The 56793-nt window shown below is 49.0% G+C and overlaps 1 protein-coding gene across 1 annotated transcript; it reads left to right on the top strand.

The window, feature by feature from the left end:
* Positions 1 to 23112: 23112 nt before the first annotated feature.
* On the top strand, positions 23113 to 56364 carry TGM2 (transglutaminase 2). Its single transcript, XM_082670506.1, has 13 exons — positions 23113 to 23205; positions 26677 to 26856; positions 32716 to 32958; positions 36584 to 36702; positions 39362 to 39490; positions 40533 to 40710; positions 42997 to 43132; positions 44022 to 44125; positions 45697 to 45939; positions 47945 to 48217; positions 52504 to 52664; positions 53652 to 53788; positions 54480 to 56364. Exons 1-13 carry the CDS (start codon positions 23196 to 23198, stop codon positions 54628 to 54630), a joined length of 2064 nt encoding a protein of 687 aa, XP_082526632.1. The 5' UTR covers positions 23113 to 23195; the 3' UTR covers positions 54631 to 56364.
* Positions 56365 to 56793: the final 429 nt, after the last annotated feature.

Here is a 56793-nt window from a genome sequence, read left to right as displayed (position 1 = left end):
GTTTTACTTCAATAAAAAGCTATTGGGGGCAGTGTCTTTGGACTGTCAGGGTTGAGAGCCACTAATTTAGCTGAAGCTCATAAAGAAATCCACAGTATGAGTACAGTCATCAATCATAAAGCCAGTTCTACATTAAGTTCCATGAAGAGGAATATTGTAACTAGATCAAGGGAGGTGATTCATTCAGTCTCTCTCTCTCTCTCTCTCTCTCTCTCTCTCTCTGCTAATTAGTCATCACCTGGAGAGTTCCGGTCATTTCCCCTTGATAGTGATTCAGGTTTTCACTGGAATGGCGTGGCCAAGACAGTAGCCAAAGGAAAATGATGGGCATGTCAATGGAGCATGATTCATATAACAAATCAGAAGTCTTAAAAAATGGGTGAGTCCTCAATCTGATAAAGGGTATCTATGAAAACCCCACAGCTAACATGATATTTACTGGCAAAAGACTAGACGTTTTCATTGTAAGATCAGGAGCAAGACAATGATGTCTCTTCTTGCCATTTCTATTTAATATTGTACTGGAGGTTCCAACCAGAGCAATCAGTTAAGAAAATAAAATAAAAGACATCCAGATTGGAAAGAAGTCAAACTATGTTTATTTGTAGATGACATAATCTTATATAGAGAAAATCCTAAGGAACAAACTGGAAAATTATTAGAATTAATAAATGATTTTAGCAAGGTTCCAGTATACAAGATCGATATACAAAAATCTATTGTATTTTTATACACTAGCAATGAACAAATGAAATGCAATTAGGAAAACAATTCCACTTACAATAGTATCAAAAAGAATCAAATATTTTGGAGTACATTTAACAGAAGATGTGCAAGACTTGTATACTGAAAACTACAAAACATTGTTGAAAGAAATGAAAGATCTAAATAAATGGAGAGACATTCCACGTTTATGGACCAGAAGGCTTAATATTGTTAAAATGGCAATACTCTCCAAATTGATCTAAAGATTCAGTGCAATCTCTATCTAAATTCTGGCTGGCTTTTTAAATTTTTTTTTTTTGCAGAAATTGACAAGACTATCCTAAAATTCATGTGGTATTTCAAGCGACACCAAATATTAAAAACAATCTTGAGAAAGAAGAACTAAGTTGGAGGATCCACTCTTCCCAATTTCAAAACTAACTACAAATCTACAGCAATCAAGACAATGTTTGCTGGCATTAAAGACAGACATATAGATCAAGAGAATAGAACTGAGAGTCTAGAAGTAAACCCTTACATTTGTGGTCAACTGATTTTCAACAAGGATGCCAAGACTACTCAATAGGTGAAAGAAATCTTTCAGCAAATGATGCTGAGACAACTGGATATCCACATGCACACCATACCAAAAAAATCAACTCAAAATGGATCATAGATCTGAATGCAAGAGTTAAAACTATAGGGACTTCCCTGGTGGCACAGTGGTTAAGAATCTGCCTGCCAATGCAAGGGACATGGGTTTGAGCCCTGGTCCGGAAGGATCCCACATGCCATAGAACAACTAAGCCTGTGTGCCACAGCTACTGAGCCTGCATGCCACAACTACTGAAGCCCGTGTGCCTAGAGCCCATGCTCCACAACAAGAGAAGCCACTGCAGTGAGAAGTCCACGCACCACAGCAAAGCTAAGCCCCCACTCCCCACAACTAGAGAAAGCCCTCACACAGCAACAAAGATCCGACGCAGCCAAAAATAAAAAATATAAATATAAATAAATAAATATATTTATTAAAAAAACCCAAGAGTTAAAACTATAAAACTGTTAGAAGAAAATACAGGAGTAAACCTTCATGACCTTAGGTTAGGCAAAGCCTTCTTAGATACAACACCAAAAACACAAATGGCAAAAAAAAGATAGGACTTCATCACAATTAAAAACTTTTGTGCTGCAAAAAATATCATCAAGAAAGTGAAAAGACAACCCAAGAATGGGAGCAAATATTTACAAATCACATGTATTATAGGGAATTTGTATATAGAATATATAAATAACACTAAGAACTATATAAGTAATGAAAAGATAACAATTTAAAAATGGGCTAAGGATCTCAATGGACATTTCTCCAAAGAAGATATACAAGTGACCAATAAGCACATGAAAAGATGTTTAACATAGTTCGTCACTAGGGAAATGTAAACCAAAACCATGACAGCCTCTAATGGCTATAATAAACAAAGAGAAAATATTAAGTGCCAGGGAGAATGTGGAGAAAAGAGAAATTCAACCATTGCTAATAGGAATGTACAATAGTGAAACAACTTTGGAAAGAAGTTTGGCAGTCTGTCAAAAACTTAGAGTTACCATGTAATTCAACCATCCCACTTCTAAGTATATACCCAAGAGAAATTAAAATATACATCCACACAAAAACATGTACACAAATGTTCACAGATGCATTATTCACAATAGCTTAAAACTAGAAACAACCCAACTGTCCATCAACTGATGAATGATATATCCACTGATGGAATATGATCTGGCAATAAGAAGCAATGAAATTCTGATATATGCTACAACATGGACAAACTTTGAAATCATTATGCCAAGTGAAAGAAGCCCGTCAAAAAGACCACGTACTGTATGATTCTATTTATATGAAATGTTCAGAATAGGAAAATCCATAGAGACAGAAAGTAGATTAGTAGTTGCCTAGGATGAAAAGGAGTGTAGAGAATGACTGCTAATGGGTATGGAGTTTCTTTTAGGAGGTGAAGAAAATGCTCTAATATTAGATTCTGGTGATGAATCCACAACTTTGAATATATTAAAAGCCATGAAACTGTGCACTTTAAATGATGAATTTTATGGTACATTAATTATATCTCAATAAAACTGTTTAAACAAAGATTGAATCCTTGATTCCATGATTAGAAATTTATCCCGAGGCAATCATTGTCAACAGGCTCAAAAGCATTATATCATTCAGAGTTCAGTTGCAGGAAGCAGAAACCACATTTTCTGCTTTAAACAGAAAGAGACAATACGGGAAGTTGGGTTCTTGAAAAATTATTGAAAGACCTGGTGAGTGGGCTGTGTCTCTGGGAATGACTCTCGTAAGTCACCACCGTACTGTCTACCTATGGGAGCTGCTGCCTCTACCACATCCTGGAAGCTTGGTAACTGCTGTCTTCAGAAATTTGTCACTTCAGAGAATTCTCTGGCAGTCTACTGGTTAGAACTCTGCACTTCCACTGCAGGAGACATGGCTTTGATCTCTGGCTGGGGAACGAAGAACCTGCAAGCCATGCAGCATGGCCAAAAATTCTTTAAAAATAAAAAAAAAAAAAAGGAATTTGTCACTTCAGCTTTAATCTAGGGATCAGATGTTGCTGTTGCCCCCATCACCATCTCTGGACACCTATGAGCTGGTGACGACACTGAGACCACAGTTGCAGAAAGTCTTAATGCCTTCACAACCAGCAGGAAACAGCCAAAGCAGAAAGAGAGTCTCCACCTTGCTTTGTCTTTAAAATCTCACACATGTGCGTTTAATGGGTATGACTGAATTGGTCTCCAAACTCTAGCTGTAAGGGAGTCTGGGAGATGCAATCTTCACCCTTCCAGCCCCTGCAATACAGGAAGGCACATCAAAAGAAGTTGAAATGGATGTAAAATGAGCCAACCCACCATAACCAATGGCTTCAGGGATGACCACTGTTTGCAACAGTGAAAACATGGGAAAAAAACCTAAATGTGCAACAATAGGGATTTGATAAATTAGGCTTCATCTATTTGATGAAATTCTAGACAACTGAAAAATGTGTTGTAGAAATACATGTTGTGATCTGAAACATGTTAGACAAAAATGAAAAAAGGCAGGTGAGTAGTACTAAATAGACAACTTTTATGACATTAGGAACCACATCTGTCTTGTCCTCCTGGGCATCCCACTGACTGGCACATAGTTGGCACAGAGTAGGTGCTCAATAAACCTTTGTTGGATGATTAAAAGTAATTCCATTTTTAGAAGTTAAATACATATTTATATGCATTCATATATACACACATATTTAAATATGGTATAGTAAGCCTGAAAGAAATACAGCAAAATGTTAACAGTTGTTCTCTCTGGTGATAATATTTGAAGTGACTTCTGCTTTCTTCTTTTAGCTTTTCTGTATTTTACAGATTTTGAACAGTGAACATGCATTAATATCAATTAAGGAAAAAATGCAGATGTTCTGGTAAAGCCACAGAAAGAAAACATGCCTGCTTCATTTTTCTGTCTCCCACAGGGCCTGGCACAGGGGTGGGCCCAAATCTATGGGTGGCGACCAAGTGACTGCACCTCTATTTGCTGCCTGAGTGATTTCTGGGTATTTCTCAAGCAGCCTGAGGGAAGAATTGGGCTTTTAGGAAAAACCTGACTCTGACACAGTATGCTTCCTTCAGCTAAAACTGGACAAGTGCCAAAGCCATGGCACTCTACCTAAGTGCTACTCTTGAGTGTTGCAGAGGCTGTGCCAGAGTGAGGTCTTATTCAAGGGTCTTAAAGGGCTAGATCAATGACTCAGTCCTGCCCTTCCCACGCACCTGTCAGGCCCTGGAGCCATTGATGCTCTGGCTTGCCAAGCCCGCATCACTGTTACCAGCTGAGCTCAGGCAGGAAAGCCCTGGGGGAAATGGAAGTGGGGTGTCTGTCCTGCTCCAGGACTGTCCCTCAGTTTTGTGAGGAGTCCATCAGAGAATGGTTTTTACCACTTTCACTTACACAGCTATTGAGGTCGTAGGTCACATTAAGAGAAGTATAGGAACCAGAATGAGAAAACTGAGAATTCAGTTGGCTCTGTGCAGCCCGGAGCCATGCTTGGGCTAATCATATAAATTATCAACCTTGTTTTCCCCATCTCACTAACAGCAACCTTCTGCCTCACACATTTTGCCAGTGGTCAGGAAACCTGGTCATGGATGGCCTTCTTCCTCCTTGGGGCCTTAGTGAGGGTTGGCTTGGGGAGGCCCCAGAATGTTTGATAGTTAGCACCAGCCATCACTCCATTTATTATACCCGTTAGCCAGATGGAAAAACTGAAGCTTCTGAGGGGAACGGACATGGTCAGGGTCACACAAACAGAAAAGGAACATGTAAGCAGAGGCTCCCATATCCACCATGGTCTTTGGAGAATACAGGGCAGGACCAAAGAAGAGAAACAGAGAGAGAGATATGTCACAGAAGGATGGGAACTGGTCCTGTTTGGGAACAGTTTACCTCATAGGACATGCAAACATATCCCAGCCTCAGGCTCAGCTCACCTACAAACCAGCTGGGAGAAAATGCTCTGCCCTCGACCAGCTATGGGTACCATATTTTGGCTTCAATTTGCTCATCTTTAAAATAGGACCCAGGGGAGAGGGCAGACAGCAGAAGAAGAGCAACAATTCTGCAACCTGTGGAAGAAAAACCACATTCACAAAAAGATAGACAAAATGGAAAAGCAGAGGACTTTGTACCAGATGAAGGAACAAGATAAAACCCCAGAAAAACAACTAAATGAAGTGAAGATAGGCAACCTTCCAGAAAAAAAATTCAGAATAATGATAGTGAAGATGATACAGGACCTCAGAAAAAGAATGGAGGCAAAGATCGAGAAGATGCAAGAAATGTTTAACAAAGATCTAGAAGAATTAAAGAACAAACAAACAGAGATGAACAACACAATAACTGAAATGAAAAATACACTGGAAGGAATCAAGAGCAGAATAACTGAGGCAGAAGAATAGATAAGTGACCTGGAAGACAGAATGGTGGAATTCACTGTCGTGGAACAGAATAAAGAAAAAAGAATGAAAAAAAATGAAGACAACCATAGAGACCTCTGGGACAACATTAACCACAACAACATTTGTATTATAGGGGTCCCAGAAGGAGAAGAGAGAGAGAAAGGACCCGAGAAAATATTTGAAGAGATTATAGTTGATAAACTTCCCTAGCATGGGAAAGGAAATAGCTACCCAAGTCCAGAAAGCACAGAGAGTCCCAGGCAGGATAAACCCAAGGAGAAACACGCTGAGACACACAGTAATCAAACTGGCAAAAATTAAAGACAAAGAAAAATTATTGAAAGCAACAAGGGAAAACCAACAAATAACGTACAAGGGAACTCCCATAACATTAACAGCTGATTTCTCAGAAGAAACTCTACAAGCCAGAAGGGAGTGGCATGATATACTTAAAGTGATGAAAGGGAAGAACCTACAGCCAGGAGTACTCTACCCGGCAAGGATCTCATTCTGATTCGATAAAGAAATCAAAAGCTTTAAAGACAAGCAAAAGCTAAGAGAATTCAGCACCAGCAAACCAGCTCTACAACAAATGCTAAAGGAACTTCTCTAAGTGGGAGACACAAGAGAAGAAAAGGACCTACAAAAACAAACCCAAAACAATTAAGAAAATGGTAATAGGAACATATATATCGATAATTACCTTAAACATGAATGGGTTAAATGCTCCAACCAAAAGACACAGGCTCACTGAATGGATACAAAAACAAGACCCATATATATGCTGGCTACAAGACACCCACTTCAGACCTAGGGACACATTCAGACTGAAAATGAAGGGATGGAAAATGATATTCCATGCAAATGAAAATCAAAAGAAAGCTGGAGTAGCAATAAAATACTCTCAGATAAAATAGACTTAAAAATAAAGAATGTTACAAGAGACAAGGAAGGACGCTACACAATGATCAAAGGATAAATCCAAGAAGAATATATAACAATTATAAGTATATATGCACCCAACATAGGAGCACCTCAATACATAAGGCAACGGCTAACAGCGATAAAAGAGGAAATAGATAGTAACACAATAATAGTGGGGAACTTTAACACCTCACTTACACCAAGGGACAGATATCCAAACAGAAAAGTAATAAGGAAACACAAGCTTTAAATGACACAATAGGCCAGATAGATTTAATTGATATTTATAGGACATTCCATCCAAAAACAGCAGATTACACTTTCTTCTCAAGTGCACACAGAACATTCTCCAGGATGGATCATATCTTGGGTCACAAATCAAGCCTCAGTAAATTTAAGAAAACTGAAATCATATTAAGCATCTTTTCTGACCACAACAGTATGAGATTAGAAATCAATTACAGGGAAAAAAACGTAAAAACCACAAACACATGGAGGCTAAACAATACATTACTGAATAACAAAGAGATGACTAAAGAAATCAAAGAGGAAATCAAAACATACCTAGAGACAAATTACAATGAAAACACGATGATCCAAAACCTATGGGATGCAGCAAAAGCAGCTGTAATAGGGAAGTTTTTAGCAATACAAGCCTACCTCAAGAAACAAGAAAAATCTCGAACAATCTAACTTTACACCTAAAGGAACTAGAGAAAGAAGAGCAAACAAAACCCAAAGTTAGCAGAAGGAAAGAGATCATAAATATCAGAGCAGAAATAAATGAAATAGAAACAAAGAAAACAATAACAAAGATCAATAAAACTAAAAGCTGGTTCTTTGAGAAGATAAACAAAATTGATAAACCATTAGGCAGACTCATCAAGAAAAAGAGGGAGAAGATTCAAATCAAGAAAATTAGAAATGAAAAAGAAGTTACAACAGACACCGCAGAGATACAAAGCATCCTAAGAGACTACCACAAGCAACTCCATGCCAATAAAATGGACAACCTGGAAGAAATGGACACATTCTTAGAAAGGTATAAGCTTCCAAGACTGAACCAGGAAGAAATAGAAAATATGAACAGACCAATGACAAGTAATGAAATTGAAACTCTGATTAAAATTCTTCCATCAAACGAAAGTCCAGGACCAGATGGCTTCACAGGTAGATTCTATCAAACCCTTCCAAAAAATTGCAGAGGAAGGAACACTGCCAAACTCATTCTATGAGGTCACTATCACCCTGATACCAATCCAGACAAAGATACTACAAAAAAAATAAAATTACGGGCCAATATCACGGATGAATATAGATGGAAAAAACCTCAACAAGATATTAGCAAACAAAATCAAACAACAGATTAAAAGGATCATACACCATGATCAAGTGGGATTTATCCTGGGGATACAAGCATTCTTCAATAAACACAAATCAATCAATGTGATACACCATATTAACAAATTGAAGAAGAAAAAACATAGTATCATCTCAATAGATGCAGAAAACACTTTTGACAAAATTCAACACCCATTTATGATAATAACTCTCCAGAAAGTGGGCATAGAGGGAACCTACCTCAACATAATAAAGGTCATATACGACAAACCCACAGCAAACATCATTCTCAATGGTGAAAAACTAAAAGCGTTTCCTCTAAGATCAGGAACAAGACAAGATGTCCACTCTCGCCACTCTTATTCAACATAGTTTAGGAAGTCCTAGCCATGGCAATAAGAGAAGAAAAAGAAATAAAAGGAATACAAATTGGAAAAGAAGAAGTAAAACTGTCACTGTTTGCAGATGACATGATACTATACATAGAGAATCCTAAAGATGCCACCAGAAAACTACTAGAGCTAATCAATGAATTTGGTAAAGTTGCAGGATACAAAATTAATGCATAGAAATCTCTTGCATTCCTATACACTAATGATGAAAAATCTGAAAGAGGAATTAAGGAAACACTCCCATTTACCACTGCAACCAAAAGAATAAAATACGTAGGAATAAACCTGCCTAGGGAGACAAAAGACCTGTATGCAGAAAACTATAAGACACTGATGAAAGAAATTAAAAATGATACCAACAGATGGAGATATATACCATGTTCTTGTATTGGAAGAATCAATAATGTGAAAACGACTATACTACCCAAAGCAATCTACACATTCAATGCAATCCCTATCAAAATAACCAGTGGCATTTTTCACAGAACTAGAACAAAAAATCTTACATTTTGTATGGAGACACAAAAGACCCCAAATAGCCAAAGCAGTCTTGAGGGAAAAAATGGAGCTGGAGGAATCAGACTCCCTGACTTCAGACTATACTACAAAGCTACAGTAATCAAGACAGTATGGTACTGGCACAAAAACAGAAATATAGATCAATGCAACAGGATAGCCCAGAGATAAACTCATGCACCTATGGTCAACTAATCTATGACAAAGGAGGCAAGGATATACAATGGAGAAAAGACAGTCTCTTCAATAGGTGGTGCTGGGGAAACTGGACAGTTACATGTAAAGAATGAATTTAGAACACTCCCTAACACCATACACAAAAATAAACTCAAAATGGATTATAGACCTAAATGTAAGACTGGACACTATAAAACTCTTTGGGGAAAACATGGGAAGAACACTCTTTGACATAAATCACAGCAAGATCTTTTTTGATCCACCTCCTAGAGTAATGGAAATAAAAACAAATGGGACCTAATAAAACTTAAAAGCTTTTGCAAAGCAAAGGAAACTACAAACAGGATGAAGAGATAGCCCTCAGAATGGGAGAAAATATTTGCAAACAAATCAACAAGCAAAGGATTAATCTCCAAAATATATAAACAGCTCTTGCAGCTCAATAGTAAAAGAACAAAGAACCCAATCCAAAAATGGGCAGAAGATCTAAATAGACATTTCTCCAAAGAAGACATACAGATGGCCAAGAAGCACATGAAAAGCTGCTCAACATCACTAATTATTAGAGAAATTCAAATCAAAACTACAATGAGGTATCACCTCACACCTGTTAGAATGGCCATCATCAGAAAATCTACAAACAACAAATGCTGGAGAGGGTGTGGAGAAAAGGGAACCCTCTTGCACTGTTGGTGGGAATGTAAATTGATACAGCCACTATGGAGAATAGTATGGAGATTCCTTAAAAAACTAAAAACTGAGTTACCATATGACCCAGTAATCCCACTATTGGGCATATACCCAGAGAAAACCATAATTCAAAAAGACACATGCACCCCAATGTTCATTGCAGCACTGTTTACAATAGCCAGGTCATGGAAGCAACCTAAATGCCCATTGACAGGCGAATGGATAAAGAAGATGTGGTACATATATTACAATGGAATACTACTCAGCCATAAAAAGGAACAAAATTGGGTCATTTGTAGAGATGTGGTTGGATCTAGAGACTGTCATAGAGAGTGAAGTAAGTCAGAAAGAGAAAAACAAATATTGTATATTAATGCATATATGTGGAACCTAGAAAAATGGTACAGATGAACCAGTTTGCAGGGCAGAAATTGAGACACAGATGTAGAGAACAAACGTAAGGACACCAAGGGGGGCAAGTGGTGGGGACATGGTGGTGGTTGTGGGATGAATTGGGAGATTGGGATTGACATATACACACTAATATGTATAAAATGGATAACTAATAAGAACCTGCTGTGTAAAAATAAAATAAAAATCCAAAATTCCAAAAAATAAATAAATAAGTAAAATAGGGCCCAGGAATCACTCAATTCAAGCTCTAAAATTCCACGATTAATGATTACCTCATTATCTTCCCCAAACTCAGCCCTAACCACACCACTCCCCCATTTAAAAGCTTTCCCATGGCTCCCTTTGGCCTAAACTGAGCCTGGAATTCAAGGTCCTTCCATGTGGTCTGGGCCCTTCCATGCTTTTCAGCCTTAACATTCCTTCCAAGTACCCCTAAACTCCAGCCACTCTGTTTGACATCCCCTTCCCACGAATTCTCCACACTCTTCCTCACCCTTATGACTTTGCCCCAGTATGCACAGATAGGTCCCTTTGCATGAAATGCTCCTCTTTACGGTATCTGCCTGACAAACTCCTATTCATACTGCAAAACCCAGATTAAGTGTTACCTCTTCCATGAAGCCTGCCCTGATCTGCCACACGGAGAGACTCTCTCTCCCATCTGGGTTCCCTGAGGCCCCAAGCTTTCCTCCACCACAGCCTTGAACACAGTACATGGGAATGAATGTTTACACAGTGAGTGTCTTCTAACCTGTTTCCCTCACTGACCTGAGAGTTCCTTGACAGCAGGAACTGTGTCTTATTCATGATTCACCCCATAGTAGGTGCTCAATAAATGTTCAATAAATAAAGTATCCCATAAGTAAAGTAATCACTTTAAAAAAAAAACCCACAGCTTTGTCTCTGATGGTTTATGAGTCTCAAGACAAAGAGAGCCCTCTCTGGGCCTCAGTGTCCTTAGCTATAAAATGACAAGGCTGAACTGGTTGGCTCCTGAGGACACGACCTTTTCTCTCCCCACAAGCTGTGATAAGCCAGAGACCGCAGTGATGCTGTCAGCTCACTTAAGAACCAAAGAGCAATTGAGACAGAAGAGAGTTAAGCAATCTCCAGGGTCTTACAGCATCTAATGTGGGGTTGGGGTTAGGGTTAGGGTTAGGGTTAGGGTTAGGGTTAGGGCCAACTCTTCCCCCCTTCTTTCATTGAATTTCCTCCAAGCTTATCACCGCCCCCCATTCAGATACAGCACACCCTTCTCGGCACCCACATTGTCACCACACCAGGGAAGAGCACCTCAGACAGAGGGAACAGCCAGTGCAAAAGCTCTTAGTTGGGTGCATGTCTGGCAAGCTAAAGGAGTGGCAGGGAGCCAGCATGACGGGAGCTGAGTGAGCAGGAAGGGGATGGAAGTGGTGGATGGAAAGCGCAGGTCCCTACACACAGCGAGCGCTTAGCGAACGATGGCCATGCAGATGTTGATGTGGCAGCCATTGTTGGGACATGTGACCCTGGGGTAGATGTGAAGGATAGACAAGCACAAAGAACAGAGGGCAAAAGCACCAAGGCGTGAACAGGGCCCCACCACCTCGCTAGCCTGGGCCTCCATCCTCTCCTGCCTGGACTGTAACACCAGCCTCTTCTCTGCTCTCCCCACGTCCTTGCTCCCACCCCAGTGAGCAATTGGCCCCTTGACAGGGGAAACATATTTTGCAAAAAGCGTTGGGTTTCAGAGCTGGGCAGACCTGGTCCTGGGCAAGTGCCTCAGTTTCCCCATCGGTAAAAGGCGCGGGAGTGGTGAGGGGTTGGCACTGAAAGGCTTTAACAAAAGCCATTGGAGGTGGCTGAGAGGCTGAGCTGGTGCTGGCTGCTCCCTGTGAACCTGGGAGGGAGGGTTAATGAAGGCCAAAGTCCTGCTGGCTTCTGGGTCCTCAGGGTACCGCAGTGAATGCCCTGTCTGAGCTCCAGCAAGGCAGTCCCAGTGGGTCTTGGAGCTGCTGGTCTGGAAAGATGCACGTTTTCCAGGGCTGCCAGATGGCAGCTGAGAAAGGGTGGGGGTCGGGGGTGGCACGTGGAGGTGGTCCATTGTGTTCAGCTGGCGGGATGTGTCAGAACGCAGGGCTGGGGGACTTCCCTGGTGGTCCAGTGGTTAAGACTCTGCGCTCTGCACTCCTAATGCAGGAGGCGCGAGTTCGATCCCTGGTCAGGGAACTAAGATCCCACATGCTGTGTGCTGTGGCAAAAAACAAAACATGGGGCTGGGATCCTGGGATCCACAGGGAATGGGCAGACCAAGTGTGAAACTGCCCGACAGACCCCAGGGTCCAGCCCACCTCCAGAATTTCCATCCAGTGACCACAGTCAACCTTGCTGCTGTCTCTCAACCACACTCTTCTCATTGGAAATTGGCGGGTGGAGCCATTCATGCAGACAGAGAATTACCGGAGAGAATGACAACTTAGGGTCTTTGTAGGGCCAGATGGGACTGCAAACAAATCAACGAAAAGCAAGAACATGCGTAAGTCTTCTTCACACAGAGCTGGCACACAGTAGGTGCACAAGATGCTAGCATCCCCTCTCACCCACACCCCAGAGCTGACTTGCAGGAACAGATGGAATTGAGGCACCTGAAGCCCTTGAAAATAATGAGTCATTAAAACAGCCAACACTTGTGTAGCTCTCGCTGTGACCTATGCTATCCCATGCAATAGCACATTTATTCTCAAGTCTGGGAGGCTGGAACTGTCATTATACCCATTATCTGGGTGAGAAAATTGAGGTGCAGAGACATGAAGTTACTTGCATGAGGTTGGGCAGCTATCGCACCCGGAAGCTCTCCATCACTCTGCCTCTGGGTTTCCTGATAAGCCTGGGTACCGCCCAGGTAGAATGGGGACCTGGGAAGAAGGTGGGTCTTCATGCAGGACTTGATCTGAGATGAGGCATCAGCCACTTCCCTCCTCCCACCTCTCCATCACCCCAGCAAGGCCAACGGCCTGACTGTTGCTTAGGAAAGGACAGGGTTAATCTAATTGGAGCCTCCAGACCATGCACAAGGTGATTCATTTTATTTTTAAAGCTTAAAAAAAAAAAAAGAACTCAACCTGTCAGGTCTTATTTAGAAACCTGAACATTCCGAAAATATTGACGAAGAGAGGGGACTGCATCCATGAGAAGATTCTCAGCGAGAGGGGTGATGCTAATCCAGTGTGACAGGGGTGTTTTTTTTCTCAGGCCAGAAAGGCAGAGAGTGCAAATTGCTCTTCTGCGGGTCAGCTAGCTGGGGTGCAAGATCAGGAAGCCATCTGGGGTGGCTGTTGTGGGGTGAGCGCTGGGCTCCGCTCCCTTACCAGCTCCATTTCCCAGGAATGGTTTATCAGATGACTCCATTTTAGTCACAGCATGTCAAAATCACAGAATCTAGAGCATCAGAAATTCATTATTGGTCCAACCTTGTCATTTCTCAAATGGGCAAACTGAGGCCAGAGAAAAGGAGTAAAGCATTTATTCTACCAACCATCAGTCAATCAACAGGTGTTAGAACCTGCATTATGAAGCTGCTCCCCTCCCACCAAGGTGACCAGGGATTTAGAAAGGCAGCTATGGCTCCCTTCATGACTTTGATTTGGATTCAAGTCTCTGCTCCGTGGTCCAGGGCAGGTTATTTAGGCTCTCTGAGCCTCGATTTCCTCCGTAAAATGAGGAAAACAACCCCTAAACCCCGTAGAGTCGTTGGGAGAATTAAATAAGAGAAATGTCCGTTCCAGTCTTTGGTTACATGAACAGGCACAGACTCAGGGCAGCTTAACAATTTCCCAAAAAATCACTTGGAAGGACATGGGAATGGCTTACAGGTATTTACACGAAATAAATGAAAATATATGTCCACACAAAGAGCTGTACCTCTATGTTTATAGTAGCTCTATCTATAACCACCCAGAACAACCCAAATGTCCTTCAGCTGGTTAATGTAGAAATAAACTGTGATGTATTCATTCAATGGAATATTTACTACTTGGCAACACAAAGGAAGGTACGGCCAATACTTGCAACAGCTGGATGAATCTCAAATGCATTATGCTAAGTGAGAGAAGCCAAACTCAAAAGGGTGTCTATCGTATGATTCCATTCATACGGCAATCGGAAAAGACAAGAGTAGGAACAGTAATCAGTCAGTGGTTGCCGGGGACAGAGGAAGTGGGGAGAGAATTGCCAGGAAAAGGGCAGGAGGGAAATTTTGGGGGTAATGGAAATGTTCTATATCACGATTGTGATATAGTAACAGGACAGTATATGTTTGTCAGCTCATTGAACTGTACACTCAAAAAGGTGAAACGGATTGCATGTAAATTATAACTCAATAAATCTGACTTAAAAAAAAGTCAAACAAAAGTAAAAAAGCCTAGCTTCAGAAAAGACAAAAAGTGAAGTAAAAAAAAAAAAAAAAAGTGAAGTAGTTTTAGGAATGAACCAGCGAACTCTAACCATCATTTAGAACTTGTGTCAGAGCCAGAAGATTCTAAGTCCCAGGAGAGCATCTGATTGGCTGAGTTTGGGTCTCAGGCCCACCTTAACTAGGGTTGGGCAGGGCCATTTGATTGACAGCCCCATCAAGGCTGTAGAAAAGGGCAGTTTACCCAGAGGCAAATGAGCTGTGTCTACAAAGAGGACTCCATCCACTGCAGAGGCCTGTAGCCTTGGGGTTTATTATCCTGGATACTGAGCTCTGCCTTTGCAGGAATGAGACTAAAACTTGCATCTTCTGTGACGATGGGACATGGTGATGGCAGACTCCCCTCAGATGTGAAAGCTGGGTTTCAGACTAATGGGGTCGAGCTGAGTGCTTCTTCAGACCTACAAACACTGGGTTCGGGCAATCTCTTGAGTGGCTCATCAAACAGGCGGGAGAAACAATGATTAGTTCAGCCACACAAGTGTTCAATTTAGCTGGACAAGCTCAGTCACTGCCCTAGACAGTCATTTATTTCCAAGAAAGAAAGTGTGTTTGATCCTTATTGACTGAGCGGGGTGTGTCAAGCAGACACAACCAATGACCTAGCCTCAGTGGGGGAGATGCAGGGTAATGCTACAGAATCCAGTGGTTCATCCCCCATGTCTTCACAGACCCAAACGGCCAGGGGGGCTTAACCGGGCCCCCATGCCAAGGCTTAACTCCCCTGGCATGAAGTTCCAGCAGTATGGATTACAGGTATGGACTTCAGAGCAATCGCTCTGCCCGTTCTAAACTGTGTGACCTTGGGCTAGTCACTTCACCTCTCTGACCCTCCTTTTAACACAGTAAAAATTTTTCAAGCACTTTCTTGGATTTCACTGGGATTAAGTGCTCCAGAAGCATTTAAAGACATAAACAGGATTGTGACGTAAACAGAAACTCAGTGTACCGTTCTCAAAGTTCCGAATTTCAGATGTGGGAACACTTGTGAATTTCTCCTTTACTCATGTGCTGTGATCCTGGGTTTGGTTTTGTAAGATTGTGCCAGTACTAACAAAGGGGTTTTTTTATGGGCTGATTGTGGATTTTGTTTGGTTCTTTTTTGGAGGAGGGCGGCGGGCAGATTTCCTTTCTTTTTTTTTTTCTCAGTCTATATTTTTTCTACCTTCTTTGCCAGAATTTCTTTATTTTGGAGTATTTCTATTCTTATAAAAGCTCAATTCTAAATGTAAACAGGTTATTCTTTTTCTCTTGAAAAATTAATCTTTAATTACCAAAGGGATACATAAAAACACTTACCCTCTTAAAAATTTTCCACCTTCCAGGAAATACTGAAACCACCTTAAATCACCACGACCTACCCCCTAATTATGGCCCCAGTACTCCTCCCATCACCGTCAGCAATTTGGAGAGAATTTTTCCAAACCTCCTTTTGTATACTTGTTTACATATTTTACATATATTTACTTATTTGTTCTCATGGGAAATGAACAGTCTTGTGGAATCATAACCTACGTAATGTCCTACAATTTACTTTCTTTGCTCAACATTATGACTTGGAATTGTTTTCATTGTCCATACACAGAGGACTACTTCTTCTGGTTTTTAACTGCCATATAATATTCCCAGGCATGGCTTATTAATTCATCCCCCTTTGCTGGGCACTTAGGTTGTGGCCAGTTTTCACCAGAAGGAATAATGATGTAAAGACCCTCCCTTTACAGACCCTTTGGACACATGTGCAAGTATTTCTCTTCGGTTTAATTTGAAAATGGGACAATATTTGCAGGGCTTTCAGAGCTTTATTCTTGTGTTTTGTTTTTTAAATCCACTTTCATTTTAAAAAACCATGTTGTTGAGATATAACTTACACCCCATAAAATTCATCCATTTATAATGTTCAATTCAATGGTGTTTAGTATATTCACATATTTGTGCAACCACCACCACAATCTAATGGTAGAACATTTTCCTCACCCTCCCAAAGAAACCCCAAGCCCATTAGCAGTCACTCTCCATCCCCCCTCCCTTCAGTCCCTGACAACCACTCCTTCACTTTCTGTCTCTGTGGAGTTGCCTGTTCTGGGCATTTCATATAAATGGAATCACAGAATATGTGGTCTTCTGAGATTGGCTTCTTTTCCTGAGCGTAATGGTTTGGAAGTTCCTCCATGTTGTAGATGCATCGCTACTTCATTTTTTTTAATTGTCAAATAACCCTTTTTTGAGTGTTTATTCTCTACCAGGCATGGTGTTAATCCTCACAAAAAGCCTGAGAAGTAGGCATGATTATTATCATACCCATTTTACAGATGAGGAAACTGGGGCTTGGCAATGCTGTGACTTAGCCAAGATCACACACAGGAAAGTAAATGGCAGAGCTGGCTTTGAACCCAGGTGTGTTGAGCCCCCATACCTGTGTCCTTGCAGCTGAACTGCACTGCTGCTAAAAGAAGCAGGGAGGGAGTGAAAAGTGTCTCAGGGGCTCAGTGGGCAGAGCACAAAGTCCCTTCTACTCATAGGATGCCTCTGGGTCACTATCATGACCGCTGATGATTGCTCCATGAGGCTGGACTATTTACCCAACTCCAGACGGCCCTAGACCTTACCAATGTCAAAGCTCCTGCACCTGCTTGTGCAGCTTTTCTGCCGTCTCCCTCTCTCTTGGCACTTCCCACCTCTAGTGTTTCTTCTCTCCAGTCCTAATGTCTTAACGTCTAACCTTTAGGGGCTGTTACTTCCGTGACAGTGTTACGCCTTTGCTAGGATTGTATGCCAAGTAAGTGATAATTGGTTGTGAGTAAGGGTCTGAAGTGGGTTTTCCTATGATTAAAGCAAATCTTGCTGCCTGAAATGGTCAGGACTCCACTCCCCCAAAATCCTAAAACTCTCCATTCCCCGGAGTGTCTGGAGAGTTAAGAACTGTAACCACATAATGGTGACAACAATAATAGAATCACGTTACTCTCCTTGGGAGGGGCTTTCACGTCTTTGGGTCTCCTCTTCTGAGCCTGGGGGTGGAGGAGAGTTGTCCCTTTTTATGGGAGATTAAGACTTGAGGCCAGGGGCTTCCCTGGTGGCGCAGTGGTTGAGAATCCGCCTGCCGATGCAGGGGACACGGGTTCGTGCCCCGGTCCGGGAAGATCCCACATGCCGCGGAGCGGCTGGACCCGTGAGCCATGGCCGCTGAGCCTGCGCGTCCGGAGCCTGTGCTCCGCAACGGGAGAGGCCACAACAGTGAGAGGCCTGCGTACCGCAAAAAAAAAAAAAAAAAAAAAAGACTTGAGGCCACACAGCCAGTGAGAGGGAGAGCAGGGTTGCAGCCTAGTGCTCTCGGACCCCATGTCAACCCCTGCCACACCAACTCACCCTGGTTCCATTGTACGAGTCTCACGTCTCACCCCATTCCCAGTTACAACGCAATGCCCTGTTACCAAGTTAAATAAAAGCACCTTTCTACCTTTTCAAAATTGAGAGTAGAGGTACAGGCCAGGACTTGCTTTTCTATTGTGTTTGGAGGCCCCACCCTGACTCTGCCCTAACTTGCTGTGTGATCTGGAGAAAGCTATTTGCCCTCTCTGAGGCTCAGCAGTGAGTCTGCCTACTCCTGGGATTGTAGGAGATATGACTGGAGAGTAAGTTGGGCCCTGACCTCTCGTCTCTGGTGGAGGCAACAAGAATTGAAAGATGCCCCAGCACCATGCCCTGGCTCCTGGTCCTGCCCCAGGCACCACAAATCCTGCCAACCAAGGCTCTGGGGTAACCCCCTGAGTCTGGCCCAAGCTTGAATAAGTCTCTCTCTCTCTCTGTCTGTCTCTCTCTCTCTCTGCCGCAGGTCACTTATTCATTCAACAGACATTTATTGAGCAGCCACTAAGAGCCAGGCGGGCAGTGACTGGGCATGAGGGAAGGGAAATCCTGCTCTAGGAAGAAGTGGCCTTTGGAGGGGCGTGAAGCCTGGGTGAAATTTTGATAGGTGACGAGGGGAGGGCGTCTCTGACGGCACACCTTGAGCAAAGGCTTGGAGGTAGATAATTGCAGGGTGCATTTGGGGACCGGTAGTGTGTCTGGTGAGGCTGGAGGATACAAATGTGGGAGATGCGATTGGAGGGTAAGCTGGGCCAGAGCTGCAGGGCCGTGAATGCCTGAAGAGCTCATACCTTGCCCCAGGGGTTTCAGAAGGAGAGGAACAAGCTCAGATCACTTCTCAGAAGACTCTCTTTGGCCATACCTCCTCTCTTTCTCACATCAGCCCCAGGAGGGCTGGGTTGTGATTCCTGCTTTTACAGAAACAGAAACTGAAGTTTCAGAGAAATGAACTAAAGTGCACATGGTCCCTAGAGCTTAAGTGGCAGAGTTGGGGCTGAGACCCTGTGCTGGGGGCAGGGAGTTGGGAGGGGGGCACATTGTAAGGGTGGAGCTGAGGACACCATGGCCAGGTCAGTTTTTCCATCTGCAAAATGGACACATTGGGAGGGCCCTCCCAAGTCAGGTGCCCTGCTCTCTGCTCCCCACAGCCTGGGACACCCAGGTCCTGCCTCGGAGAGGCCACCCACCATACTCCCTCTCAAAGGGCCTAAAAGGTCATGCCTGCCCCTTGACATTTTCCCTAAGTCCCCTGTCCTAACACCTCTACTTCAGCCCCTCCCACCTCAGGGGATTCTGCTAGACGCTGCTCATTTGCCATTAGTCACCAGCTGGTAGAAAAGCTGAGACCATTTCCTTATTACGGTCCCACCCGCTACCGCCCAGCCCTCCCTCCCCTCCCAGCTCAGCCATCCAGGGCCATCTCTGGTCTGCGGGTCCGTTGTCCTTAGGGAATAGCTGAGCCCAGCCAGGGCTTGGGAGCCCAGCTAGGGCTTGGGAGCCCAGCTGCGCTGTAACCTCAGGCAGTTTCCCCAACCTCTCTGAACCTTAATCCTTTTCCTTTTCTTCCCTTCCTTCCTTCTTTCCATTCTTCCTTTTACTCTGACTCATCCCTCCCTCTCTCATGCCATAGACATTTATTGAACATCTACAGTACACCAGACACCCATGGGTCACAAGCATGGACCACTGCTCTTGGAGGCCTCACTTGCCAAGAGCTGTAAGATTAGACAGGACCCAGGCCCCTGAGACCCCATCCCTGGGTGGGCAGGAATGGGGTTGGGGGGTGTGGGATAGGACTGACCTCTGAACCCTGGAAGAGCCAGCCCAGGCTTTTGAACCAAGCCCAAGTTCCATGCCCCGACTTACTGACTGTGTGACCTCGGGCAAGTCACTTCACCCCTCTGAGCCCCAGTTTCCCCATTTAATAAATGACTAGGGCTTCCCTGGTGGCGCAGTGGTTGAGAGTCTGCCTGCCGATGCAGGGGACACGGGTTCGTGCCCCGGTCCAGGAAGATCCCACATACCACGGAGCGGCTGGGCCCGTTAGCCATGGCCGCTGTGCCTGCGCGTCCGGAGCCTATGCTCCGCTACGGGAGAGGCCACAACAGGGAGAGGCCCGCGTACCGCAAAAAAAAAAAAAAAATAATAAATAAATAAATAAATGACTAAAATCATATTGTGAGATTTAAACGGAATATCTGACTGGTAATGGGTTATTCCAAAGTTCTAAAAATTCACCTTTGCCTCCACCTCAAGGCCTGAAAATCCTTATGGAATGAAGGACTGATCCCTCGAATGGGGGAGTTCAGGCATCAATCAGTGACCCTGGGTCCAAGACTTACTTACGAGGCAGGGAGTTCTTCTAAGAAACCCCCAAATATTATAGAATATACAAATATTCTACCTTGTTTGCAACCTGCTTCACCTACGCACGTCAGAATCTCCCTTTTGTGGGGGAAGGGGAGCCTTGACTCTTGATGACATCATCATAAAAAGTTTTAGGTGGCATTTACTGAGCACTTACTATGTGTCCCCCACTGCACAGACATTATCTCTAAATCCCAGAAGTGGTGATTCTTATTGTACCTGCTTTATAGATAAGGAGATTGAGGTTTGGTCAGGTCTAGTAATTTACCCAGGATCACACAGTCAGGAATGACCTCAGCTGTGCCCTGCCCTGCACTTCCCCTGTAAGGGATGATGAAGGGTCACCTCCTGCACTGTCTGGGGACCTTGAGCTCACAACCACCCTCCCTGGGCCTCAGTTTCCCCCTCAGTAAAATGATTTTGAATTTTTACTTGCACAGTGAGGTAAGACAAGGCAGGGTTTCCCAACCCTCCTGAGCAGATGGGAAAACTGTGGCCCAGAGTGAGGCAAGGGCCCCCTGGTCACCAGGCCTGGAATCCAGGTCTTTGGGCTCAGCCTGTGGTCTGGTCTTTATCGATTGTCACTCCTAGGAAGCCAGTTCTGACTCAGACAGCCCTGGGATTGCTTAAGAGCCTGAATCACTTAGGTGGTCATAGTTCTATAGAAACAGGAAGAGGAAAGAAGAGGCGGCAGCTGGCGTGGTCAGGGACGGGTCTCGGGCTCTGTACCAAGCCCCATGCAGGGCACCAGGAACAACCTGATGGGTAAAAAGCTTCCAGTGTATTCCTGCCCTCCAGGGAGCTCCCAAGTGGGGGTCATAAAGGGAGATTAGTACCAAGTGGAGAAGAAATGTCATTTCCAAACGGAAAAGAATGGACAAAGGCAAAACCCATCCTTTCATGTGGGGCAGGTCTGACTCTTGTAGAAACGCTGAGACTGCAATCTTCCTTCTGCAGAGCCTGACTGTCTCCGGGCCTCCTGTTTCTCTTTGAGGTCCCTACTCTCAGAGCCAGGTTCTGGGACACATGGCATTTTTGCTCCAAAACTCAGAGGCCCCAGTTATTGAGTGATCACTATGTACTAGGTGCCCAAACTCAGTTATTATGGTTGAGTCTTACTCCAGGCCTGTGAGGGAGGAATTCTTTTCCTCATTTTGCAGAGGGGGAGACTGAGGCCTGGAGAGCCAAAATACCTGCCCATGGCTACATAGTGTGATCTCAAACCCTGGCTTCTTGACTGACGTTCATGCACACCACTCCTTCCTTTCAGCTCTCGCTAGCTGTAGGGAACAGTTTCTACAACAATCTATAAGATGGGGCAATGACAAGGTTCACCCATTGGGCAATTTTATGGGTCAGCAGGGCCCCAAACTGTTGTAAGTTTGTTCACTAAGACCTCAGGCAGGGTCCATTTGACTCAGGGACACACATCTACTAAAACAACACAGGTTTGTTCCCTGCGCTGTGTCACACAGGAATGGAAACTGGGGCCAATTTTGTAGCCTAATCCATCCATAAATATGGAACTTACTCTGGAAAAAGGGCTGGAGGAGGCTCACAGGCCCCTGCCTCTCCAAGGACCCTCCCTGTTCAGGACTTGTGGTGGCTAAGAACCATAGGAGGCTGGGGGACCAGAGGGAGAAGAATGGGTGATCCCCCCATCCCCTAGGGTGCTAGGAGTGAGAGGTCAGAGGTTGAGTCCCTGGGACGTTGGCTTTGTTTCCTTCTGGCACAGGCTGGACCTGAAGGAACATCATCAGTAGAGGGAGGGAGTGGGGGAGGGGTAAGTGGATGGATGGATGGATGGATGGATGGATGGATGGATGGATGGGTGAGTAGATGGATGATTGAATGATTAGATGGATGGACGATTAGATGGATAGAGGGATGGATGAGATAGAGGGATGTCTCTGGATTTTGCGACAGAGACAGGTGTGTTGAGTCTGTCTTTGTGGGTGTGTCTGCATGTTTGTACATGAGGCCATGTCTGTCTGTGTGTCCGTCTCCCAGTATCTGCACCTTTGTGTGTCTGTAAGTGCCCCAATCTGATTTTGTGTCCACCTCTGGTGGTGTGTGGTCCGTGTGTCTATGAGCTGGGTGCATCCGGACACCTGCTTATTTGTGTGTAGTTCTTGGTGGGTACCTGTCCGTGTGTGTCTGGCTGTGGCTATGTACAGGCATGTCTCTGATTTTAATCTGATTTTCTGTCTACGTCACCGTGTCTGTGTGTCCAGGTTTATTTGTCGTATCTGTCACAGTGTGTCTGTGTCTCTGTGCGTCCACAACCCTACGTCCCTGATTGTGTGTCTGTGTCTGCTCCATGTGTATCTTTATCTGACGGTGTATGTGTCTTCTTGATCCCGGGTCTGACCTGACTGCGGGTCCATGTCTGTGTATCCAAGTATGCCTGTGTGTCCTGGTGCAATTGTGTGTCTGTATCTGTGTGTGTTTCTGTATCCAGGGGTCTCTGTTACCCAAGATCTGACTCTATGTATCCAGGTGTGTCTGGGTGTCCTGGTCTGTGTGTCCCCGTGGCTGCCGTCCCAGCCCTGCTCTGTTTCCCCAGGGGGCGCCCTTGCCCAACCTTCACTTCCTTCCTCGTCTCCTGACCCCCGGGTGCGCCCCAGCCGGCTGGTGGAGAGGAGCGTGGACCCAGACAGGACACCGCCTCCCCGCCAGCTCCCCGCCTTCCCGCAAGGCCCCGCCCCTAGCCCGCCCCTAAGCGGGCTATAAGTTCACCGTCGGTCTCAGCCTCTGCATTTGCCCGTTGCTAGTGGTCTGCACTTGGAGAGTCCTGCCACGGGTCTGAAGAGCACAGCCACCACCCGACCATGGCCGAGGGTGAGTATCAGGGTCAGTGCAGTATCAGGGTCAGCGCCGCTGCAACCGCTCAGGGGCCCCGGGTCCAGCCATCCTTACCTGATCTCTGTGGTCCCACCGGTGCAGTGGGGGTCAGGACCGGGCTGGGCTCAATCCCTAAGTCCCCGATTTGGAGCGCAACAGGTGGGCTGGGCTGGGTGAGAGATGCCGGGCTCCCAGTCCTGGCTCTGCTTGGGGCCTCAGCTTCCCCATCCCCAGGGCATAGTCATTAACCTCTGCCTTCCTGGATCAGATGAGGCAATGGAACACGAAGGCATGTTATGAACGGTAAAGTACTGTGTTAGCAGACCATTGTCACTTGTCCTCCGTCAGTTAGTGGGAGCTGGCTCCCTGCTGCATGCCAGGCGTGAAGCTGTACAGAGGGTGCTGGCCTGGGCTCAAGTACTTAGTTTTGGTTAGTCCGTGGTGGTGTGTAACCCAAGCCTGGCTGTCTCCTTGGCCTTGGGGGCCAGAGAGGAGCTCCCAGCATCCTATGGGGGAGAGGCCTGAGAGCAGACTTGCTTTCCTAGGTCCCTCCCTGCCCTCAAGTTCTGCAACCCTTGTCCTTGGCCACTGGTTGAGTCTCAGTTTCCCCTCCTGTAAAACATGGACAGTAATGCCAGTCCTCAGTACATCTGTGAAAGGACTGGAGAAGGAGCTCAATTCATTTCCTACACACACACACACACACACACACACACGGGCAGGGCTACCATTTCAGAGGAGGGATTTCTACGATGGGAGATGCGCCTGTACTAATGCTGCTGGACTCAGCATCCTGGCTGACTCTTGGGTCAAGTCCATTTGGAGGTGGCCTCTGCACCACCGCAGCCCCCAGGAAGGAGGGTGGGCAGAGCGAACATGGAGAGGGACCCGGGGCGCGTGGAGCAGGAACAAGCAGGGGGAACCACCGACGTGCCCGACCTGCTGTGTGATCTCGGGCCACCTTTGTCCCTCTCTGGGACCCGGCTCCCCAACACATGCCATGGAAAGCCAGCTCAGGGCTGGGTGTGACGCGTCACCTAGGCGGCCACTTGTGCCCCATGCAGTTTCCCACCCTGTCCCCAAGAGTGGGGTTCAGTAGACCTGGGGGACTCTGGAGATGCCAATTATGATGAGCCCCCTGACCCACTGCCAGAGTGGCCACTTCCTACAGGGGTCCCGGTGGCCTGGAAGACCTCGGGTCCTTTCTCAGTGCAGAAATCCTAAGATCCTGGACCCCAGTGTTTCTGCACCTCTAGAGCTGGGCATGATTTCTGGAAATCTTTCTTCAGACAATAGAGTGAGAAAGCGCTGCATCTGCCCCAGACCAGGGACTGACCATCTCCCTAAGGTCTCCTAGGGGGACAACAGTGGCCTCTTTCTTGCTTAAGCTCTCTGGAGTTGAAGTTTCCCAAAACAGTGTTTCTTCACCCCAACAGGCCAGCAGGAAGTTCTTCCCTGTGGCTAGCGGAGGTCTCTCTTGCTGTGATTGCAGGGGCCTCAACTTCCTCCAGGTCTCCTCCTAGGCTTGAAACAACACGGGACGTGGGCGGGGGATGGGAGGGGTGGAGGGGGTCAGGGGGATGGACAACAAATCCTGAGCTGTGAGTGAGGTTGTTACCAGTGCGGGCTCCCGAACCTACAGCCCTGGATTCAAACCCCAAAGTTTCAGCCTGTGCTTGCCGTGAGACCTGGGGCCGCGTAATGTCTCTGTCTACAAAGTGAAGGTAGTGGTAGTAGCTGTGTAGGTGGGTAGTTGTGAGGTTTAAGTGGAGATAATCCATGTCAAAGCCCTCGGCAGTTACTGGGCAATTCGCGCCTCATTTGGGGGCTATTCCATGGTGGAAGGGAGGAGACCTGCATGTATGTCCCTGTGGAAGGACCCACTTGCTGGGTGACTTTGGCAAATCCCTGCCCCTGGGCCTCAGTGGGACCACATACTCTTAAGGGCCCCATAATTCTGAGCATCTCCCTTGCCCACTCCTATCACCCTACGGTCCCCCTAATCTTGACCTTGATTAGGTCAGATTGAACTTGCCAAGGTTTATGAGATTTGACCCTCACTCTCCCATCACCCCAGTCCCTCCCCTGGTCTTCAGCTCCCTCTGAAAATATGGGAAAAGAGAACTTTCACGTATCAAACTTTTGCCCTGGGCTCGGCCCCGGGGAAAGGGTGTCTTCTGCTAGACCTCACAGCAGCCCTTTGATGCTTCAGTAAAGGAGGCACAGAGAGGGAGAGACACCTTCCCCAGGATCACACAGCGGCACAGCAGAACTGAAACTCAGGTCCAGAAGACTCCAAAACCTCTGTCATTGAAACAAATTTATATTATGGAGAATAATGAACATACATAAAAGTAAAGAGAACAGTAGAATAAATGCCTATGTTCTCGTCACCTGGTCCCAACTACCACCAACTTATGGCTACTGTTGCCTCCTGCCCTCACACCCCACAACCTATTATTTGGAAACAAATCCCAGGCATCACATCATTTCATCCGTAAATATTTCAATATATCTCTCCAAAGAATAAGGACTCCTTTTTAGACATAAACAAATTAAAAATTCCTTAATATCACCATTATACATCAGTATTCAAATTTCTAATTGCCTCATGCATGTAATAAATAGTTTTTAAAATCAAAATCCAAATAAGCGTCACACAGCACAGTGGGTTGTAATGTGTTTTAGGTTTCTCTTAGTCTATAGGTTATCCCTTCAACTTTTTTTTCTTGTCTTTTCTGGGTTTTTTTTTTTTTTTGTAATTTATTGGTTAAAGAAACCAAATACTTTACCTATAGTTTCCCAGAGTATGAATTTTGTGGATTGCTTCCTGGTTCTGTGTTTACATCTTCCTCAGTCCTCTGTATTTTCTGGAAATCGGAAATTGAACCTAAAAGGCAAAGCCTGTGTAATTAATCGATACCGAACACCACCCCCCTTTTTACCAAAAGAGCCCTCCAATCACAATAGACTAGCTCGTGTTCAGTAGGCATTTATTATGAGCCGAGCACCGGGCTAAATGGCTCACCACAGCCCTGTTAGGTGGGTCCTGCTGTCCCCACCTGTGGACACATGGGGAAAAGTGAGGCCCAGAAAAGCTGAGTTGCCTGAGGGTCCACGGCTGGGAGGTGCAAAGCTTCCCCACTTGCCGCAGTGCACGCAACCTGTGATTAAGAGCTGGGGAGGGAATTCCCCACCGGTCCAGTGGTTAGGACTCTGGGCTTCCACTGCAGTGGGCCCAGGTTCAATCCCTGGTCTGGGAACTAAGATCCTGCAAGCCGCGCAGCATGGCCAAAAAAAAAAAAAAGAGTCGGGGAGATTCAGGCCCAGTTAGCCCCTGGGGGACAGGGCGGGTGGGGATTGGGAAGGCTGGCTCCCGGGGGGCGCCCTGAACCCCTCACGTCCAGGGAGCTCAGGGCTCACAGCTGGCTGAGGGATGGAACCACGGCTCAAGATCTGTCTCCACAGATCTTGTTCTGGAGAGGTGTGACCTGGAGCTGGAGGCCAATGGCCGTGACCACCACACGGCTGACCTGTGCAGGGAGAAGCTGGTGGTGCGACGGGGCCAGCCCTTCTGGCTGACGCTGCACTTCGAGGGCCGAAACTACGAGGCCGGCGTGGACAGCCTCACCTTCTGTGCCGTGACTGGTGAGTCCCACGCCCGCACCTCCCTGTTCTGTGGTTTCGTTGTCCCCTGACAGACCATGGGACAGGTGACGCCGTTCCTCTTCACCCCCTGAGAAATTCCCAGCAGTCATAACCCATTTTACAGATGAGGGAACTGAGGCCAGAGAGTGCAGAGATGTCTCCGCAGGCCCTCAGTCTTGTAGATAAGTCTGTGCTTCTGGACGCCTGGGTTCCTGACAACCTGTTGTCACCAGGGTTGAGGGGGAGGTTTGCCGCCACACGGGTCCATCAAGGTCCTGCCTGCCTTTTCCCACATGAGAACAACTTCCCAGTTCTTATCAACAGTCACCCCCGCAAACCCACGCAACCTGATGAAGCCTCTGGGATCAGGCCCAAAGAGGGTCTGGTTGGTGGAGAGAACCCCAGCTGCTCCAGCCCTCTGAGTGGGCAGTTTTATGTTCCCCTGGTTCTTTCTCTAAGCCTTGGGAGGCTGCCTCAGGCTCAGGAGCTGGACAGACAGACCTGGGTTCTGGTGTGGACCAGACTGCCTACCCGCTGTGTGACCCTGGGCAAGTTGCTTAGCCTCTCTGAGGTAAAGCGCTCCTGGTGGAAGGTAGTTAGGTGAGAAGGGCCTGACATGAAGGAGTGCTCTGCAGATGTTAGCAGCTGTTTGCTGGTCTTGCTCCAGGGACTCCAGTGATGGATGAAGGGACATTGAGGCCCCAACCACCCCATCCCCAGATGCCCAGTGTCCAGTCTTCTTTGCTATTCCCAGGAAAGTGGCCTTAAATGTCAAATCCCTGGGTTTGGCTTCTGATGGGAACCACTCCCTTGAGGTCAGAGAGGGGCCGCCTGGCTGGGACTCTGGCCCAAGTGTGGGAAAGGTGAGCTCTAGCTCTTTCTGAGGTCTCTGAGGCCAGAGAGCAAGCAGGCTGAGGCCCGTACTACCTGGGAGGCCGTTTGATAAAGCTTATCACAGTGCCTGCAGACCGGCCACGGATATCCCCTTCATCCCTTTCCTTCCTCCCCCTTCCCTTCTGGCAGGAACACACCTACTAGCCAGGGCACCCCCCCACACACATACCCAGCATCCTTGGGGTTCTTCCAATAAATCTGAGGGGCCTCCTGCAAGTCTCTGATCTTTCCAGCCTCAGTTTCCCCCTCTGTAAAGTGGAAGGCTGAATCCATGGCAGTTAAGGGCTGGGTGTGGTGCCCTGAGAAGTGTCAGGCTTGGCTTGATGAAAATCACATCTATGGTGTATGCATACTCATCCTGAATCCTTCTGTTCTGGAAGCATAACTAACACCCATTTTACAGATGAGAACTCTGAGACTCAGAAAGGTCAAGTTACTTGCCCAGGTCACACAGTAAGTTAGGGACACAGCAGGATTGAAACCCTGACCCTAGAGTTGAGGCTTTTCATTGATGTGATCTGAGAGCAGGGACATTTACTTGTTCACCACAAGTGCCTGCCGGCCTCAGTTTATTCCTCTGTGAAATGGATGGTCGATGAACTGCCAACTTGGGTATTTCCCATCTCTTTTTCCTTCTTTCACTTTCAAGGTGTCCGAATTTCTTTCTCCTTCTTCTCCATTTGTCTAGGTAGCCTGACACTAGGTCACGAGGCCCCAAGTTCAGGGTTGGGGCCACGGGGGAGGCAGGCAGCTGACCTTCTTACCCCAGCAACTAATCTCTGTTCTCCAGTCTCTGCCAACTTATCTCAAATCATAGCCAACCTGCCCTGGTAACGTCCACAGCCCCCGGGGCAGCCACAGAAGGCACTGTATCTCTGGGTGCACTCGGCCTCCCTGTCTGAGCTACCAAGACCCTCCTGTGGGCTGGGGAAGCTGAGAAACAATACCAGGAAGCGGAGCTTTCTGCCTTGAGGCCTGGCTTTGGTCAGCCCCCGACCCTGGGCCTGGCCTGGGCACCCTGCCCTAGTGTTGGAACATTCTAGCTTATGGTCAGCCTGTCCTACCTCTTCAGGGAAACTGAGGCCCAGAGAGGGGAGAGAGCTGGCGAAGGTCATTCAGCAAATGGGGTGTGTGACCTGACCCCACCCATGCCCAGATGCCATGCAATTCACCCTGACAATTCGAGGCCAGACAGGCTCTGCTGTGGGGTACAGACCACAGCAGACAAGCACCACCCTTGTTAAGGAATAAAGCTCTGCTTCCCCCCAAGGCGGGCCAGGGTTGGGAAGGTGGGTCGGGTGAGAGTGAGGTCATCCTGAAGCAGTGAAAAGAAGCCTTCTGCAGCTAATAGGAGGCTTGACTCTGGAAGGTTCCCCTCATCCACCCCACCCAGGCCCTCACTGCCGTGGTCGGGGTAGTGGCCAGGACCCCTCAGGTCTCCAGGGCCATTTACCCAGGGGGGTCTCTGTGGCGCCTCTAGCCCCACAAAGAGTACCGCGTGGAACCGCAGCCAAGGAGTTTTCTAAGCCAGTTTATGTGAGCAGCAGTGGGGCCGGGGGCAGCCCGTCCGCATCCCATCCACCAGGACCCCTCAGAAGAAAAGGGTGTGTAAGTGCGTGTATGTACACGGTTTCTGCGGGACAGAGAGAAAGGGAAATGTGTTTCCTGGCCTGTCCCTGAGGGTGATGTATCAATAGTGATGGTGGCTATGGTACCTGGCCCAGGCCGTTACCATGGAGACCAGATCATTGATCATCCAAACAGAGTCTTTTCTGAGAATGAAAGGGGTGCCATTAAGAATTATGCTGGATAAACAAATGGGACCTAATGAAGCTTCCAGGCTTTTGCACAGCAAAGGAAACCATAAACAAGACCAAAAGACAACCGTCAGAATGGGAGGAAATATTTGCAAACGAAGCAACTGACAAAGGATTTATCTCCAAAATTTACAAGCAGCTCATGCAGCTCAATAACAAAAAAACAAACAACCCAATCCAAAAATGGGCAGGAGACCTAAATAGACATTTCTCCAAAGAAGATATACAGATTGTCAACAAACACATGAAAGAATGCTCAACATCACTAATCATTAGAGAAATGCAAATCAAAACTACAATGAGATATCATCTCACACCAGTCAGAATGGCCATCATCAAAATATCTACAAACAATAAATTCTGGAGAGGGTGTGGAGAAAAGGGAAGCCTCTTGCACTGTTGGTGGGAAGGTAAATTGATACAGCCACTATGGAGAACAGTATGGAGGTTCCTTAAAAAACTACAAATAGAACTACCATATGACCCAGCAATCCCACTACTGGGCATATACCCTGAGAAAACCATAATTCAAAAAGAGTCATGTACCACAATGTTCATTGCAGCTCTATTTACAATAGCCCGGAGATGGAAACAACCTAAGTGTCCATCATCGGATGAATGGATAAAGAAGATGTGGCACATATATACAATGCAATATTACTCAGCCATAAAAAGAAATGAAATTGAGCTATTTGTAATGAGGTGGATAGACCTAGAGTCTGTCATATAGAGTGAAGTAAGTCAGAAAGGGAAGGACAAATACCGTATGCTAACACATATATATGGAATTTAAGAAAAAAATATGTCATGAAGAACCTAGGGGTAAGACAGGAATAAAGACACAGACCTACTAGAGAATGGACTTGAGGATATGGGGAGAGGAAAGGGTAAGCTGTGACGAAGCGAGAGAGAGTCATGGACATATATACACTACCAAACGTAAAATAGATAGCTAGTGGGAAGCAGCCGCATAGCACAGGGAGATCAGCTCGGTGCTTTGTGACCTCCTGGAGGGGTAGGATAGGGAGGGTGGGAGGGAGGGAGATGCAAGAGGGAAGAGACATAGGAACATATGTATATGTATAACTGATTCACTTTGTTATAAAGCAGAAACTAACACACCATTGTAAAGCAATTATACTCCAATAAAGATGTAAAAAAAAAAAAAAGAATTATGCTGGGACCACAGGCATAAAATGAAACTATCCTGGGAAAACTGGGATGTATAGTCTCCCCAACTTTACCCCTTTCGGTCTCAGTTTCTGTATCTGTGAAGTGATTCAATTGAGCTAGACAATTACCGCATTCCACTCCAGTCTCAAAATCTGTTATTTGGCCTGAGAATTCTGATTTGTAATATGGTCTCTTTGGATGACGCTGGGGGTAGTTCATATTTACTGCATAATTACTATGTGCTAGTCACTACTTTAAACTCTCACTGATTCTTCTAAACAGCGTTAGAAGGTGGTAGTGACAATAATTAATAATAACTATCATGTATTGAGCACTTACTATGTGCCAGGCACCTTGCAATGTGCTTAACAAGCATCACCTTCTTTGAGCCTCACAATGACCTTATGAGGAGGTATTGCAATTGACCCCATTTTACAGGTAAGGAAACTGAGGCACAGAGAAGCTAAATAGCTTGTCCAAGGCCACAGAGCCAGTTTCAGACCTGGAGTCGAACCTTTCCAGGCGTGTAGTCTAAGCCTGTTTTCTTCTTTGATGAGAAAATCGCAGATCAGAGAGGCCTGGTGACTTAGCCCAGGTCACACAGCACTCAGGGTCTAAGTGGTGGAACCAGACCTAGGCTGGCTCTCGGGCCCCAGTGCTGCCCCACTTCTCCCCTAAATACTGGCTCTGGAAGACAGGGAGCATTTAAAGGCTTACAGCTGGCTCCTGGCACTCAGACAGGGCCCCAGAGGCCTGTGTCATGCCAGTTAGTTCATAGTTATATTTGGGCCTGGGAGTGGGTGGGGCTGGCAGGTAGCCCCTCAGTGAGCAGGGCCCCATATTGTCAGTAGTGAGGGGGGGCAGAGCTGCAGGGAGGGAGATGCAAGAATAAACAGAAAGCCTCCCGAGCAGCCGCCCAACCAGGCAGAGAAGGTTTTGTTTCTTCTCTCTGCCGCCCAAGTCCAGAAAGAGTGACCAGCACCCCTCACCCTCCCCATGACTCAGACCCGCCTACATGGGCTAGGCCCTGCCCTCCAACTGAAAAAGAGCTAGTTCAGGACAGGCTGTCACCACACTGAGCCCTGAAACCCCCCCACTAGGGAGCCTCCCTTTTGGGAATGAGAGGCACCTTGGGGGCAGCCCAGGGCCTAGAGATGTGGGCTCAGATGTTAGCTTTGCTGCAGACCCCTGGGATGTTCTTGGGAGAGCCCTTCTCTCTGAGCCTCAGTTTTCCCTCCTGTGCAAGGGGTCTTGGGAGAAGCAGGAAGTGCCAAGGTGCTTTGTAAAGTGTAAAAGGCTGTAGGGAGGCGAGGGGTAGTTCTGGCTCTTCGTGGCTGCCTACGGAGGTACAGAGGCAAAGTTGGAGGGGCCCTTGGGAGACAGACACCTAGGCCTGCATTGGCCAGCACCCTCTGCTAGCCAAGAGCAGGCAGGCTTTCAGACAGGCCCCACTGGGGACATCAGAGGACCAAGGTCCCATTCTTCTCAGAGTCTCGGCTTCTTTTTCTGAAAGTTAAAGGATTTAGGCAGGAGAGGAGGACCTTCGGAGAGTATCTTGCCTAATTCCTGTCCATGTTACAGATGGGCAAACTGAGCCCAGAGAAGAGAATGGTCTTCCCCAAAGTCACGCCAGTCCAGAGCAGTGTGACTGTGACCCTGTCCCAGGCCACGCTGTCCCCTCTCCCAGGAGGAACCTCCTAGGAGACTGAGGGCGTGCTGTGCGCCTGCACATTTTCACGTATTCCCCCAAAACCATCCTGCACATTTTTGGGGTCTGATCCCCATTTTACAGATGAAGAAGCTGAGGCTCAGAGAGATGAAACCTGTCCCCAAAGTTCCCTCAATGGTTAGTGACAGAACTAGGCCTCAAACCCAGGCCCAGGGGACCCCAGACATGTGCTCTGCTCCTGCCAGCCCTGGCGCTCACCCCCCCTCACCACCCCTGGCTCACGGCCCCTGCTTTCTCCCTCTGCAGGCCCAGCCCCCAGCGAGGATGCCAGGACCAAGGCCCGCTTCGGGCTGTCCGATGCTGTGGAGGAGGGTGCCTGGGCGGCCACAGTGGTGGACCAGCAGGACAGTGCCCTCTCGCTGCAGCTCCGCACCCCAGCCAGCTCCCCCATTGGCCTGTACCGCCTCAGCCTGGAGGCCTCCACTGGCTACCAGGGCTCCAGCTTCGTGCTGGGTCACTTCACCCTGCTCTTCAATGCCTGGTGCCCAGGTGAGCTGCGCTTCATCCGCGGGGCAGGGTGTGGAGATGGGCAGGGCTGGACCCACCCATGGGAACCACTGAGGGTGGGGGGATGGGGCGGAAGAGACATGCAATTGAATTGAATGAGGCCTGCTCTATACAGTTCCGTGCTCCAGCCTCCCAAAGACCTCGTGATGTCGGAACTCATTATTATTCCCATTTACAGAGGAGGAGACAGACTTGCGGAAGCAAAATGACTTGCCCCAGCCTACGTAGCTACGAAGGGATCTCACCCCGTGTCTGAGGCCCTGGCACTGTGAGCTGGGCCTGGAGGTGGCCCGGGTTCAGGAGCCCCGTTCAGGAAAGGGCTGCCCAATGGATGCCCAGGGCCGCGGCTTTACGCCTGGTTCTGTTCCGTGGGGCTCTGTTTTAAATCCCACCAGACTGGCTTGGGGAAGGGAAACAGGGAGGTGGAGGGGCGGGGTACCCAGGAGAGGTGGGCAGGAGCAGTTTGGTCACCTAAGTGCCTCCTTATGCACTCTTTCAGTGATGGCTCTCAACAATCCCCAGGGGGAGAGGTTAGCATCCTCGTTTTACAGACGGTAAACTGAGGCTCAGAGATAAGTGGTTTTAGGCAGGTCCTTCAAGAAGCAAGTGGGCGATGCTGGACAAAACTAGAGAGTCCGGGAGAGGGCTGAGTCTATCTCGAGCAGATGGGAGGAGACAGGGGCGCGCCACAGGCCTTCCTCAGTTTCCGCATGTGACTTACAAGACAGTGGGCTCTCTTTCCTTCCTGCTGCTACGGAGCCCAGCAGAGAGAGAGGCCTTGTGGGTGGGGCCAGCTGGGAATGGGCTGTCCCTCCTCAAAGCCTGGGGCCCAGGGCAGAAATTCTGGCCTCTCCAGCATCAAGACAACCAGCTTCTTACTAGGCCACTGCTTTCTTTCTTTCTTTCTTTTTTCTCCATTTTGGGGCATTTTATTTGAACAGAAAGATTTTTAAATTTTCTCTTTTACATACTTTCGCTTTTATTTCTAATTATAACAGTAAGACATGAGAACACCCTCTCTATAAAAGCTTCAAGCACTACAGAGAGACAAGCCCCCCTTGACTCTCTTCCTTGGGAAACACCATTATTAGATGTCTTTGGGGGGGTTATCTCCTTAGATTCCAATGTATGTGCCTGGAGAAGTCACTGTATCTTTTCTTCCTTCCGGTTTTATTGAGGTATAATTGACATACAGCACTGTATAAGCTTAAGGTGTACAGCATAATGACTGTACACGATGACTTATGTACATCGTGAAATGATTATCACAAGTTTAATGAACATCCATCATCTCATATAGATACAAAATTAAATAGAAAAAATTTTTTCCTTGTGTTGAGAACTTTTAGGATTTATTCTCTTAAGAACTTTCACATGTAACATACAGCAGTGTTAATTACATTCATCATGTTGTACAAGACCTCACTGCATTATGGGTTTCCCTGTCTTTCTTAAACATAAAAGAATCTTACCATATCCATCAGCCCACAACTTGGGTTGGTTTTTTTCTCCCTCTACTGTACATCTTGAGGCTCTTTCTGCATCAGTCTGCAGACATCTGCTCATCTTTCTTAAGAGCTGGGAGTGCCCTGGGTCTTGCCGGGTGGATGGTTCATTAGTCTGGCTCCCACCCACAGGCATGAGTTGATCCCCTGTGGCTTATCAGAGGGAGGAACACCCTTGATCACATGCCCTGTGGCCACACGGAATGGTTTCTCAGGACAGAAGTGGCCTTGCTGGACCCACTGTCCACTCATTTTGATTTCAGTCAATGTGAACTTACAGCTAGTTGGCAACCCTGCCCGCAGGGCAGGAACGTGGCAGTGCCCCTCCCCGACCCCAACACCGTGGGGTTTCAGAGTTCAGGGAACGGGGAGTGAGGGTCTGGGGTATGTCCCCTTCCTGTGTCCTGGCCTCCTCCCTGACAGTCAGCCAAGCAGCACAGTGACTAAAGGGACCCACATCCTAGGCCGGGAACCGGTGATGCGGAGGCAGGAAGTTGGGCTCAGTGGTGCTGGGCACACTAGGGGAGGAAACTGCTCTCCCTCTGGGGGGAGGGGGGATCTGCCCGTGACCTGGGGGCCTCCCATCCCTGAGCTCCAACATGGTTGGGGTCGGGATCTAGCGGCCCCAAGGCCTCCACCTTTACCAGCTAGAGACCTGAGCGGGGACATCATAGTCCCAGCTTCCTGGGCTGCGGTGGGGACAATTCAACATGTGCTGACACCTTCACTGGATGAGAAAGTACCGTGGGCTTTGCCTTCTTTAAATTCTTCCTCCCGTGCTGCCACTGATTTACAGCCACATAGTTTATTTATCTGAAGGCTGATGTTTATTGCACAATCTTCAGAGCCACAGGGCAGGACGCAGAAGACACCCAGCCACTTTCACGTTTGCTTCCTCCAAGCTGTAAAGTTGCTGGTCGCTGTAGGGAGCCCAGGGGTCTGAGGGGCCGGGCAGCTTCATCCCAGGCACTGGGCATGTTTCCCCAAGCTGATTTCAGTAGGCACGCTGCCTGGGCCCGCCATACTTTTAGGGACCCATGAAAATGTGTTAATTTCTTTTAAAATCAGAAGAAACAAAATGAATGTTCAGGCCAGAGAATGTGTTTTAACATATAATATTAATATGTTCATCATTATACCAATGCAGTCATAAAATATATTTTTGTTTTTTTATTTTTTTGTGGAGGAAGGAGCCCACGGAGGCAAAAATGCCCAGAGCCGACCAAAGTCATACCATGGCTCTGGAATTCCCCTTCCCAGCCTCAATTTCTTCACTTGTGAAGTGAGGATTAGAAAGGCCAGGCTAACCTTTGCCTTCCAGTCATCTGGCCCCACTGCCCCAGGCCCTTTTCTGTCGTCACTAGCCACAGGGAACTAAGTGCCCTGCGTCTTCCAGCAGGCGCACCTCTGCTCTCTCTGGTCCTCTGCTTAGAATGTCATCCAGGCAACCTTCAGATGCCAGCGGACCCCCCAAGCTGGACAAGGACCCTCCTCCCCTGAGCTGCAGTGACACTTTCTCGGCTTTCTCTCCACCTGAATGAGGCTCCTTCCTCGCACTGGCTCAGGGCTTTAGCTTGCAAAGCACCTTTCAGATCTGGGATCACATTTTACTCTTAGGGAACACAGTCAGGTGGCAGGAGAAGAAGTGACCTGCCCAGGGTCACACAGCAAAGGAGACTCAGAGCTAGGGGGTTCCTGACTCGTGGCCCAGCGAGTGTGCCTGTCCCTTGTTTTGGCATCAGTTTTCCCATCTGTAATATATTCTTGAGCCTCAGTTTTGCCATCTGTAAAATGGGGCTTCCAAGGATCCCTTCCACATGGGGCTTTTGTAGAGATTAAACAAGTTAATATATGTCATACATTTATCATGGGTCCTGGCACATGCCAAGTGTCGGATAAAAGACAGACATTGTTGTCACTGATAATACCTTATCTCACTGATATGGGATTATTAATTAATGACTAGTTTTTCTGATTAAAAGAGAGAAAGGCCTCTGAGAAACTGACCTGGCCCTGGGGAGTTGGCACCCCGGCTGCCATGTCTGTGGGGAACCTGGGCCTTGCCAGACCTTGAGTTGAGGCCCTTTCCTTTTCACCCACAGCGGACGCTGTGTACCTGGACTCAGAAGAGGAGCGGCGGGAGTACGTCCTCACCCAACAGGGCTTCATCTACCAGGGCTCAGCCAAGTTCATCAATAGAATACCCTGGAATTTTGGGCAGGTAAGGCCACACCCTGCCCCTCCCAGCCATCTTAGGCCCACCGTGTACTAGGTCCTGGGTCTGAGACAGTCAAAATCAAAGTCAGAAGTGTGAGCAGGTCTGAGTCACCCACACCATGCTGTCAAAGATTCAAGGGCCCTGAAATGGCTAGAGGCTTAGAGAGGGCCCAGGCCAAGCCTGAGGTCACACAGCAAAGGGTGGCCCTTTCCACTGTGGGAGCAGCAGCTCTGGATTCAAGGTGGAAAAGAATAGGAGGGCCTTTGAGAGTTGTGGGGCTGGCAGGTGCTCCATGAGGGAGAAGGGGAACATTCAAGGCCATATATCAAAATAATGGGCAGCACTGGAGGAAGCTTACGATATGCTAGGCATGTGCTGAGAGGGGCTTTAAACCATTATCTAGATCAGTGGTTCACAAACTCGAATATATGTCAGAATCACCTAAAAAAATGGGTTAAAACACAAGTTCCTGGGTCCCAGCCCTAGTTTCTGATACAGTAGGTCTGGGTGTGGGCTGAGAATTTGCATTTTTAACAAGTTCTCAGGTGATGCTGATGCTATTGATCCAGTGATACTTTGAGAATCACTGTTGTATCAGCTAGCTACTGCTGACTAACAAACAAGTCCAAAACTTGGAGGCTTGAAAAAACAATCATTCATTATTTCTCATAAATCTATGGGCCAACCAGGACATGGCTGTCTAGGCTGAGCTGGTTGGCTCATCACTGTACCATGTGATTCCTCCTCTTTCAGCAGGCCAGCCCGGGCTGGTTCTCCAAATCAATACTCTTATTTCCTCTACTATCCAGCATCCCATAAAAATTCTTGAGATATTGCTGAGAAAACTCATGAAGCAAGAACCATCACACCCCTCGCCCTTCAACCTCCTGGTGTATTAGTGGGTGTTGGCCTCCTGGGGTAGGGTTCACCTTGAGATTTCTCTTAGCAGCCCCTGGATCAGGCTCCATGTTCAGGACTAGAGAGTCCTGCCCTGGGATCATAGGATGATCCCTGAGATCTGGGGCTCTGGCCTCAGTTTCCTCTTCTGAATATTGGGGATAATAATCGTAAAACTGTCTGCCTCCAAATAACTGCAGAAACCCTGTAGCCCTCTGTGGGATGTAAATGAAATGGTCATATGACTGTGATGCATAAAATACATCAAAAAATGAATTGGCTCTTATTTCCCAGGGCTCTGTATTCTCCCCTGAGAGACAGAACAAAGCTCACTCCTCCCTTTCATTTTCTGAGTTGCTGGTCTGTGTCCAGGTTGTGCGGGGCCGTGGGACATGGCCTTGCAAACTTCCGGAAGTCATCACTAGCCAGGATGATAAGACCTAAAGGAAGGAAGGGAATCAGGCAGTTCCTGAAGTAGGCAGAATTTGAGCTGAGCTTTGGAAGAGGTGGGTGCCTGGTATTCCAAGCCAAAGGAACAGCATGAGCCGAAGCTCAGAGGTGGGAAAGTTTATGTACCTAAGAAGTATGTTACAGTTTGGGGAGCACTTATATGAGAAGGGGCCCCAGGAGATGACGTGGGAGAAGTCAGCAGTGTTCAGGTTGTGAACAGCCCTGAATGTCAGGCAGATGGCAATAGGGAGCCACAAGATGAATGGTTCAAGCCAGGGAGGGCTATTCTGTGTCATGGAGGGAGACCTGCGATAAGGCCTGGTTTGGGACAAGACCACAGAGACGGGGAGCAGGGGGCAGATAGGAGAGCTCTTGAACGTGACGGATGGGTCGTCCAATGAAAGGTGACAAGGAGAGATTTTGAAAAACATAACATCTGAGTTGCAAGGATGAGAAGGTGTGCGTCACACAGAGAGAGGCAGGAAGAGCATTCCAAGCAAAGGAAATAGCAAGTACAAAGGTCCTGAGGCAGTGAGCCTGGAGCAGAATGAGTATGGGTGAGAGCGGTGAGAGATGAGGTCAAAGATGGGGTGGGACACAGATCGGTTTTTTTTGAATTTTATTTATTTTTTATACAGCAGGTTCTTATTAGTTATCGATTTTATACACATTAGTGTATATATGTCAATCCCAATCTCCCAAGTCATCCCACCACCACCTCCCTTCCTCCGCGTCCATACGTTTGTTCTCTATGGGACACAGATCTTAATGGGCCTTGCAGGCCACAGGGAAAAGTCTAGATTTTACTCTGGGTGCAGTGGAAACAGGAGTGATGAGATTAGATTTACTTCTTTACAGTCTATACTTTGGTTCCAATCCGAACGGTGTGTGGCGATAGGATGGGGAAGGAGGGGAGGCTCATCAGCTCTGCAGGGTGAGTCAGGCTTGAGGGAAGTGAAGACGTGGTGGTGGGGGAGTGCAGTGGCTGGGCCTGAGGTGAGTCGGAGGGGAGGGAAGCTCCAGGGACGCTGGGCTTTTCACTCTGGGCTCTACTCCAAGTTCCCAGGACCCCCCAGCCTGGATGCAGTCACACCCCCTCCCCCTTTCTCACACACTCAGTCATTGTCCCACCTCATCCCCCCTTTCCTGGGCCAGGAAAAGCTGGCACTACAGAGATGTGACAGACCCAGCCCGAGCCTCTGATCTGCTGTGTGAGACAGCAGAGGGGTCCCACAACTGCTGGACTTCAAGGCAGGCTTCCCAGAGGAGGTGACTTCTCAGCTCCCTCATCCTCCCCTTGTTTCCTCTGACACAGTTTGAAGACGGGATTCTGGACATCTGCCTGATGCTCTTGGACGTCAACCCCAAGTTCCTGAGGAACGCTGGCCGCGACTGCTCCCGCCGCAGCAGTCCAGTCTACGTGGGCCGGGTGGTGAGCGCCATGGTGAGTGAGTAGCAGGCCCGCCCCAGGGGCCCTCCCTTACTGTGATGATGGAGGCCAGGCCCCGCGCTGGGCACGGTGGGGGAACCCAGGAGATGGGTGAGTTCCAGCTAGGAGACCTTGTATTTGGAGAGACAAGGTACAAATGCGGGTAATGCCATGTGGTCCCTCAAAGCAATCCATTCATTCATTCATTCACTCACCCATCCAGCAAGCATTCGTCAAGTGCCACCCACATCCTAGGCACCGGGGAAAAGCAGGTGTAAGACATGAATGGTCTCTAACTTCATAGAGCTTCCGTTCTAGGGTGTGTGTGGGAGGAGACAGGCGGAACCACAGTATCACATGAGTGCACAGTCATAAATTACGATGCACTCGCCAAAGGGGCCAGATGTGTGACAGTGTCTGACACAGGGCCTAACCCCAGCAAGGGGCTGGGGGACCTCCCTGAGTGATGAGTCCCGAGTTGACGTAGTAACTGGGAGGATAAGAGCATCCCAGGCAGAGGGGACAGCTTGTGCAAAGGCTCCCTGAGGAGGGGCGGCTGTGGCAGGTTTGAGGAGCAAAAGGGGGGCTGGTTTGGCTGGAGCAGAGCACAAGCAGGAGGGTCGGATGCAGGTGGGCTGCAGAGGGGGCAGGGCCAGACGGTGCAGGCCTCAGGGCCACGGTCAGGAGGCTGCATTTTATTCTCGAGGTTCTGGGAGTCTGGGGGCAAATGACACAATCTGGGCAGAGGCCAGAGGGGGTCTTTGTAAAACTCAGGTCACGCCATGTCACTCCCCTTCCACTCCACGGACAAATTCACATCTCCAGCATCACTCTCACGACCTTGACCCCTCTCTACCTCCTCCCTCCCGCTTCTCTCTCCAGCACCAACCATGTCTAACCTCCTGGTCTGTCACACCTTGGGATCTTTGCACCTGCTCTTCCTTCAACCTGGAACGCCCTTCCCTGCCTTTCACCATGTGCTGAATTCATGCCCACCCTAGTGCAGCTGTCACCCTTTCCCCAGGCTTGGTCCCTCTGATGCTCTCGCTGGTTGCAGGTCAACTGCAATGATGACCAGGGCGTGCTGCTGGGACGCTGGGACAACAACTACAGGGATGGCATCAGCCCCATGTTCTGGATCGGCAGCGTGGACATCCTGCGTCGCTGGAAGAATGACAGCTGCCAGCGCGTCAAGTATGGCCAGTGCTGGGTCTTTGCTGCTGTGGCCTGCACTGGTGAGCGGCACACGGGATGTGAGAGGGCCTGGAACTGCCCTTGGCTTCTGTGAGCCCGGGTCCCTGCAGCCTTCTCCCAGGCCTGATGTGTAACGGAGCCAGGGAGATTTGGTCAAATAAGGGGGCGTCTGACCCCCGTGGTCACGGGGTTTCTGTAGGGAGCTGAATGGTGGATCGGCCCAGGGACTCGAGATGGACTGCCCGGGTTGAATTCCAGCTCTGCCTCTGACCCCTGGGAGGACTTGGGCAAGAGAACTGGTGTCTCCAAGCCTGCTTCCTCATGTGTAAAATGGAGACAGCAGTCACTGACCCAAGTCCCAGGGAGCTCTTAGGACCCGGGGAGATGTCACTTAGCAGTCTCTGGTTCAAGTTAGGTGGGGTTTGGGGATTTCCGGGGCAGCTGGGATTCCTCAGCTGGATCTTGGGGCATTTTCTCTGTGTCCATAAGTCGGCTGACCGTGATCGGATGGACATTTGCAGTGATGGGCACCGTGACACACTTTTCTGTTCGGCCAGGCCGCCCATACCCATTACCCTCTGAATCATTACAAGCTGCTATTATTAGCTCCTCTTAGAGGAGGAAACGGAGGCTCAGAGAAGAGAAGTGGCTTGGCCAAGGTTGCACAGCTGGTGAGCGGCACAGCCAGGCTTGGAACGAGGTGGGCCCGCCCCTCTAAGGCCAGCCTCCTGGCCTTAGACTGTGATGATGAGGCCTCCTGGGACACCATCCCTGGGACAGGAGTGGAGCCTTGCTCCCTGGGCAGCGGCGACAGGTCTCCCCAAGCCTCAGGTCTGTACTCTGAAACCTGTCACATGGTGGGGCAAGGCCTGGGGTTGGGACATCAGCCCTCGCCACGGGCAGCAGAGCATCCAGACTCTACCCAAGTTAAAGGGCACAGGAACCAGGCAAGAGGTGGAGGGTCACAGCTGCTCCTTCCTTCCTCCTCCCAGTGCCCTCATGTCTCCCGGCCAGAATCCAGGGCCATCGGGGAAGCTCTTGCTCTGGTTGATGGTGGGCACAGGGCAAAGGTCACATCCCTGTCCCTCCCCCGTCTCAGAGACTCAACCTCAATCAAAACTAAAAGTAAACCAAAGGTCCTACAGATTATATTTAGTAGGCCTTTCTGTTGCATTTCTGTTTTTAGATGTTACTTTCTTTACCTTACCCTGAGAATATGTTACTTTTACATTTTACATAAAAAGTAACATAAAAAAACGAAGGAGGAAAAACACCCATAATTCCCTCTGTCGGGAGCACCTAGCATCACCATTTGGGCAGGATTCATGCCCGGGGTCTTCGTCCCTCCTCTGTGGTCTATAGATGCCACTTGATATCCTGCCTCTTTGTCACCTATCATTCCAACACCAGTCCCTTTCCCAGTTACTCTGGGCTCTCTGTAAACTGTGCTGAGGCCCAAATGCAGGCCTTCCTCGTCCACGATGGAGTCCCAGTGCACCTGAAGCCCGGGCTAGAGAGGAGGAAACAAGGTCCAGAGAGGCGAAGGGACTGGCCTCAGGCCACACAGCCTGAAGCAGCTGGGGCTGGAACGGAAGGGCTCCTGACCTTTGTTCCCTCTTCTGCTTGCCCCACTGTTCACTCCTCACTCTGAATCTCTGTCATTCCTTTCCTTCCTCCTTTTCTTTCTACTTCACCCACTCCTTCATCCCATTTGACAAATTAGCCTGTGCCAGGCCTGTGCTGGGCTCTGGGGATATAAAATAAGACAGCTCGCTCACTGCCCTCAGAGGACAAATTAAAGAATCCCTCACACACCTGTATATTGAGAATGATGATGACTCGCCAGTTTTGCTATGAATGCAAATGATGGGGTAATCTAAACCCGACCGGGTGGCCTTCCTGGCCCAGGGTACAGCATATGCCTATGTCCTGGGGCTGTTGGCAGCATGGAGTGCTGGAGGAGCAGCGAGGCCAGTGTGGCTGGAGCGAAGTGTGCAGGAGGTGGTCAGGGGCCAGACCCTCCAGGGTAAGGGCCACGGTGGAGGTCTGGCCTTGACCTCGAGGGCTGTGGGGAGCCATTGAGGGTTTAGCAGAGGACCGTTAATGTCAGATTTGCATTTAGAGTCTTTTGTTATCTGTGATGTGAAAGGGAAAGAGTGGACATGGGCCAACCAGCGAGGTGGGTGCCATTGTCCGGGTGGGTGCACCCTTACCAGTGTGCAGTGCTCCCTGGGGTACAGATGGGCACGTGGAGGCCCAAGCAGAGCAGATGTGTCTAGGGCCTCAGCTCATCCCCTAAGCTCTCTCCACTGTGTCCCCCGACCCAGTGCTGCGGTGCCTCGGCGTCCCCACCCGCGTCGTGACCAACTATAACTCGGCCCACGACCAGAACAGCAACCTGCTCATCGAGTACTTCCGCAACGAGTTTGGGGAGATCCAGAGTGACAAGAGCGAGATGATCTGGTGAGGGGGGCGCTCAGTGGGAAGGATCCCCTGGAGAGGAAACTTGGGTCGATTTCTCAGAGGAGGTCACATTTGAACTGGGTTTAAAAGTTGAACAGTATTTGGACAAAAGGAAGCGGGCCTTGGAGAGGCTCCAGGAGCGGGACAGCAGGAGCAAAGGCCAAGAGGAAGGAAAGTCAATGCAGGGAGCATGAAAGGGCGTCAGGGAGAACACACCGTCCGGGGTCTGCAGTGCCAGGCTGGGGGTCTGGTCTTGATTCCAGAGGCTTCAGACTGGAGAGGGGTGTGATGATGACCGGGGGGACAGATCGGAAGCAGGGGGCGGGGCTGTGGTCCAGGTGGGTGGTGGTGGGGTCTGAATCCAGGCAGAGCCTGTGAGCTGAAAAAGAAGGAAGAGTGGGGGCTTCCCTGGTGGCGCAGTGGTTGGGAGTCCGCCTGCCGATGCAGGGGACACGGGTTCGTGCCCCGGTCCGGGAAGATCCCACATGCCGCGGAGCGGCTGGGCCCGTGAGCCATGGCCGCTGAGCCTGCGCGTCCAGAGCCTGTGCTCCGCAGCAGGGAGAGGCCACAGCAGTGAGAGGACCGCGTACCGCAAAAAAAAAGAACAAAAACAACAAAAAAAAAAAAAGAAGGAAGAGTCGAGAAATCAGGAGGTCCGGTCAGCTGGGCATGCAGAGCCACTGAGAGGGGAAAGGAGTTGGGGAGAGGGGTTGAGGACTCCCAGTGTAGTTGGGAGCACCCGACTGGGGCCCCCAGAGGAAGAGCAAAGTGTGGTGGGGGACGTTCTGGGGTCAGCTTAGGACAAGGCGAGTGTGGACAGCCCGCAGGAGGTGACCGAGAACGTTTGCATGAGAGTCCTGGTCCACGTTTTGCTTTGTTTCCCCAACAGGAACTTCCACTGCTGGGTGGAGTCGTGGATGACCAGGCCTGACTTGCAGCCGGGATACGAGGGGTGGCAGGCCCTGGACCCCACGCCCCAGGAGAAGAGCGAAGGTGGGTTGGCAGGTGTGGCCCCATTACCGAGATGAAGAAACAGAGGCTGGAGGGGACCCACCCAGCAGAGGGGCTCCTCAGCTGGAGAGGGGCAGAGCTGGGATGCTAACCCAGGTCTGGCTGACTCCAAAGAACATTGAGTGTTGGGGGACCTCATTGATATTTTATAAAACACCTCTTTTATAATTTGAAAAGTAATTCATGCACATTGTGGAAAACAGAAAATATGGAGAAGCACAGAGAAAAAAAGTCGAATAGCATCTTTGTCCTCTTCCCCCCAAGAAATTTCATTAACATTCACACACAGCTTCCAATAATTTCAAATGAATCCTTCCTCCGAATAATATTTTAAATACACACAATATAACACCTAGGGTTCAATTACATTGCAATATAGTTACCAAAAATTTTTAAATAAATTTGTGATATAGTAATATATGCTCTATATAACAAGATTTATTAGTAGAATCAATAAGTTCCATAATTTTGTGGTAGAGATGAATGCAATCTATATTTCCGGTTATCTGTAACAACTATAAAGAGAGATAAACATATCTGTGGTTCTTATGAGTGACAAGTCATAAGTGCACCTAAGACTGTGGTTTTTGGTCTTTCACAGTCGAAGGAAGTGAAAATAATGATGTAATTTTTTCCCATCCAAGTTTATGAACTCCTGAATTCTATTTGCTGCACCTTGGGGGTTCCATGGACCCCAGGTTAAGAACTCTTCCTGCACATGGTCTTTCATCCTGGCCCTGTCACTTCTCCATATATCATTAGCATTTCTCTATCAGACAGTTTTCTGTGATTTTAATTTTAATTTAATGTTACCACATTCCATCAAATGGACGCACTGTAATATAGCTACCAAGCCTCTAGTCCTCAACATTTAAATTTGTGACCAGTTTGAGGCAGTGGTACACCACACCCAGATAAACATCTAGCTCTCCTGTTCATTTCGTTAGCACACACTCCCTGAGTCAGTGTCAGACACTGACTGCTACTCTCAGTCTGGGCAGGAAACCAGACAGACACACACCCTTGTAAAGTATTGCCTACAGTTGGCTTCCTCATTTCCTTAAGTGCCTTGGGATACATTTCTGTTTATCAAACACATAGAAATAAGTGTTTGCCAATCCTCATTAGGTAGGTACAAATATCCCCACGTGAAGCCAGGACTCAGAGAAGTTAAGTGACTTCTCCAAGGTCACACAGCTAATAAGAGACTGAGCTTTGAACCCCAGAAGCTGGGTTCCAGGGTCCCCTGGAATTCTTTTTTTTTTTTTGTCTTGTTGCATGCCGTGTAAGATCTCAGTTTCCCAACCAGGGGTTGAACCCCAGGGCCCCGGCAGTGAAAGTGCAGAGTCCTAACCACTAGACCACCAAGGAACTCCCTCCCCTGGAATTCTTAATTCTTACCTGATGCTGCCTTCTTAGAAATGGAATCCCTGAGTCAAAGGCTATATGGTCTCTAGGTTTTCGGCTACGTGTGGTTGAATTGTGGAAGATTCTGGAGGTACCACCCTCCCCTCAGCCCAGGCTCGTCTTACCCTTCTCCTCCTCCCAACCAGGGACATACTGCTGTGGCCCGGTTCCCGTTCGTGCCATCAAGGTGGGCGACCTGAGCCCCAAGTACGACGCCCCTTTCGTCTTTGCCGAGGTCAACGCCGACGTGGTGGACTGGATCCGGCAGGATGATGGGTCCATGCACAAGTCCATCAACCACTCCCTGGTCGTGGGGCAGAAGATCAGCACAAAGAGCGTGGGCAGAGACGAGCGGGAGGACATTACCCACACCTACAAGTACCCGGAGGGTAGGGGCCCTGGGCTCATCACTGCCTTGTGGATAAGCAGCTTGTTTACCAGCCCAGAGGGCATGTGTGTGTGTGTGTGTGGGGGGGTGTGTGTGGTGTGTTTTCTGGCAGCTTGCAAACAACAATGATCTGTAGGTTACTCTCCATTTCAAGAAATTCCTTAGAATCAGATGCAAACTTGACAAACACCCTGGGGGCAGGGGGACAGTGGTAAAGGATCATTCATTTAGGAAAAGAATTCTATATTCCACAAAAAGATTTCATTGGGTTTTTAAGCCTCACTTTCTTTGTTGGTTTGACTCAGTAAAACTGAAAGGGATGGCTGTTATACAAGAGAGGCTTTCATCTTCACAGAAAAATCATGATGTCCATGTTGTTTAACAGAGCTTATTAGTGGTGGGAGCTCCAACAATAGATGGTCAATTCCATGCTTTTTTTTTTATCTTTATTTTATTTATTTGGCTGCACTGGGTCTTAGCTGCGGCATGCGTGATCTTTAGTTGTGGCATGCGGGATCTTTAGTTGCAGCATGAGGGATCTAGTTCCCCGACCAGGGATCAAAGCCGGGCCCCTTGCATTGGGAGCACGGAGTCTTAACCACTGGACCACCAGGGAGGTCCCTCCATGCTTTTTTTTTTTTTTTTTTTTTTCCGGTACGCAGGCCTCTCACTGTTGTGGCCTCTCCCGTCGTGGGGCACAGGCTCCGGACGCACAGGCTCAGTGGCCATGGCTCACAGGCCTAGCCGCTCCACGGCATGTGGGATCTTCCCGGACCGGGGCACGAACCCGCGTCCCCTGCATCAGCAGGCGGACTCTCAACCACTGCGCCACCAGGGAAGCCCCCTCCATGCTTTTTTATTGCAACGTATTTGTGCTGAAGAGGCTTGGAAGTCCAGAGGGGCCAGGAAGAGAAGTTCCTGGAACTCTGTAGTATTAATTGTTTTAGCATTTCACACACAGGTGGGGAAGTGGGCATGAAGGTAGATTGGAAAGGTTTAAAGAGAAATGGACCAAAAGAAACTTAATAAGATGGGCTCAATCAGACACAAAGATGAAGCTTCTTTCTGCTACTAATATTAAATCAGTAGTGGGAAAAAGATGTGGTTTATTTTAAAAATTGAATTTGAGCACATCCAATGGCCAGTTCAATAGACAGATATTTTCTAAGCATCTACGGTGTGCCAAGCACAGTAGGGTTCACAGAAGTGACTAAGAAACCACAGGCTTTATCTGACCCCCGTTGACTCTCCAGGGCTGACTTGGGATTGGGTATTAAGTGGCCGTGCTCCAGTGGGAAGGGCTAAAACAGAAGGAAAAGATGCTTTCCCCGGCCTCTGAAAGGTCTAGAGCTGATGATTTGATAGAAGAAATAAATATGTACCCAACAACACTGGGGACAAAAATAAAAGGCACATGGGGAGAAGTAAATGGAATATAAAGCAGGGGGCAGTCATTCCTGCTGGAAAGCTCAACAGGTAGAGAAGGGAGGGAAAGGATTTCAGGTAGAAGTGGTCCCTGTGCAAAATGCTTAGAGGTGAGAAAGTTCTCATTGTATCAGTGCCTACTAGGCACCAAACACTGTTGTAGGCATTGGGTATGACTTCAGATTAAGTAAAACACAGTCTTAGTCCTCAAGAGGCTTGAGAGTGTAAGCATATGAACAGAAAAAAAACCTGGTGGACCAAAACACCATGACAGGCAATAGGCAGCTATGAAACTCCAAAAGACATTGTGACTCTTTCATCCTGGGAAAGGAGGAGTCAGAGAAGGTGTCCTGGAAGAGGGGTCATTTGGGGATGGGTCTTGAGGGATGTATAGGAGCTCACTTGTGGAAAGTAAATAAAATACTCTTTCCTCCTCCTGGCACAGTAATGTAAAGAAGGGGCTCCCTCCGGGGGTGCTCTGAGTCACCAGAACTCTGAGAAGCCAGCTTGCCCTGCTCCCAGCCTCCTTCTCATTGATCCCCCTTCCAGCTGTGATGAAGCTCTCTTCCCTGTCCCCACAGGGTCCGCAGAGGAGAGGGAAGCCTTCACAAGGGCCAACCGCCAGAACAAACTGGCTGATAAAGAGGAGACAGGGGTGGCCATGAGGATCCGTGCGGGCCAGGGCATGAACAGGGGCAGCGACTTCGACGTCTTTGCCCACATCACCAACAACACTGCCGAGGACCACGCTGGCTGCCTCCTGCTCTGTGCCCGCACCGTCAGCTACAACGGGATCCTGGGACCCAAGTGTGGCACCAAGGACCTGCTCAACTTTTCCCTGGAGCCTTTCTCTGGTAAGGCCCTGTGTTCCTGGAGCAGCTGTTGACCACCCTGACGATATGCTAGGTCGTGCCCTGAGAGCTGAACGTGTGCCATCTACCTCACAGACACTCCCATTGCCCTCACTGTGGGTCAGGCCCTGTCCTCGGCACTTTATAAATAGCAACCCAGTTCCTTCTTATAACAAAAGTAGGAGGATTCTTTTATGGTCCCATTTTCCAGATGAGAAGACTGAGCACAGAGAGGTTAAGTAACTTTCCCAAGGCCACACAGGAAGTGACAGGACGGAGACTTGAACCTGTACTCGTAGCAACTATTCTATTTCATTCCATCTCATCTTCGCAGGACCCCTGACTGCTTTCCCAGACTCTCTGCTGCCCCTTCCAGCAAATTCCTTTCCTCCGTCTCCAGCAACTCACACTACAGGTGCCTCTCCCCAGAGACCCTTTGAGAACCTCTCCTATTTCTCTGGAGGTTCTCAGGCTCAGAGAGAAGAGATTCAAGACCAGCACTACCCAGAGAACTTTCTGTGATATAAGGATGTCCTGTATCTGCATTGTCCAGTATGGTGGCCACTAGCTCCATGTGGCTATTGTGCACTTGCAGTGTGGCTGGTGTAATTATGGGACTAAAGTTTTAATTTCACTTAAACAGCTGCATGTGGCCGGAAGCTGCCATACTGGACAGTGTGGCTCTAACAGTGATAGGAAAGGAAAAGCCCTGATCTTCTCCTCTTCCATGGCTCCAGTGCCTGGCCCGACCTCCCTGGGAGCAGATCCCCTTCCCCGTTTGGGGCTGAAATGATGTCAGTAGCTCACCCAGCCCTCAACCCTGGGCAGAGCCTCTGTCGCTCTGGCTTCTTGGTCGGATGCCTGCACAGTCATCGTCCCCTTGATCCCTTTTTTCACTGCTGGCTTTGTCACCACTACTGGTTATCTCCCTAAAATTAAGCTGGAGACCCTGAGAGGGGTTGCGGCAGCCGAGGTCACTTAGGGAGGCAGCACGGAGCCCAGTCTCCTATCCCCCCCAGCAGCCCATTCTCTGTTCCTGCACTTGGAGCTTGTGGGAATGGGGAGGGCAGGGGGGTCTTCGAGTTGGGAGAGGACCCGGGGTCAGCATGATCTGAGTAGAACATCAGTCAACCCTGGGGCCTCTATCTCAGGGCCACCTCAGGCACCCTGGAGCCACATGCCGGGACAGAGCAGACCCTCTGTCAGGGTCCCTGAGCAGCGGCAAACTCTGGGGCAGAGCCACGTGGCACCAGGGCTGGGGCCCCAACACTTATGCTGCTAAAAGGCGTGTTCGGAGGCCAGACTTGGCTTTGAATCTGGCCTCTCCCACCTTCTATTATTAATATTAATTTTGGCCGCGCCATGTGGCGTGTGGGATCTCAGTTCTCTGACCAGGGATCCAACCTGTGCCCCCTGCATTGGGAGCTTGGAGTCTTAACCACTGGACCACCAGGGAAGAACCTCTCCCGCCTTCTAGATGTATAACCTTGGGGCTTGAATCACACCCATCCATCACATGGGGCATTAGCATGCCCCTCATGGGCTGCAAAGGAGATGTGTGTTCAGGAAAGATCTGGAAAGTGTATGATGGTGCCTGGACACGGCGGGGCTCTTCACTGTTCGCTGAGCAGGTGCCAACAGGTGTGGGGAGGCCGAAAAGCATCTTTCCTGAACCTGCTGTGCCAGGCAATGGTCTCAGGGCCGGGCTCAGTGCTTCCTGAGTCACTGCCAGCCTTGCTGGTGTGCAGAGGACTCAGCTCTCATCTCCACATCCAGGCCCCGAGTCAGGGGCAGGGCTCCATCCCTACAGGTGTGTGGGGTGGTCGGGATACCGAGGTCCTAGTTCCTGCAATTCTGCCCACAGGATGTGGGCTCCTGGGTATTTCTCTTCTCCATTCCAGGCCCCGGGTTCCCCATTTGTACAAAGGCTGGCTCATCTTTGAAGAGCCCTTCCAGCCCCTTTGTGTGAATGCACACGTGTCAGTTCTCCCTCACGCTCAGAACCGCTTCGAAGGGAGGAAGTGCCTTTCCTGGAATGTGTATCATAAGGTGAACTGCAGCCTGAGCCAGGGATGCCAGAACAACTTCCACCCAGGCTGCTGTTGAGTTACCCTTTGCCTCCCAGATACCCTCAGGCCCTTCGCAGCATTCTGCTTCAGCCACAGCCGCCAGGGTTTCTTCCTGGGGATGTGTTCACAGCGGAGGGGTCCCTCCTGCTACGGAGACCTCTGAGGGGCACAGCCTGTCGGGAGAGGGCAGAGAAGGGCAGTGGTACTGCGTGTTGCCCTCAGGTGGGGCTAGGCCAGGATGCTCTATTGAGGCCTCCAAGGCCAAAGTCAACCTGAGAGTGATTCTCCCACCCTGTGAGACCCTGAACTTTGGCTGAGTTGCGGTTATTCTTTGATGATAAGATCTGGGGGATTTCCATGTGCTAGCAGACAGGAAGCCAGGCCTAGGACAGCTGAACTGAATCCAGCTGACCCCACCCCGCCTCCTTGCTCTCTTCCTTCCTGCCACCCACCCCTTCTCTCTCTCTGGATACCCTCACCCCTCCAGGTGGGTCATGAGGAATGCAGGCAGCGTGATCTCTGTGATGATCAAAGGAATCATCTAAGGAATGAATAGACACTAACCGCAAATGTTTCCCTCTTTCAGCCAGCATCTGGCCCGAAGCCAAGGCCCCTGGCCTGTGGACAGCAGTTCTCAAAGGTCCAGCCCCACCCTGGCCTAAGCCTCCTGGAAAAGTTAACAGCTGGGGCCACCTCCTCCAGGCTCCTGGAGGACAATGGTTTCCTTCTTTCCTGTGGAGCTGGTCAGAGTTTCTACTCTGCTCCACCAGGTCCTGACCCAGGAATTTTCACTCCTTTTTCGCAGAAGCTTTGGGTTTTTTTTTTCCCCCCCACGCCATCTGAGCAGAGGTTGGGGCAGATCCACCCCAGGAATGAGTGACTAGAGGGCTGGGCACACATTTTCCAGAGAGTGGGACGGGGAACACCAATGTGCCCAGCCAGGACCTGGACCTTGACTCATGCAGAGAGAAGGTGACCATCTGTTTGGGCCTTCACGGCCCTAGAGATGACCTCCCAACGGGTGCTCACTGGCCCGGGCACCCCAGACCCTTGCTAACCTCCCTCTTTAACAGTAAGCTCAGGTCTCAAACTCGGAGCCCTCAGCAGATGAGAATATCGGCCCGAATTGAATAAACATGACTTTGTTTGCTGGTGTTTGTTTTTACCAGCTTCCTTCTACTTATGGTAAATGAGACAGGTTTTCTGCAAATAATGATGAAAAGGTTCCCTAAGCAAAAAAAGTTAAAAAGTGTAAAGTGAGGGGACTGAAAGAAAAATTATTTACTGAGGAATTACTCAGACATGTGAAAAATCACATGAATGGCTGGAGTTTGGGAAACGCTGGTCTAGTGCAGGGACGGAGGGGACAGATGGCAGAAAAAGAAGAAACAGCATCTCCCATCATGGCACTGGGATAGTGAGGAGAGGTTGGCTGGGCTCCATGGAGCCCCAAGACCATTCCTCCAACATTGTTGTTTGATGGGGGGAAGCCCGAGGAGCAGAAGGGATTTTTCCCAAGGTTCCCTGCGACCGAGTGAACAAGAAGGGCCTGTGGAGAATCAGTCCTGTGCCCGTTTCACTGCTCCTTCTTGCCTCCTGTAAGCTGACCCCTGGTGCCCTAAGGCTTCAGTGTTCTTGTCAGAGAAATGGGGCTGCAATCCACACTTTGCTTCTCTGCAGCGGGAGGGGTTGGCCCTGCCGGCTTTTTTCTCACCCCTATCACTTGTGTGGCTTTTGCTCTGAAATGACCTCTGGTCTTAGCTCTGCCCAGCGGGTGCCAGATGTCCCAGGGAACAGAGAAGGAACAGAGAGGGGAGGTCATCTTCCCAGGCTCACACAGTCAGACAGTGGCCAAGCAGGGCCAGCTCTCCTGATCTGAACACTTACTGGCAGAAGTGTTTCTTCATCTGTAAATGGGTACAGTTCTACCGACCTCATGGGGGGAAATGAGGTCCTGAGAGGTGGAGTGACTTGCCCAGCATCCCCAGTCAGCGAAGGGCAGAGGCAGGATTAAAGCCCAAGCCTCTCCTCCCCACTTCCTCCCTGGGAGCCTTGGAGCCAGGGCAGGTGAGGGAAAGTGCTGGGACATGCCCCTCCATTCGCCAGCTGTGTGACCTCGAGTTCATTCCTTGCCCTCTCTGTGCCTTGTGGAGATGCCATAGGAGAGGTGGGGGCCACGATTCAGATGTCATGAGTGCTCTCCCCTCTCCCCTCCTGCAGAGAAGAGCATTCCTCTTCGAATCCTCTACGAAAAGTATTGTGACTACCTGACCGAGTCGAACCTCATCAAGGTGCGGGGCCTGTTCGTCGAGCCAGCTGCCAACAGCTACCTGCTGGCTGAGAGGGACATCTATCTGGAGAATCCAGAAATCAAGATCCGGGTAAGGGCTGGCTGGGTCCCTGGACAGGTCCCCACACGTGCATGCACCTCCCTCCCTGCAACCTCAAGATCTCTGATGCCCCAGGTTCCTCAGATCCTAGGTTTATCAAAGAAAAGCATCATGAAGCAGAATTTGGGACTCACAGCCTCTAGGAATGAATCCTAAAATCCCAGAGTAGTAGGATCACGGCACTTAGGGATCTCAGACTCGTGGACCCTTAAAAGCTAAACTACTAATGCTAGATTCCCAGGTCCTGGGGCCCTGGTGGGGCAGGAAGGGATGTGTTGTTAAGGGCACAGACGCTGGAGTCCATTTATTCATCTATACAATGGGTGTTGTAAAGATTAAATGTGAGTCTACAGGAAGCACATAGAACCACATCCAGCACGTTATGAGGGCTCAGTAAAAACTGACTATTCTTATCACCAACTTCATGGTCATCATAGTGATTCACTTGGAGGAGTCACAGCCCCAGATCCCCAAATGCTGCAGTTACAAATAAATGGTAAAGAGCAGAGCAGGAGGGAGTGAGCACTGTGTGCCAGACAGTCTGCTAGGAGCTTGCACATATTAGCTCAGTTAATCCTCATGAGAACCCTGCAGTCAGGCATTTCTCTTCTATGAAGAAACCAAGGCTCAGAGAGGGTAGTAACTTTGCCAAGGTCACACAGTGAGAAAGGGTCAGAGATCAGCCTGGCTCCAAAGACTCTGATCTTTCCACCCTAGACCCTAGAATGAGGGAGGCATTTTACACATCCTGTGGGTTGCGTGGAGCCTCACTTCAGCTCCATGAAGGAGGCCCGGGCAGGTGTCATCATCTGTGTTTTCCAGATGAGGCGAGGAATGTTAGCGGCGGAGCTGGGCAGACATTGGGCCAAACTGCAGCAAAGATGGAGATGGCCCAGTTGGGACCCTGCATGCCCTTGAGGGGCTGTGGGCTGCTCTCCCTCCGTGCTGCCCCTGACATCTGCCCCATGCCTCCTCTAGATCCTGGGAGAGCCCAAGCAGAATCGCAAGCTGGTGGCTGAGGTGTCCCTGTGGAACCCGCTCACCGTGCCGCTGTCAGGCTGCACCTTCACTGTGGAGGGGGCGGGCCTGACCAAGGAGCAGAAGACCGTGGAAATGTAAGTGCTGGTCCCTCCAGCTTGGGGGCCTGGGAGCAGAGGGCAGATGCTGCGGGGGGAAGGGCGCCCTCCGGCACTGAACCCAGGCCCGTAACCCCCTCTTCTCCCTTTCCACACACCTGCCTAATATTCCCCCGTGTCTACGCCCAAATACCCACACGTTAGCTGCGTTCTGTGCACATGTACACATTCGCTCAGCACCCACCTCGGGACACCCGAGTCCCCACATGCACACAGGTGTACATGCGTGCCTGTGTGGTGTACCCTCATGGATACATATTTATATATACGTACACTCACAAGCATACACACTTCTTGTTTTTCACTTTTTCATTGTAATTTATATAGAGTAAGGCATACGAGTCACGTATGTACAGCTCAATGCATTTTCATGCATGTGGTCACGTGAGCATCCGCACTCTTACCCCCAAGCACACCATCCACTTCCATGTACACACACACACACACACACACACACACAAACACACCAGCCCCTCTACACATAGGAGGGCAGATGGCCCAGGCCTTCGGAGAGTGGTGAGCGGGACCCATTGTATTCTGTCGGCACAAAGCTATACATCCATGGAGTTTCTAGGCTAAGATCTCAGTAGTCACGTGTCATCCTGGCCTGTCCCCATTGTGGGGACCAGGCCAGGGCCCTGATCTCACCCTCTTTCTCTCTCTCTCCCAGCCCACACCCCGTGGAGGCGGGGGAGGAAGTCAAGGCGAGGGTGGACCTGCTGCCCCTGAACGCGGGCCGCCACAAGCTGGTGGTGAACTTCGAGAGCGACAGGCTGAAGGCCGTGAAGGGCTTCAGGAATGTCATTGTTAACACCTCCTAAGGGCCCCCATGCCAGCCGAGGGCCCCCAACTTGACCCCAATCTTTATCCCAAGGTAATGAGCAAAATTTGCCCCTTATTGGGCCCCAGACCCCAGGGCACGGTGGGCTGCCTATGGGGCCTCTTTGGAATCAAATGTACTTCCGGCCCATATGGTCCCCCTGAGCCTGGCTCCCCACCTCCCTCACCTGTGAGGAATGTTTTGTGCCTCCACAGTAGGAGCCCTGATCTTGGCTGACTGGGCCTGGGGGGTGGGCCGGGGGGGAGGAGGGACTCCAGCCTCCCTTCCCAGCCCAGATGCCATTTGGAAAGCCACTGACCACCTGCCATATTGTTTGATCAACTGCAGAGCCCCTTCCCTGGGAGCAGGCGAAAAACAGTGTGCCCAGTGACCAGATCAAGGAACTCAGCTCCCTGGGGTGTCCTGAACCCCTTCCCCAGATTGTGCCCAGGCCCCAGGGGCCGTTGGCAGAGCCTGAGCAGGTGCAGATCGAGAGGGTCCCAGGAATAGTCCAGACCCAAGCTCCCCCCACATCCCAGCAGCCCTGGCCCAACAGTACCCCCGCACGCCGCAATTGTGAGGCACCTACTAAGTGCTTCCTGGGCTCACACGGCCACCAACCTATTTAATTGCCATGGAAAACTGCAGAGTGGGAGCCACTTTCTCAGTGAGGAGACTGCAGCTTGGAGAAGGGAGGTGGCCCGCCCTGCACCGCTGGATAGTTGCAAGGCTGCTTAATATGAAGGTGCAGGAATGGAGCCAGGCCTTCTGACTCTGAGTCCAGGGCCCCGTTCACCACACCAGCCCTGACCTGACTGTCAGAGAGGCCATCTGGGGCCTGATCAAAAAGGATCCAGTTCGGATGAGGAGGTGGGGAGGAAATTGGAGGGGTTAGAGCCCTGGGTTTGAGCCCCAAGTCTGGCCAGCCACTGCCTTCCCCTCTGTGGGCCTCAGTCTGCTCATCGGTCACAGAGTGGTTGAACCAGCTCATCTCCAAGGCCCCTTCAGCTCTGCACTTCTGGTGCCTTATATGACTCAGCCTTGCCAATGACATTGAGTCTTACTCCCTGGCTTCACAGAGCCTTAGGTCACAGGCCAGGATGTTTTGGAGAATGAGACCATGACCATGACCACCTTCCTGCCCCCAGCCCTGTCTGAGTCCCCCACCTGTGCCCAGGCATCTTCCTTCAGAGCTCAGTTCTAGGGGAAAAGAGCCCCGGAGGCCCCTGACCTACCCATGACCCCACCCACCACAATGTGTAGACTTCACAGGAGCCTTAGTTGCCTGTGCTGGTCACTCACCAACAAGGCTGGCATCTCAGCCAACCCCTCTTTGAAGAGCCAGGGCCCTAGAACACAGCCTTTGCCCCTGACTAAGCTCGGGGACCCCACAAGTTGCCATCTCTGACTTTACCACTCATTCTCTCCATGTGACTGGGCCTCCCTCAGCCTGGAAGAGGGAAGTGGGGAGAATTCTGTATCTGGAGTGGGGTCAAAGACTCCAGAGTCCCCCAAATCCCAGAGAGGGATTTGGGGAAAGTCACGCTGATGCACTTAGAACTTTCTGCTTTGCACAGGAAGAAGCACTTGAGCCGAAATATCTATGTTCTATTCTGTATACATATTGCTTGATTTCTCTATGGTTTTATAAATACTTCTGGGTTCCAAGCAAGCAGTAGATGTGCTTTTGAGCCACAAAGAGCAAGTACTGAAATAAAAGAGTTTATTTTTCACATTCAAACCAGGTCTGGTCTGTTCGCTGCATGCTTTTGAGGAGAGTGGGTGGGTGAGCTCACTTAACATCTGGACCAGCCACTTCCTGCCTAAGAGCCTTTCCCTAGCCTCAGCGCCGCCCTCAGATCTAAACTTTACTGGCATTCAATGCTCTACAACTGTCCAGCTCCACCTCCAGCCTCTTCTCCAAACAAACCATGTTCAGACCAGAATGAACTGCCTGTATCTCTTCTAACATCCTGTGTACTTGTCAACCTCTTAGCTTGGAGTGCCCCTCTTTTTCCTTACCCAGCTTGTGAACTCCTATTCATCTTATAATGCTTAACACTAAAGTCATCCCTTCTGTGAAGCCTACCCAGATTTCTTCTCAGAACCCTGGAACATGGACAACTCAAACATTTATCACAGTGACTTTTAGTTCCATGTTGAT

The sequence above is a fragment of the Grampus griseus genome, assembly GCF_964374135.1.
Source record: "Grampus griseus genome assembly, chromosome: 14".
NCBI classification, from domain to species: Eukaryota; Metazoa; Chordata; class Mammalia; order Artiodactyla; family Delphinidae; genus Grampus; species Grampus griseus.
This window is presented reverse-complemented; position numbering and strand designations above follow the sequence as displayed.

Coding starts and splice junctions, on each gene's coding strand:
- TGM2 (XM_082670506.1), top strand. Junction 45,940..47,944: donor CACCTACAAGTACCCGGAGG/GTAGGGGCCCTG, acceptor CTGTCCCCACAG/GGTCCGCAGAGGAGAGGGAA. Junction 48,218..52,503: donor TTCCCTGGAGCCTTTCTCTG/GTAAGGCCCTGT, acceptor CCCCTCCTGCAG/AGAAGAGCATTCCTCTTCGA.